The sequence below is a fragment of the Scyliorhinus canicula genome, chromosome 7 (assembly GCF_902713615.1).
Source record: "Scyliorhinus canicula chromosome 7, sScyCan1.1, whole genome shotgun sequence".
NCBI lineage: Eukaryota > Metazoa > Chordata > Chondrichthyes > Carcharhiniformes > Scyliorhinidae > Scyliorhinus > Scyliorhinus canicula.
The window spans coordinates 139,991,783-140,063,871 of NC_052152.1; the positions used below are offsets into that span (position 1 = coordinate 139,991,783).

At 46.7% G+C, this 72,089-nt stretch overlaps 1 long non-coding RNA gene across 1 annotated transcript; it reads left to right on the plus strand.

Moving 5' to 3' along the window:
- Positions 1-17,636: 17,636 nt before the first annotated feature.
- On the plus strand, positions 17,637-38,526 carry LOC119968643. Its single transcript, XR_005461160.1, has 3 exons — positions 17,637-17,776; positions 33,035-33,178; positions 38,074-38,526. It is a non-coding gene; the product is annotated as an uncharacterized LOC119968643 (long non-coding RNA).
- Positions 38,527-72,089: the final 33,563 nt, after the last annotated feature.

Sequence of the window (72,089 nt, forward strand, 5' to 3'; positions counted from 1 at the left end):
AAGACCACCCCAGTCTCTGTCATTGAGCTGCAGTACACAGATCACCACCTGCGTGTGCACACATTCAGAGGCTGAGCTACAAACCATTGTCGATGCATTCACTGTGGCACATGAGAGAATGTGCTTCAGGCAAAACATCCGGAAAACAAAGGTTCTCGGCCAGCCCGCTCCTGCCACTTAAAACTTTCCCCAACCATCAAGATCCATGGTGAGCCCTTGGACAATGTGGATTATTTCCATGCCTTGGGAACCTCCTCTCAGTGACGACGAAATCCAACATTTACTCAGGCATCCGTAGACTGGATTGCAGTCTACGGATGTCTGAAGCACAGAGTATTTGAAGACTAAACCTCAAACCCAGCACCAAGCTTATGATCTACAGAGCTACTGTGGTACATGCTTTCCTGTTTGGATCAGAAACATGGAAAATATATAATAATAATAATCTTTATTGTCACAAGTAGGCTTACATTATCACTGCAATGAAGTTACCATGAAAAACCCCTAGTAGCCACATTCTGGCACCTGTTTGGGTACACGGAGGAAGAATTCAGAATGTCCAAATTACCTAGCAGCTCGTCTTTTGGGACTTGTGGGAAGAAACCGGAGCACCCAGAGGAAACCCACCTGGACACAGGGAGAATGTGCAAACCCCACACAGACAGTGACCCAAGCCGGGAATTGAACCTGGGACCGTAACGTTTTAAAGTAAAAGTGTTAAACACTTCTAAAGAAGCCTGACTACTTCAGAATAACTGGTAAACTCTATTTAAATTGGACATTCTTGAAACAGCAGTTTGAAGTTTTCCTATCTGCCTCTACGCTAGAAAAGGTTTCCGATCAGAGAAAAATAGCACTTTGTAATTTGGCTGGAATGCAAGCATTATAAGCTTTATAACTCCTTTGAATTTGCTGAAGATGAGGATAAAATGGTATAACATAGTGCTACAGAAATTCAATGCTCCCTGCAAAAAGCAAGTGAACAAGACCTTTGAGCGCTACATATTCAGAAAAAGGCTGCAGCTGAACGGAAAATCGGTAGATTCTTTCATTACTGCTTTAAAGTTAAGAGCGCAGTCATGTAACTTTTCCTCCGATGCTGATTCAATGTATCACAATCAAGTTGTATTTGGGATTAATGATGAATGTATGCGAGGAAAAATGCTAAGACGACCGATTTTGCTGCTGGATGAAGTGCTTAATATGTGCAAAGCCAGTCAACAAGCATCCTCTGAATACGCGGAGTTCAGGGCAAACGAAAAAAGGCGCGAAGTCAGGAAACATGTCTGACGCCATTAATGCTGTGTCGCAGCACAGAAAACTGCCTACAATGGGTGGTGGCCATTTTGAGAATGACATCACGAGCTGTGGCTATGCCAACTGTAAATAAATTGTCCGGCAAAAGGTAAACAATGTTCCAATTGTTACAAATTCAATTACTTTGCAGCATAGTGTCGTTTCTCAACAGCTTCTCTAGCAAACAAATTTTAAACATCCTCCCATGACTACAGAAAAATCCAAAGTGTTCAGAGTGAAGAAAGACAAAAGATCTTAACTGATAATGATGATTCCTCCCTGTACCCACTAACGGATACTTTCATGGTTGATGCAATTACGAGGATTAATGCTCTGGATTGTAATAACAAACCAGTACAACAGCTCTCAAAGATTATTAAAGAGTGAACTGTACTGCTTGATATAAATGGCTTAGAAATTTAATTTAAGATAGATACAGGAGCACACCCAAATTTAATAATGTGACTTAACATTATTTTTTGCAACTGAATGTAAACAAAAACAAGTTAATGATTCACGCTCACTAATGTAATGTTCAAAGAAAAAATGTTACAAAGTTTAGAACCTTTTTTTCCAAAGAAAGGGGGATGTGACATTATCATAAATGTAAAGAACTGTAAGGGTTAATGTAATTTCAAAATCAACCACCAGAGGGAGCTGGATGTACAACTATATAAGCCATTAATGCTAAGCCTTACGGTTGAGGAGAAAGATAGAGTTCAGACTGAAGGAAAGATAGTGTGAGTAAGAGATCATAGTAATGTAATAGTGTAGGGATTAGTATTAGATGAGTGTAGATTGCATGTTTATTATCAACTGTGTATTATATAGGAGTTAATGTCGAATCCAATTTAGTAGTGTTAATAAATCCATAGCTTTATTCAATTTAAAAGCTATTTGTTGTCTTTGTGAACACTATGCCAATCATCCTAAAATTAGCAACACAAAGAACATCACATAATTGACAGCTGAATTTTAGAAATCTGCTTCACAAGTTGGTGTCAGAGGCTAGGGAAGTGGGTTGGGGTGATGGAGATGGGAGTATGAAGTCCAAACAAGGAGGTAGATTGGGGAGAGGGGATCAATCAAACTGACCTTTGGTTTGCTTGAGAAGGCAGAGAAAGCACTCCTGCGCCTCCTGGCCCTCACGCAATGCTGAAAACCTGTTTGATTCAACTGTCCTTGCCTCCCTTTGGTGTCAGGTCTTCTGACTCCTGGGAACCTGGCCTGCAGGAATTAAGCATGAAACAGAACAAAAATTAAATGGTCGAATCCTCATTAAATGCTTCAGTTTGGAATCAGTCTCCAGAGACAGGTTAGACACCCAATTCACTAAATCTCAAAGTGGATGCATTGGAGCCGGATTGAGGTTACATTTACCATTTGTAATCTTTTAAATCCCTGCACCTATCCTGAGCCCTCTTGCTTCAGCAGTACCACAGAATGGAGAGAAGTGTAGCATTTTCTTTGATTTGCATTATTATGTGAAGGTCAGTTGCATTGATTGAATGAAGTAAGTCTGGTCATAACTGTCTCTCTGTATGTTCAGCTAACTATGAAATTAAGCAACTTACCAATTTGTGTCTCAACTAACTGATTTTCTTTAATGGACTTGCCTTGGGAGAAATTCAAAAAGCACAGGTGGGAAAAGCACAACTCTCAGTCTGGATGCACCCATTCCAAAATTGAGACAGAAGCTCACTCACTCATATTCGCCTGTTGTGAATGCACGGTGGGCAGCACGGTAGCATGGTGGTTAGCATAAATGCTTCACAGCTCCAGGGTCCCAGGTTCGATTCCCGGCTGGGTCACTGTCTGTGCGGAGTCTGCATATCCTCCCCGTGTGCGTGAGTTTCCTCCGGGTGCTCCGGTTTCCTCCCACAGTCCAACGATGTGCGGGTTAGGTGGATTGGCCATGCTAAATTGCCCGTAGTGTCCTAAAAAGTAAGGTTAAGGGGGGGTTGTTGGGTTACGGGTATAGGGTGGATACGTGTGTTTGAGTAGGGTGATCATCGCTCTGCACAACATCGAGGGCCGAAGGGCCTGTTCTGTGCTGTACTGTTCTATGTTCTATGTTCTATATTATTCATGAAATTGAAAAACCAATTGTCATAATATACATCCAGGTATATGATGGAGTGCAGACAGGCAGTGATTGACACACAGGATGACCAGTGAACACACAGAACACAGCAGCCAATCACCAGACAGGACACGACCACTATAAAGCCAGAGGGCACTAGTTTTCCTGCTCTCTCGGGATCCAGCCTCTGAGACAGTCAGAGCTCGTGAGCAGCAACTCGAACAAACACCATGTGGTAGTACGATAGTCTGGTCAGGTTAGCCTCAGGTCTCCAGTCAAGTCAGCGTAGTGTCAACCCAAAGTTAAAGCATGTATTATAGTTAAGTGTTCAATAAAATCATGTTGCATTTCTTCAAGTGTTGGAAGCCTGTCTCTCTCACTACTGCAGTAAACACAATCCTCGTAGACCCAGCTTACCCAATACATCATGGTACCAGTGAGTTATGCTCAGGTTTGACGGACCTACCTGGAGATAATCTGCCTTTGACCAGCGATCAGCCATCCGGTAACATGGACAGCATCCGCCCTCCCCCGCAGTTCTGCATCGCCGGCAACCTCGGTGCCAACTGGAAGATTTTCAAGCAGAAGTTCCAGCTATATCTTGAACACACTGACCTTGAGGCCGCATCGGATGCCAGGAAGATCACACTCTTCCTTTCTACAGCTGGGGACCACGCGATCCACATCTAAAACTCTCTCACCTTTGCTGAAGGCAAAGACAAGACAAAGTTTAAAACGGTACTGCTGAAGTTTGACAGCGACTGTGACATTGAGGTCAATGAGAGCTTTGAACGGTATGCTTTCCAGCAGAGGCTTCAGGGTAAGGATGAACCTTTTCAGTCCTTTTTAACCCATCTCCGCATCCTCGCGCAGTCATGCAACTATGATTCAATCTACTGATTCCATGATCCGGGATCAGATCGTTTTCGGGGTCCACTCCGATCCCCTTCACCAGCTGCTCCTAAAAGTTAAGCAGCTCATCCTTACCATTGCCATCGAGACCTGCATCCTCCACGAGCACGCTAACAACCGGTACTCCCATATCAAGGCGGCAGAAACGGCACGGCAAAACCCCCACGATGCGGAACGGGTGCAGGCCATCAAACAAATGAAGGGCCTGAGTCTGGATGAGGGTAGCCATTTTGCATGCTTTTCCCGGGCACCAGCGCATGCGTGCCACAACCGAGGGGACGGCGAGACCGACGACCAGACCGCGCAAGCGTGCACGTCATTCGACTGCACTGCGCATATACGGTGGCGCACGGAACGTCCTGACGTCGGCGCCATGAGTGTTCCAACTGTTGTTAAGCCCATTTTAAGTGGCAATGTCCCGCAAAACTTCGACGCTGTCTCCACTGTGGCAAGCTTGGCCACTAAGCAGCCCTTTGCAGATCAGCTCCACTGCCCAACACGCAGCAATCCCAGCCACAGCGCAGGAGCGTCCGGTCAGTACAGCAACCCGTCACAGACTCCGACCCCGACAGTCTACCAGATCCCGACACTGAGGACCTCAAATCCCCATTCCGGGTGGGCATCATCACCAAGCATACGCTGCCTTTCCCAACGATGGTGACACAACTCCCAATTATGAGCATTGATCCGGACGACGAGTGGTGTGCCACTCTTACGGTTAACAAGGGTCGCATACGCTTCAGGCTGGAAACTGGCGCTTCAGTTTCATTTCAAACTCTGACCTTGACACCATCCCCGTCAAGCCAAGCATTCTTCCACTGGCCTGCCAGCTCCTCAACTGCAATGGCAATGCCATTGCTGCCAGTGGCTTATGCCAGCTTGCGGTGTCCCATCGTTCATCAAAAGCAACCCTGCGTTTTGAAATTGTAGGAACCAACAGAGCTTCCCTGCTCGGTACTCGGGCCTGCAAACTCCTGAACCTTGTGCAACGGGTTCACACCATGTTGTTCGAAGCGTGTTCGAAGGTATGGGCACACTCCCTTACCGATACAAAATCCTGTTGAAGCCAAATGCCACACCTGAGGTCCATGCACCGCGTCGGGTGCTGGCACCCCTTACGGACCGCCTCAAGCAGCAGCTGCAAGACCTCCAGGATCAGGGTATCATTTCTAAGGTCACGGAACCCACGGACTGGGTTAGCTTCATGGTTTGTGTCAAAAAGCCTTCAGGGGAACTTCGAATCTGTATCGACCCCAAAGATTTGAACCGTAACATCATAAGACCATAAGACCATAAGACATAGGAGTGGAAGTAAGGCCATTCGGCCCATCGAGTCCACTCCGCCATTCAATCATGGCTGATGGGCATTTCAACTCCACCTACCAGCATTCTCCCCGTAGCCCTTAATTCCTCGCAACATCAAGAATTTATCTATCTCTGCCTTGAAGCCATTTAGCGTCCCGGCCTCCACTGCACTCCACGGCAATGAATTCCACAGGCCCACCACTCTCTGGCTGAAGAAATGTCTCCGCATTTCTGTTCTGAATTTACCCCCTCTAATTCTAAGGCTGTGCCCACGGGTCCTTGTCTCCTCGCCTAACGGAAACAGTTTCTTTGCGTCCACCCTTTCTAAGCCATGTATTATCTTGTAAGTTTCTATTAGATCTCCCCTTAACCTTCTAAACTCCAATGAATACAATCCCAGGATCCTCAGCCGTTCATCATATGTTAGATCCGCCATTCCAGGGATCATCCGTGTGAATCTCCGCTGGATACGCTCATGAGGGAACACTACGCTATACCTAAACGAGAAGAGCTAACCAGCAAAATGGCTCATGCCAAATTCTTCACGAAGCTGGATGCTTCCAAGGGGTTTTGGCAAATACAGCTGGACACGTCCAGTCAAAAGCTGTGCAGATTCAACACCCTGTTTGGTCGCTACTGTTACAACCGAATGCCCTTCAGCATCATCTCCGCCTCAGAGGTGTTCCACCACATAATGGAACAAATGATGGAGGGCATCGAGGGTGTGCAAGTGTACGTCGATGATATCATTATCTGGTCCACAACTCCTTAGGAACACGTCAATTGCCTCAAGCGGGTGTTCCACAGGATCCACGAGCATGGCCTCCGACTCAACAGAGCCAAATGCTCGTTCGTTCAACCAGAATTCGTCGCCCGCCACAGAGACTGAATTTATAGACTGAAAGTTGCATTACCTTGTTATCTCATCGTTTACACATCTGTACATATCGTTTTTTTTTCTCATGTGTTATCTGCCCTCTATCTGCACTAGACACCTTCCCATGTAAATAAGTTTGCATATTCTGTATATAGTCAGGCTCCTGTACACATATTCACTCACTATTTATTGACCTGAACGCTTTAAAAGGGGGTGAGATGTCATAATATACTTCTATGTATATAATGGAGTGCAGACAGGCAGTGATTGACACACAGGATGACCAGTGAACACACAGAACACAGCAGCCAATCACCAGACAGGACACGGCCACTATAAAGCCAGAGGGCAATAGTTTTCCCGCACTCTCGGGATCCAGCCTCTGCGACAGTCAGAGCTCGTGAGCAGCAACTAGAACAAACACCATGTGCTAGTAAGATAGTCTGGTCAGGTTAGCCTCAGGTCTCCAGCCAAGTCAGCACAGTGTCAACCCACAGTTAAAGCATGTATTATAGTTAAGTGTTCAATAAAATCGAGTTGCATGTCTTCAAGTGTTGGAAGCCTGTCTCTCTCACTACTGCAGTAAGCACAGACCTCGCAGACCCAGCTTACCCAACACATCACCTATAAAAATATTTTCCAAAAAGAATATTACTCATAAACCAGGAAGTTTTCCCCAACATGAACAAGCAGAGTACCACTCCAGTGGTTGTCTAGATTTGTGCCTTTTCCTTTCTGCCTGATACTGGACTGGGGATGATAATTCCAACTGGAGATTGTGCTTCTGCATGGTGATTGCAATTGAAATGCTAATGAACACAGATATGGAAAACTGCTGATGGCTTTTTTTGACTAACACAGAGCCTTTTCATTTCATTTACATTGGGGATGAAAGCAGAATTACTGACTACACAGCTCTCTGGCCAGCAAAGTGGCCCAATCACTGTCAACAGAGCTCAAGTTTATTTCTGCCCTGTGTCCAGTATAGAAAAGAAATGTGGCATTTCTCAATCTCAAGCAACATTTTCAGCGATGCCACGCATTGTATTAGTTGCAAAATGAATAAATAGTTTATTCTGGAGTGGCTTTGCTTGAGCACGAATTGATCAATCCCAAAATGACAGTCGAAGGAATCAGCTGTCAGGTAAAAGCTGCAAAGTCAACTATTGGAGTCAATGACAACATAGCATCTGTGCAACAATATGCTGCTGCTAAAGAGTGTGCTTAGGGAAAGGTTTGACATTTTCTAATCAATCTGTTACATGTACTGCTGCCAGGCCTATCAGAAGTGGAGGCATTGTTGATACAGTTATAAAAACACTCTCGGTATCACAAACACCATACACCAATGACTGCTTGTCAGGTTAACATATAACTTTGATCCCAGAATCGCTAGAAAAACATTTGAAGGCTTAATTTACAAACCAGGAGCATCTTCAGACATTTCAGTGAATGGATGTTTGCTTCCAGTAGCTGAGCAGTGGAAATGTTGATTGCTTTTAAATCTATTGCCTCGTCCAGAAATTGTATGGTTCTGGGTAAATCCTACTTCCCTGACATGACAGTGTAAATGAGTCATAGTGGAATTAAAGCTGCTGATATTGGTGTAGGCCAGGAACCCTGGGAGAGGGTGCTAGGAAATGGTGTTGAGAGTTATGTTGCCCCTGCCTAGCCCTCTGCCAAAGTATAACCAGCTGCCTGGTGTCTTTTGTACAAATGATCTGCTCCCGATGTCCAACAATAATGTTAAATCTGCAAACTCACTGCATTGAAATTGCTTGTCAAGTAGATGTTGTTCTGGAGCATAAAATGCTAATTTTATCAAAGATGCAATAAAGAAAGATATAAGAAAGAACATGTTTATTTAGCATCTCTCATGACTTCAAACACTTTACCATCAATGTAAGTGCTTTTCAAGTTCAGTCACTTTTGCAATGAGGGCAATGTGACAGCCAATTCTACACAACAAGATCCCACAAACAACAATCTGATTGCGACAAGGTAACGTTATTTAGTAATATTGGTTAAGGATACTTATTGACCAGGGAACCAGGGGAAACTTTTCTTCACATAGCACTATGGTGCCTTTTAGATCCACCTGAGAAGAAAGACAGGAGCTTGGTTTATCATCTTATCCAAAAGACAGCACCTCCACCAGTGCAGCGCTCCTTCAGTACTGAATTGGGTGCGTTGGCCAAGGTATTGTGCTAACCATTCTAGAATTGGACTGAAACCTATCACCAATGGGCTGGAAAGAAAACGTACTGAACTGAGCCATGGCTGCCAGCACAAAGACTGGCAATAAATATCTATTTGATTGGTGGCAATCACATTTCTGCAACTAGTTCCAGTGCTTCTGACCATCAAAGTCTATGGGCCCGATTCTCCCCAAATATTTCAAAGTTAATTTGTGGCAGGTTTTTCAGGGAGGTTCGGCGAGTTCCCCATCACTATTCAATGGCACCTAGTCACTTTTTGGGGGGTGTTCTCCTGGGTTTAGCCCACACTCCTGGCCTTATTGTCCTGCCCCGCCCACCACAAGGATGCCATGGGTCAGCCCCGTACAATGTAGAACTCCATTGACCTCGGACGGGATTCTCTGGTTACCGGGCGAAGGCAGCCGGAGAATCCCACCCTTAGAATTTTTTTTAGCACTTGGGAGCTGAAATCAGAGACACCATTTTGAAAGGTTGCCCCGATCTCTAAGTGAGTTTGTGGGTCCCCCACAACCCCCACCCATGGGCAATGTCACCCCCCACACACATGGACACAAGTCCACACCCGCCAAGTGAGAAAACCCCGCTATGGGGTCCCTGAGGGGCCCCCCACTTCAGGCCCACTCAAGTTCCCTCACCCTTCTAGGACGCCCATCCATCACCCAACCAACCTCCCAGAGGCCCCTACTTACCTGCCCTGCATTCCCCTACTCTTCAAATCCCCCCTCCACCCTCATTTTATAGGCATGGCCCCACTCGCACCCTAGCCCTTGTCAGTGTCACCCTGGCACCCAGGCAGCGCTCCTGCTGGCTTAGCAGTGCCATCCGGGCACCTTAGCAGTACCAGGGTGGCATTGTCAAGGTGCCGCTGGGCAGTGCCAAGGTACCGGGTTCCAGGGGGAGGGCTAGGAAGCCACCCTGCACTTACCCTGACTACCCTGGTATCTCCAGTGGCCTAGGAGACCCCCGGGTGCCGTTCGGCTTGGTCCACATTTGTTTGGACCAGCACTGATCAGGGCCTGGCTGCAGTCTCCCTGGGGAGGCCAAAGAATCAAGGGCGACCTACTTCCGTGAGCATCATTTGGTCCCGCCCATTTGGGGAGGGGTCCGACTCCGACATCTCGTGGTGCGTCGGAGAATCCTGAGAGGCACGGGGCCTGTCAGGAGGCTTGCTGGAGGCCTTTCCCAGCTTTTTCCGGCCTCGTTGTGGTCAAGCGAGAGCACAACGCTGCCGGAGATTCGCGCCCTATTTGTTTTAAATGAAAATTGAAAGCTTGCATCTAAGGGGAAATTTTTCTCCAATCAGGAAATTGGAGTCATACACTAATAAATGAGTTGCATTGGGAATCATGCTGAAAGCAACCGCGGGTTACCTGGATGTTAGAACCGAGGTCCCGGAATCAGGTCCATACAGTTTCCCATGACCTCCCGGAAATGAACTTCCCCTTTAGCTTCCCTTTAACAAGGAGAGTCCCAGCTTGTATAAAAACCCTGCCCTGGATGCAGGTCAGGGAAGGACACCCTTAGGGTAATGTAATAAAACTTGTTTATTAATTTCTACTGTTGTCTATGCGTTCTGCAATACTGAAGTTTGTTTCTAATACAAGTAGCCCGCATTCGGTGCTATCTAAAGGTGCCTGCTCAAGTCAATCAATTCTAGTAGAACCTCCTGGCTTAGTAAAATGTCAAAGTGTTCGGTATTCAGTGCAGGTGTTGGAAACTAAGTACTGAAAATAATTAAAATGAATAATTCTGTGATCCCAACTGTGGCATTAAAAAAAACTTTCCTTGGCACATTACTACCCACAGATAATGAAGTGATATCTTGCAGAACACTCTGACACGGCTCCCCTAACAATCAGCAGAGCTGGAAGAAGTTTACAATTCTCATCAAATAAATGAGCAGCTGGTGGTACCTGCAAGAAATAATCAAATAACAATCTGTTTATACCATGAGTCAGGATGTAATCCTGTTGCCATATCCGAACCTGTTCACCTTTTATCCCTTTGATCACTGATTTACATCTACACTGATTTACATCGGCTTCCAGTCCACCAATGCCTCAAATTTAGAATTCTCATTTCCATGATCAATCCCTCCATGGCTTAACCCCCTCGCCGCCCCCCCCCCCCCACCCCCCGCCGCCCCATACATAAAAACCTCTGTGAACTTTGCATTCCTTCGACTCTAGCCTCTTGTGCATCCCCCACATTTATCATTCCATCAATGGTCGTGTAACTTCAGCCGTCTCGGCCTTCAAATCGGCCTCCCTAAATCTCTTTGCCTCTCCAGTTCTCTCTCCCTTTAATCAATCTCTTTGACAAAATGTTTGGCTACATTTTGTCAAAATGGTTTCAATCTTGGCCTGTTCTTGCTCCTGTGATTTGGCTTGAGGCATTTTACTATGTTAACAGTGCAGTGTAAAGTAAAGATATTGGACGTGACAATACACCCAAAACCGGACTTAGATTTTTTTCCACTGAATTGTGCTCATTGTTTTCTAAATATTGTTCAATATTTTTCCAAAGTGTTAACACAGGACAGTTGTTACAAAATGGTAGGCTTTTAAGTAGCACCTGAACTTTCAACACTTCGGTAAAGTGGGAGTAGATGATGCATTTTCCATGTCCTTTAAAAAGATAGTTAAAAATGATAACTCTTCCCTATCCAAGCATTCTAAAAATCTCCATTATCTGGGAGAGTGCTGCAAGTGGATAAGACTGTTCTGCTTGCCACTCAGTGGGGCGGGATTCTGCGACCTAGCGCCGGGTCGGTGAATCGGCGATGGGCCACGCAAATCCGCCATGCCGCCCCGACGCCGGCAAGCGATTCTCCGCTCTGCGGAGAATCGGTGCCATTGGCGCCGGCATGGTTGGCGCGGCGCTGGTCGATGGCCACTCTACGCGGCCGGCCCGCCGATTCTCCAGCCCAGATGGGCCAAGCGGCCATAAAAAAAGAGCCGAGTCCTGCCGGCGCCAATCTAACCTGCTCTGGGCTGGCAGGACCTCAGCGTGTAAGGGTCGGGTGGCGGCCTTTGGGGGGGCAAGGAGAGTACGACATGGGGGGGGGGGGCTCTCCGCTGTGGCCTGGCCCGCGATCGGGATCCACTGATCGGCGGGCCAGCCTCTGAGACTGGGGACCTCCTTTCCTACGCACCGGCCCCTGTAGTCCTGCGCCATGTTGTGTCGGTGGCCTTGAAGGAGACCACTGCGGATGTGCGCGTTGGCGCTGGTGCCACTGCGCATGTCCTCGTTGGTGCCGGCGCAACTGCACATCCGGGGATCCAGCAGTGCACAGTTCGCGCCGGGATCTGCGGCGCAAACCACTCCAGCGCCATGCTGGCCCCCTCCAGGGCCCCCTACAATAGTCGTGGGAGCGGCCCGTTCACGCCGTCGATAAAAGCAACAGCATTTATGACGGCGTGGACACTTTGCCGCGGGATGTGAGAATCCTGCTCCAGATTCTCCATCCGGCGTCTAAGGGCGCGATTCAGGGGTGCCAAGTGAATAGCGGGAAAATCGAGGTGAACCATATTTAATTTACTCAACCCTCTCCCGATGGCGATTTCCGGCTCCCACCCAAAAATGGTGAGAATATCATTAATCTTCATTTGCATTCATTTCAATCTCATTAACGAGATTGAAATTGAATGCAGTGGTCTCCCCGGAATTACCCGACTCCCTAGTGGGAAGTCACGTGGACGCGCTTAATGCTCCTTTTCAAAAATGTGAACTTGCCGCAATGGCTACTGAGGGGAAGTGAGAAAGTGAGTAGACATTTCCATTTTCCGACATGCAGCCCAAGGGCTCTGGAGCTGCTTACCCAGTATTCAGGAGGTGTGGGGGCCCCATCAGGGGGTTGGGCTTTGTTGGGGGGTGGGCTGGAGTGTTGTAGGTCAGGGTCACCCCTGGACAGGTGGGAGTGTGGGACCTAGCGTCTGTGAGGCCTTCAAGTCATATCTAAATATTGTGGAGATGCAGAACATGGGCAAGCACAGCTGTCCAGAATACAACCCTGATGTGGCTTCTCTCATGGAATTCAATTTCACTCCTTTTGACTGTGAGCAGCCTATAGCTTCACAGCTGAAGATTATTTCAAAGTAGGAATTAGCTTTGCTCGGTTAGATAGCACTTTGCTCTCAACTCTCAAGTGCCTCCACGAGGGCACACGTGCCATGCCTCAGAGGATGATTAGTACAGTGCATGTCCAGCAAACGTTGAAGCCTGAACAATGTGCCTGAATTCCAGGTGCATCAGCATCATAGAGGTAGCTGCCAATAATCAAACACTAAAGAGCAGGGCTTCAGCACTGTGGATCTTCTCACGGCCAAAGGGTGAGTGTCTGGATGAGCGGAGGGCAGCTGAGCACAGTCTCCCGTATGTTCCCAGCAGAGGACTGGGGTCTAGGGGTGCTTGATGTGACTGGGGCTGAGTGTGCAGAGCAAGGTTTGCCAGCTGGCCCACTGGATAGCACTCTGAGAGAAGGTGGGTTAGTTAATAGTGGGAGATGCTTGGTGGATTTGAGGGTCCCGGGGTGGAAGCCCTAACTGATTGTCCATCTCTCTCTTTTGCCAATTCCTTCCAGATAAAACAATGTTTTCTGGATTCGATTACACAGAGGCTGCCCTTGCATTGTTTGTGGCAACCGAGGTGGGCTGACACCGGAGATGGCAGCAATGCCAACACAGGCTGGAGGTGGCATCACAGGTGCAGTGGGCAGTGGCACACCCTGAAGACCCAGCCACCCATCAGGTTGAGACCGAACTCAGAAGGGGAGGCTAGTGATGGCCCAATGTACAGGCATTGTTCAATGAGCTGACAGACACCATGTGCCACAGAGGGCTGCGTCTCAGCAGGGAGACAGTGTGGACTTAGTTCCTTGTGGAGGAAGACACCCGCTTCCAATGACCATGATGTCACTGCAGCCCTGCAATGCCACTGTGCCATTCCAGGGCTCGAGCGGGGACCTGTGTGGAATTTCATAGTCTTCCACCCACAGGTGCATCTGGGAGGTGGCGGATGCTCTGTATGCCCAGGCATCAGGCTGTATCACCTAGCAGGATTTTCTACTATCGCAGAATACCCCAGGTCCAACAGGCAACCAATGTCATGCATGTCACCCTGCGAGCACCAATGCAATAGGGAGTGCCTTATATTAACAGGAAAGGGTTCCACTCCCTGAATGTTCAGATCGTGCGTGATCACTGCCTCCGAGTCATGCACATGTGTCACTGCTACCCTGGAAGCGTGCATGAGTGCTACATCCTGGGGCACTCAGGGATCCCCAGTGTCTTCGAGGACCACCCTAGGCTGACAGGCTGGTTCATTGGGCATAACCAGCTGATGACGCTGGTGTGGAGACTTGAGACCGGGGTGGAGGCCTGATACAATGAGGCCAATATTGATAACCCTGCTGTCGTTGAGTGGTGCATTGGCCTGCTAAAATTGCAGTTCCAATGCCTTGAGCACTCTGGCTGTGCCTTGCAGTACATCCCCCAATGCTTTGTGGTGGTCCACAATCTGGCACAGCAACGGGGCGACATGCGGGAGAAGGAGGAGCAGGAGGAGGCGAAGGGACATGCGGCCTCACCTGAGGAGGAGGAGGCATTCCAGGAGGGGCTGGAGGATGAGCCCAAGGAGGTGCCGGAGGATGGAGGATAGGCAGTGGCAAGGGCCCGACATGCCAGAAGGACCAGGGAGGCTTTCATCATCTCTATATTCTTGGATGAAGCTGTGTCTGCGAACTGAACCCCCCACCATCACAGTTTCCCTCCCCCCTCTAATAACCCCACCCCCATTTCTCTCCCTTCCCCCTAATCCCCCGTCCCCCCATTTCCTTCCATCCCTCTTAATTCCCTGCCCTTTTCCCCACTCCCCTCCACCCAAACCCCCCCCCCCCCCACATTTTTCCCTCCCTCCCCCTATTCCCTGCTCCCCCGTCACACCAACCCCTCTCTGGCCATCCAGTTCCCCCGTCCAAGGGTCTGTGTAACATCAACCCAGGGTGTTGGCCCTGTGTTGGCACTGTCAGTGGGTCACCATACAATGCAGGAAAGTAATGCTAACTCACTGTGAGGAAAGCTCTGGTACTCCTCAGTTTCTGCTGACTCTATTCTTTCTGCTGACAGTGCCAACTCCCCCTCGGAGGAATAGGGTGGCCCACCTTTCATTGAGAAGCCCTATGAGGTTGGCATTCCTAAAACAAGGAGCCGGTCTGCACTCAGCCATGCTTGTGTGTTGACTGGGAATGAGTGGTTAGGGAGCATTTAATAGCAGCTCCCCTTTTTTAGTGTTGAGCTGCTAAAGCGCGAGTCGTGTAAATCAGATGGCAAGGCAGCTAGTAATGTTGAGAATCTCATGGAGGCTCAATGTTAGCACTAAATACCGTTGAATACGAACTGCAATCTCCCCATCACTGAAACACCCCTTCAAATACACCCAAAACCGGACTTTGAAATGTTACCATTCAATCGGGCCTTAAGTGTTACCGCCAGCGGAGAATTGGGACTGTGACACAGTGGAGCGGGAGCATCACCGCGGTGGGAATCTCATAGCTGGATTGTGCAAAAATATAGAGCGCCGAACATGCCGGTTTCGCTGCAGTTACTAGGGTCAGGCCTCCATTTTGAACAGATGCCCTAATCCCAGAGTCCAGGCACAGGCCCTCCTCCACCCAAAAACACAAATATAGGCTCTCCACTGACAAAGACAGCACCCCTAACCCAATCAATGAGGGACAAATTCCCCCCATCATTGGTCAGCCCCCAACACCACTCACACATGCGAGCGACCCGAATCCCGCCACTCAATCCCCTTAACACCCCCTCAGTCCCTCCCTTAACCCCGCAACCTTCAGCCACCAATCCCCTTCAGCCACCCCCTGGCTCCTCCCCCTTCAGTTCCACGCTTCAGTCCCCACCCCCAGCATTGTAAATGGTGCACTGCCTCCTGGTACCACGGCACTGCAATCTTGACAGTGACTCCATAGCCTGGTGTGAATGACCCTAATCACGTTCAAAGGAGTTAGCCTATTGTGCATGTGCCCATCTGCTGCTGCCAGGCTTCACAGGGATGGTTCCCAAAGGTCCTGGGAGTTGGGTGGGCTCAGGCTCATCAGGGGTTGACCACATAACCCTCACCCTCGATGGGGATCCTGTGTCTGGGTTGCCCTGGGCAACCTGTAGATCATACTTGGCATGGTGATCTCAAGCAACCCTCTGTTCAAGATCTCCATCCTGGACTGACATGTTTAAACTCTGAAGTGGCCTTCTCACTCTAAGCTGCTCTGCTTGACAGCTGAGGAGCAGACAAGACAGCTCTGTGAAGAATCAAGCCAGGAATACTTGACACACCTCACATTTGCTCTACCAGCCATATGCTTTTGAAAGTGCTGATTTTTTCAAGTGCTAGAGCATTCCTAGAAAGCTCATAACATGTGAAAAGGCTTGAAATCCTCTGAGAAATTTTGAAGTGTGAAGCATTCATTCGGTTTTACAGCGCAAATCCTTTACCTAGCCTTTGATTGACAGCTCAATGCTTTAAATGCAGCTGCCAGGAGATTTGTTTCTTTATTTTCCCTTCACGCTTGGATGTATCTGAAGTACCTTCCATTTATCTTAACTGCAATGTTTGTTTTTTTTAAATTAGTGTACCCAATTAAATTTTTCCAATTAAGTGAGAATTTTCCTGCACATCTTTGGGTTGTGGAGGCAAAACCCACGCAAACACGGGGAGAATGTGCAAACTCCACACGGACAGTGACCCAGAGCCAGGATCGAACCTGGGACCACGGCGCAGTGAGGCAGCAATGCTAACCACTGCACCACCATGCTGCCGCCCCGCCCCCCCCCCCAACACCGCAATATTTATAAAATTCTTGTTATGATTGACTGCCACTGACCACTTCAAAGCAGCTAAGTGGTTTCACGTCCTCCTTTCTAATCGCAGAAAGCACTTAGCATTGTTCTAGCCTGTTCATTGCATTCTAATGAATGCAAATCAGCTGTTTGCATATTCCCGCGTGAAACCTGCTGTGGACAGAGGGGCGAGACCAGATACAAGACCATGTCAGAATAATACCAATAGTACAAGTTCATCTCTGTTTGACTGAGATAGATGGGGGGGGGGTGCTCCCTCCTTGCCCTGCCCCATAGAAAAATCACCACATGGTTCACTGACCCTTAAGAATGCTACCTGGAGAACAGGAATGGTGCCCGCCAGGTCAGAGCATAAACATTGACTTTGAATAGTTAATTACTCAAATTCCTAGTTTCTATACAGCAAATACCTATGTAATCTAATGTGACCCACAATGAGGCCACAATTGGCCTGTTATTTGGTGCATACAAGCAGCTCCGATACATTGATGGGAGTTCAGAGCATTGCAGATGTTATTGATTTTGGAGGATTAAGTTCTGAAGGTGCCCAGTACTGATCATGGCTTCACTGGAGAAAGGTTAAGAAGGAACATGATTCAAGCAATGAAAGGAAGGGAAAATATCAAGATCAGTGGGATATTGAAATGACTCCATGTGCCATTTAGAGTTAATACATTCACATCAAAATTTCTGTGTGCACTATTGCACTGAAGTTACTGTTCCCTTTATGTTAAATCAGTAATTGAAATTGTGCACAGCTTGATGTTAATGGATTAGCCAACTCTCTAAAAATAACACACAGAGGAATTTCAATAAGAAGGGAAGTTAACTTTAACTGTGGTTACTGAGCTAAAGTAGAGAATATAAAATTAGAAAGCTGCAAGTCAGAAGACCTTTCTACCCACCCACCCAGTAGTGGCTAGGAGGATAACCAAACGCTGTTAGCGTTATATTGATTCCCTATTTTAAAAAGTAGCAAGATGAATAGGCGCTCAAGTCCAGGATTAAAGGTAATAGGGATAAGCATAGATGGCTGTTATAATCCTGAGCCTTGCACGGGTCAGCTGCAGACCACAGCTACTGATGGTTGAATAGAATGAATCATTGTTGTCTCGAAATCCCGACAGTATTCTTGCCGCACTACAGGACTTGGGAAGATGATCATGATACATTTGTAGTTCTTGGAGTTTCTGTGATTGGATTGGAAAAGGTAGGTCAATGATCTTCAAAATTCCACATGGTCTGTGGAATGATCATGATGGTTACAGTCTCTTCTTTCCTCCAAATGTCAGCCTCATGGAAAATGAATTCATAAGGACATTAATCCAGTTGCAAACAGAGATAGTGTGATGATGGAAAAGATGAAAATCGCTTACTGTCACAAGTAGACTTCAAAAATGAAGTTACTGTGAAAAACCCCTAGTCGCCACATTCCAGCGCCTGTTCGGGGAGGCTGGGACGGGAATTGAACCATGCTACTGGCCTGCCTTGGTCTGCTTTAAAAGCTAGCTCTTTAGCCCTGTGCTAAATCAGCCCCAGAAAGCAGATGGTTGACTTAATTTTCTACATTACCTAGACTGGGATGAAAATGAGGGGCGCGATTCTCCACTCCCCATGCCGGATGGGAGAATCGCGGGAGGGCCGGGAAAATCACGACAGACCGCCCTGTCACCCCCCGCGATTCTCCCACCCTCCCCAAAATCTCACGCCGACCAACAATTCTCCAGCCCGGATGGGCCGAGTGGCCTGGTGAACCCGACCGTTCACGCTGCGTCAACCACACCTGGTCACTGCCAGCGTGAACATCTTTCGACCGGTAAGTGTGGGGCCTGTGGGGGGCGGAGGGAGGATCAAGCACCACGTGCCTGCTCATCAGATCGTCGGGCCGGCGTCTGTAAACGATGCACTCTTTTCCCTCCACCGTCCCGCAATATGAAGCCGCCATGTCTTGCGGGGCAGCGGAGGGGAAGACTGCAACCGCGCATGCGCAGGTTGGAGCCAGCCAACCTGCGCATGCGTGGCCGACGTTGCTTCGGCGCCGCCGGCCGCGTCATTCCTGGCGCGCCGCTTTGACACAAGTGTCAAGGCCGGGCGCACGGGATTCATGCGCCGCTGCTCCTAGCCCCCGGGGGGAGAATAGGGGGCAAGGAGCGGCCTCCGACGCCGGAGTGAAACATTCCGGGTTTCACTCCGGCCTCGGCACTCAGTCTCCCTTTGGGAGAATCACGCCCGAGAGCTGCCCTCCCTTCTCTAAATTTCATAAGGGAGGGAGGAGAATGAGATGTTTACAGAATTAGCCCAAGTTGGTTGCTTTGGAAAGTAGCCAGCGTACAGGCTTTAATCTGGACTCAAATTAAACTGTGTATTGTCGAAGCAATGAGACTTGGACCAGGTTCATGCAGTATGTCCACCATCAAGGATCTGTGACAAATCTGACTTCACAGATTTTCAGGTTTGTGGATGATCTTCATGTCCCTTAATTGGTAGAGATAGAAGTGCTAAATTAATGTATTCCAATCGGGGAAGTATGGAATTGATTTATAAAATAATTGTGCAACAAAAGATAATTAAATAAAAGCAAATTACTGTGGGTGCTGGAATCTGAAACGAAAGAGAAAATGCTGGAAAATCTGGCAGCATCTTTAGGGAGAGAAAAGAGCTAATATTTCGGGTGTGATGATTCTTTGTCAAAGCCCTGGTGTTCAAAGCAATGGGTAGGAACCTGCTTTGACTAAAAGTCATCGGACTTGAAACATTAGCTCTTTTCTCTCCCTACGGATGCTGGAGACCTGCTGAGATTTTCCAGCATTTTCTCTTTCGTAAAAGATAATTAAACCCATGGAACTTCCGGTAACGTCATAGAAACATAGAAAAATAGTAGCAGGAGGGGCCATTCGGCCCTTTGAGCCTGCTCTGCCATTCATTATGATCATAGCTGATCATCAAGTTCAATACCCTGATCGCGCCTTCCCCCCTTATCCCTTGATCCCTTTAGCCCTAAGAACTATATTGAATTCCTCCTTGAAATTACGCAATGATTGCGTAATGTTAGGTGGATTGGCCATGCTAAATTGCCCGTAGTGTAAGGTTAATGGGGGGATTGTTGGGTTACGGGTATACGGGTTACGTGGGTTTAAGTAGGGTGATCATTGCTCGGCACAACATCGAGGGCCGAAGGGCCTGTTCTGTGCTGTACTGTTCTATGTTCTATGATTGGCCTCAACTACTTTCTGTGGTAGTGAATTCCACAGATTCACCACTCTCTGGGTGAAGAAATGTCTCCTCACCTCAGTCCTAAAATGTTTACTCATTATCCTCAACATATGGCCCCTAGTTCTGGACTCCCCCACCAGTGGGAACATTCTTTCTGAATATACCCTGTCTAATCCTGTTCGAATCTTGAAAGTTTCTATGAGATCCTCTCTCACTCTTCTCAACTCCAATAAATATAATCTTAACTGACTTAGTCTCTCCTCGGATGTCAGACCCATCACCCCAGGAATCAGCCTGGTAAACCTTCACTGCATTCCCTCCACAGCAAGAATATCCTTCCTCAGATAAGGACACCAAAACTGCAGACAATACTTCCAATGCCCTAGACAATTGTAGTAAAACATCTTTATTCCTATACTCAAATCCTCCCCTGTAAAGGCCAACATACCATTTGCCTTCTTTGCTGCCTTCTTTACACGCCAACTGATTTTAGGAGGAGATTTTAATTGTGTATTGTATTTGAAGTTGGACCGTTCCAGGCCTGGATCGGTGGACCCTTCGGTGATGAGGAAGGAGCAAACAGCATTCATGGAGGAAATGTGGAGGGTTATAGACACCTGACGATTTATGCACCCAACGGGAACGGGCAAGGAGTATTCATTTTTTCCGCCAGTGCACAAGCTGTATTCAAGGATGGACTTCTTTGTTATGGGTAGGAACATGCTTTCAGAGTGAAGAGCGCAGATAATTTAGCTGTGGTCACCTCAGCTATTGTCACCACAATTCCTCTCTATTTATTCAAGGCCTTCAAAGCGATTGCCAACTTTCAATCGCCAACGCGTAACATTTGGTGGACCTGAAGTTGGAGGCAGGGCAGGTGCAGCGTAAGGGTGGTAGTGGATGGGATTTTGGGTGTAGATAGGGAGTAGGCAAGCCACTCAACACCAGAGAATTGCACATGCAGGAGCAGTTTGACCTGCTATCCACAGGTCGGGTGGTTCACCAGCTTAACCTCTTAAAGGGGAAGGTATATGAGTACGGGGAGAAGGCTAGCTGCCTGTTTGCTCATCAGTTAAGGCGACAGAGGGCTGCCAAGGAGTTTGTGAGGCATGGGAGCCAGGGGTGGGCTGGTTCCTGACCCAGAGAAAGTCAATCAGGTGTTTAGGTCCTCCTATGAGGGTCTCTCTAGGTCGGAGCCACCAGAGGACGAGCAGGGGATGGTGGAGTTCTTGGATGGATTAGAGTATCACCAGGTGTCGGAGGAGTTGCAGGAAGAATTGAAGGCGTCGATGAGGTTGGAGGAGGTCCACAGGGCCTTGGAAAAGCAGCAGATAGAGAAGACACCGGGACCAGCTGGCTTCCCGGTGGAATAGGTTGGTGCTGGGGATGTTTAATGACTCATTGGTGCAGGGGTGTCTCCTGGAGATGCTGCATCAGGCGTTCGTCTCCCTCCTTCTGAAGAAGGACCAGGAGTCCACAGAGTGTGGGTCGTACTGCCCAATTTGTTTACTTTACGTGAATGCAAAACTTTTGGTCAAGGTCTTGGCACTAAGGTTGGAATCTTGCCTCCCGGAGGTAGTGGGGAAGACAAGATGCATTTTGTGAAGGGCAGAATGTTGTTGGTTAATATGAGGTGGGTATTTAACATGGTTCTCATACTGGCATCGGAGTCAAACTCGGAAGCAATCTCTGCAGCTTTGGAGAAGTTTGAATCAGTCCGGGGTTTGTGTCATGGGGTAGGCTGTTATATGATGCACTGTCTGCGAGTGTGCGAAGGAACAATTTGAGTTTGGGGTCATTTAGATTGTACAGTGGGATGAAGCAGGGATGTCCTATGACCCCTCTGTTCGCGTTGGCGATTGAAAGTTGGCAATCGCTTTGAAGGCCTTGAATAAATAGAGAGTGATTGTGGTGGGGGGTGGATGATTTTCTGTTGTATGTAAGGAATCCTGAGCCAGTTATGGGGGATACTTTAGGCAACTTGAAGCAGTTTGGCTCCTTGCCAGGTTATAAACTGAATGTTGGGAACAATGAGTATTTTGTGAGGGGAGGAGCTGGGCAGGCGGGCCTGATGATCCATCTGGGGGGGATTAGTTATTGCTATTCGGGAGTCCAGGAGGTGGGACAGTCTCCCATTGCCATAGGCAGGCTGAGTTCAATCTATTAAGAATGAACATTGCGCCACGATTTGTGATCCTGTTTCAAGGCATCCCGGTTTTTCTACCAAAGTCGTTTTTTGGGAAATGGAACAGCTCATAATGGGTTTCATTTGGGCGGTGAGAACTCCTCGGATTTGGAGGGGGTCCTACAGCAGGAGAGGCAAATGGGGGAGGGTTGGCAGCAACAGGGAGAGTTGTTTGGGTGATCTGGGTATTAGGCAGTTATTTGGGTGAGGATGGAGTCAGGGTTCTGTAAAGGGATGGGCTTGGACACGCTGGCGATGGCATCTCTGCCATTTGCTCCAGCAAAATATTTTTGAACCTGGTGATGGTCGCCACGTTAAAAAGATGTCAGTAACTCATTTTAAGTTGAGGGCAGTGTCAAAGTGGACCCCTATCTGTAGGAATCATCTGCAGGATTCACCATCAGCGTTATTCTCTGCTTTGTTGGCAGCTCATCCACGCACTGGGGTTTCCCAATGCTGTGTAGTGGTCACAATGGGAAATCCCATTGTATCCTGGGATTGAGATAATCGACCTCCAACAACAATGACTATCTTCCTTTGTGCCAAATATGGCTCCAACCAGAGAAGAGTTTTGCTCCTGATCACCATTGATTCCAGTTTTACGAGGGTTCCTTGATGCCGCACTTGTTTAAATGTTACCCTGATGTAATCACTCTCACCCCTTAAATTCAGCCCATTTGTGCCTGTTTATCCTCAGGCTGTAATGAAGTCAGGAGCTGAATGGCTCTGGCATAATCCAAACTGAGAGTCAGTGATCAGGCTTTGCTGAGTAAGTGCTGCTCGATAGCACTGTCAATGACCCCGACCATCACTTTGCCGATGATCAACAGTTGACAGAAGGGGTGGCCATTTGCTGGGTTGGATTTGCCCTGCTTTTTCTGTACAGGACATACCTGGACAGTTTTGCAAATTGATGGGTAGATGCCAGTGTTCTAGCTGTACTGGAACAGCTTGTCTAAGGGAATGGAGTGAAGTTTAGATGTTCAATAACTGAGGAGGCAAGGAGCTAGACTGCAGTTGTAAGTATTTTGAACGCACATTATCAATAGATGGGACTTGCTCAAACAGAGCATCTTGCCTTATCATGTTATTATACGTTATCTTGTATCCTTCATCTTGAATATAATTTGTGCCACGTTGCTGGATATATGAGCTGATAGCAGAGTGATATCAATGGGGCACCCATGACCTCAGCAAACAGTGGGATGAATAATGTATCAATATAAGCAATGAGATTTCATGACCATGACAAAAGAAAGTGAACAGTGGAAATAGATTAGAATCAAATCAGGTACAGAAAGAGAAATAAAAAGAGGGAAAGATTGCCATGGACAGGACACAGACCACGGAAAGGCCCAATGACATTGGGCAGGAATTATTGGTCGGCGAGCGGGCACGATCGGAGAATCCCACCCAGTGACGTAAAATAAAGAACAAACGCGAAATGAAGTTTGCAATGTGGGAATTTTGCCTTCGCCTTTTCCTGATACAGCACACAAAAATAAGAGAAACTTTGAAACAGTTGCTTATTTAAAAACTTCTAAATCCTCTTTCAAGCTCTTTTCATGTTCATAAACTCAAAAACCGCACAGGTACTTGGAAAGAGGATACTATGCAGCAAATTCTGATTACCACAAGACCATAAGGCAGAGGAGCAGAAATTGGCCATTAGGCCCATTGAGCCTGCTCCGCCATTCAATGAGATCATGGGCTGGATTCTCTGCCAGCGATTGCTCCTTTTGTTTCCGATGGCGTGGGGCTGCCCCACAATGGGAAACCCCATTGACCGGCCGACATAACGGAGCATCCCGCCAGCGGGTGAAATGGAAATGTGGCGCGGCGGGGCAGAAAATCCAGCCCCGTGACTGCTAATTTACAATAATCCTCTCAACTCCACTCTCCCACTTTATCCCCATAACTCTTGGTTCCCTTACTGATTCAAAATATGTCCATAGATGCCGGAGGGTTTTTACTCTTGAGTTTTACAATTGCCATACAACTGGAAATGCTCGAAATGGATATTGGGGCACGAATAGGAGGAAAATTCTTCATGTCACTGGAATGTGATTCCTCAATTAACTAAGCATTTAAAAAAATAATTCCTTCAAATTAAATACTTCAACAAGAAGTCAGATTTGCTTTTGGGTGGCTTTTGGTGAATAAGGGAATGTTAGCTTGGATTGGTTTTCTTCATTTATAACTGATAAATGCGACCAACAAAACAAATGTTGTCAAACAAAGGTTCCGAATTGCTATGGAGCAATGTCTTGAACCTTACAAGAGGACATGAGCAGCATTCTCCCTGGAGCCTGTTTGCAAATCTCTTCAGAGGCCAGAGGCTTGGCATGGTTTCATTCTTTCAATCCCATAATCACTCTTTTTGTTGTTGTGCTATTTCTTTCCTGACAAGAAATTACAGAACATCCATTAAGCTTTTAATGTTTCTTTTAAACTCAGTTTGAACAAAAACTTCTAAACCATATTCCTGCAGTTTTTACCTCTTGACTTGTTATCAGCGCAGGCCATTTGTTCTCCCACAGTATTTGATATCATATTTAATTAAAAGAGACTTAAGTCCTTCAAAGTCTTTGATCAGAACCACCAAACTGATTAAGCTGATTAATTTAACACTGTCAGACACACAATATATGAGATGGTGCCATAACTGAGTGCTAGTTTTCAGATTTATTATTCACACACTCTTTTATTAGTCAGGGACACAGTCAGTCTCTCCTAATTAAATTTTACTACTATTAAGTGCTCAATGTAATGTTCGTGGTGCAGTTTATTAACTGAAGCTATTATACATTTAACATTTTGTTTTTAATTTGACTTTTTTTGGCAAATGTTGTAAGACGCAAACTGTGAGGTGAAGCAGTTTGGAAACTGTGCATCTTGCCTATATTTTAACCCTGATGAAAGAAAAGGAAGTATTAAATTTACAAGCAGAATCTCAGGATTCCTCAATGCCTTGCATTCAATTGAGTACTTCTGAGGTGTTGTGGCTTTGCAAAGTAGGAAATGCCGCAGCAATTTGCCCACAGCAAGGTCTCATAAACAGCGATGTGTTAAATTACTCCTTAGGTTGGAGTTGCAGGAATAAGGTGGGGGAATTGGGCCGAGGTAGGATGGTCTTTCAAAGGGTCGGTGCAGAGTCAATGGAAGAATGGCCACCTTCTGCATGGTAGGAATTCTATGAACAGAAGAAATAGGAGCGGGAATGGACTGTATGGACCTTTGAGGCAGCTTCTTCATTCAATAAAGTTCATGGCTGATCATCTACCTCTACCTTCTCGCCTTATCCCCAAATTACCTGATTCTCTTAGTATCCAACATCTATCGTCCCTGTTTTGAATATACTCAGCAGTTGAGCACCAACCGCTCTCTGTGATAGTCAATGCCATACATTCACAAACTGTTGAGTGAAAAATAATTCTCCTCCTCTCAGCCCAAAATTGCCGTTCCCTTATTCTGAGACCATGATCTCTAGTTCTGGGCTCTCCAACAAGGGAAACATTTTCTCAGCATCTGCTAAGCCTCCAATAATAAGATAAACTAGTTTTTTTTCCAGTGATGTTGACTGGGGGAGAAATAATGGCCAAAACACCAGGGTTGAACTCTTTTGGTCTTCTTCAAAATAGTGCCATTTGATCATTCAGATCAGGCTTGTGCAATATACGGCCAGAAGGGCGGAAACAGCTCATAAAGCCCGTTTTCAAATTGCTGGTCAAACGGTAGTTTTGAATGGAAAAATCTGTATGGAGTTGCTCCTCCAATCAATCATAGGATATTTCTTTCCCATGTGTAGAAGATAGTTAACCTGTGATTGGAGTAGCAATGAACATGAGTGGCGGTGAGTTTGGGGTATGTGGAGCAGAGGACTAGGAGCAAGGCCCAGGGAGCAGAGGTGCCAGGGAGCTGGGGGCCAGGGAGCACAGGTTCTAGGAAGCAGGAGCTGGGCCCACTGGCACCTGAGTGAGTGAATGAATGAGTGGAGATTATTAGGTAGAGAATGTGATGGGGAGATAGAGAGAGAGTATGTAAAGATAGAGAGAGAGGGTGCGTGGAGAAAGAGAAAGTGTGTGATGGGTAGAGAGAGAGTATATGAAGAGAGAAAGTGTTATGGGGAGGGAGAGAGAGTGTGAAGGGGTAGAGTGTGTGTGTGGGGGGGGGGAAGGTGAGAAAGTGTTAGCGAGGAGGTGAAAGAGTGGGGAGGAAGGTAAGAGAGTGGGGGTATTGTGAGATTTGCATGGGGTGAGTGTGCAGGGAGAGAATGCGTGCACAGGTCTGGCTCACTCCCAGTCTCAGGGTCCTCACTCATTACCCACCCCGATTTTGAGCTTAATCTTTGGAGTTGAATGCAAACCCATAACTTTCTGACTCAAAGGTAAAGAGTGCTACCACTGACTGATGCCTCTTGTGATTTGTATATTATAGTAACGTATCACAGCGATGAAAATTTTGTTTTGTCTTTCTTCGGTTTGAACAAAAATTGGGTGCGATTTTGGGTAGCACACAATCTCTGTTAAGCAGACGTATTTTGTCTCATACTTTGGCAATTACAATCACACTTTGTTAATTGTAAAATTACTTATCAGCTGGCTCACCCCACAAGCAATGGGAACATGTTGATCACACCTCAGGTGTCACACAAGAAAATTTCTGTGTCACACTCAAAGAAAAATACACAAAAGAACAAAAGATGCCGATGTAAGGACAGTGATTTTTCATGTCATATCTTGCTGTTTTCTTCTGCTCTTTAATTTACCTCAGGATAAGTCTGAAGGCAAACAAATTTGATTCACACACAAAAATGCTCAGCAGTTATACCTTGCAGATATGAAAAAGAAACTAATTGATTTCCAGCCTGGTGCATTGACCATCACACATCCTTAACAATTCATCAACTTCCCATGAGCAAAATTGTCAGAGATTTGCTTGCATTAAATAAAAAGGTGTTGTCGCACTTAATGGGATGTGATAAGAAGGTGGCCAGAATGACTCCTCATCACTGATCTTTCTATCTTAATGTTTATTTTCCTTCAGGAGCCCCGCCCAGACACAATTTCATGGTAAGGTGGACAAGGCCTTGGATAGGAAACCCCCCTGTGCGCTTATTAAGGACATTAGCCACTTAATGGTCTTTTCCTACCCAACCTCAATTTGCGACAAAAGTACAGGATTTTGAATAGGCCCCACCTGGAGTACTATTTTTAACTCCAGCTGTTATGATCCTAGCAGGGTAGATCAGAAATCTGAAAACTCTTGGACGTTTCAGAAGTTTCAAAAATCATTGCAATGGAACAAGGTAGATTACATGCAATCCCCCTAGTCCTCAGCAACACCCCCCCCCCCCCACCCCCCGCCCCCCACACTCCCACCCTCATCTCTTTACCACTTACTTTTGGGTGACTGCTGCCAGTGCAAATGCCCCAACATTCATCAGGAGAGTGGAAGAAAAAGAGAGCGAGACTGTGTGCGGAGCGGAGGGGATAAAACAGAGCAAGACTGAGAGCGGAGCCGGGAGACAAAAGTGTGCATGAAAGGGTAAGACGGAGAGCGGAGACGAGAGGATAAAATCAGAGCCAAGAGGAGAAAAGAGCGTGAGAAGGACTGACACTGAGAGCAGAGTCAGGAGGATAAAAGAGTACAAGAAAGAGCGAGGCTAAGAACAGAGCCAGGAGGATAAAAGAGCGTGAGAAGGACTGACACTGAGAGCAGAGTCAGGAGGATAAAAGAGTACAAGAAAGAGCGAGGCTAAGAACAGAGCCAGGAGGATAAAAGAGCATGAGAAACAGCGAGACTGAGAACGGAGCCAGGAGGATAAAAGAGCATGAGAAACAGCGAGACTGCGAACGGAGCCAGGAGGATAAAAGAGCATGAGAAACAGCGAGACTGAGAACGGAGCCAGGAGGATAAAAGACTGCAAAAAAGAACGAGTCTGGGAATGGAGTCAGGTAGATAAAAGAGCGTGAGAAAGTGCAAGACTGAGAGGTCAGCCAAGAGGATAAAAGCGTAAGGGTGGTATTTGAGTGGAGGTGTGGAGATAAAAGAACACTAGAAAAAGCGAGACGAAGGGTGCAGCCAGGAGGATAAAACAGCACGAGAAATAGCGGCATGTGGCACAGTGGTTAGCATTCCTCCCTACGGCACTGAGGACCGGGGTTCGAATCCGGCCGTGGTTCACTGTCTCTGTAGAGTTTGCACATTCTCCACGTGTCTGTGTGGGTTTCGCCCCCACAACCCAAAGATGGATTTGCCATGCTAAATTGCCTCTTAATTGGAAAAAAGAATAATTGGGCACACTAAATCTTTTTAAAAAGCACGAGAAATAGCAAGACTGAGAGTGGAGCTGAGAGGATACAAGAGAAAAGAGAGCGAGAAATAGCAAGAGTAATAGTGGAGCCAGGAGGGTAAAAGAGTGCGAAAAAGAGTAGAACTGAGAACGGAGCCAGGAGGATAAAGGAGCACAAGAAAGAGTAGAACTGAGAACGGAGCCAGGAGGATAAAGGAGCACAAGGAAGAGTAGAACTGAGAACGGAGCCAGGAGGATAAAGGAGCACAAGAAAGAGTGGACTGAACACGGAGCCAGGAGGATAAAGAAGCACAAGAAAGAGTGGGCTAATGCGGAGCCAGGAAGATAAAGGAGCACAAGAAAGAGTGGACTGAACGCGGAGCCAGAAGGATAAAAGAGTGCGCGAAAGAGCAAGACTGAGAGCGTAGCCGGGAGGAAATGCACAAGAAAGAATGATACTGAGAGCAGAGCTCGGAGGATAATTGCACCAGAAAGAACAAGACTGAGAGCAGAGCCAGAAGGATAAAAGGGTGCAAGAAAAGCGAGACTGAGAGCGGAGTGATAGCTTGGAGTTTGGTGCTTTTGAGGTGATGTCAGAATTCAAATGTGATGCCGGGCAAGTGGAAGCAGCTGATTGGGCGAGTACGGTCAGATAAGTATTTCCTACTTTTATTGCTTACAGTTTGAAAGGAATATATTTTTTGTTATATAGGGCAATATTATGTAGTAACAAGGACCAGAAAAGAGTTTAAGTATCTTCCAAAAGGTTTAAATTAAAGGATAAGGCATGGAAGGTGAGTTTAAAGCCCTGGCTTGCTCCTCCTGCTGTTCCAGAACCACCATATATGCAGGAAGTGTTCCCAGCTGCAGCTCCTGGAAGCTTATGTTTCAGAGCTGGCGCATTGGCTGGGGGCACTATGGAGCATCCGTGATGTGGAGAGTATCATGGATTGCACGTATAAAGAGGTTGTCACACGGCAGGCTAAGATTCCACAGGCAGGAAGGGAATGAGTGACTACCAGGTGGAGCAAGAGGATTCTGCAGACTGTGCAGCAATCTCCTTTGTCCATTCCTCTGCAAAACGGATATACTGCTTTGAATACTGTTGTGGAAATGGCCTCTTCAGGGTGAAACAGAAACAGCCAAATTTGTTGCACCAAAGTTGGCTCTGCTGCACAGGAGAGGGGTAAATTTTGGGAATGCAATATTTAAAGAGAATTTAGTTGGAAGGAAATGGATAGGCGTTTCTGTGGCCACGAACGATACCCCAAGTTGTATGTTGCCTCCCTGGTGCTGGGGTCAAGGATGTCTCTGAGCAGCAAACGTACATTCAAAAGGGGGAGGGCAAACATCCAGTGGCCATGGGACATATTGGTACAAATGACATAGGTGAAAAAAGAGATGAGGTCCTAAAAGCAGAATATAGGGTGTTAGGAAGTAGGTTGAAAAGTTGGACCTCAAAAGCAGTGATATCAGGATTACTACCACGCCATGTGCTTGTCAGAGCAGAAATATCAGGACATATCAGATGAATGCGTGGTTGAAGCAATGCTGTGAGGGGGGAGGGTTTGGATTCCTAGGACATTGGTTGTGTGGTGGGGGACCAGTACAAACTGTACGGATTATACCTGGGCAGGGCTGGGACTGATGTCCTAGGGAGAGTATTTGCTTGAGTGCTTGGGGAGAGTTCAAACTAAAATGGCAGGGGGATGGACACCTAGAAAGGTAGATAGTCAACATCTTTTCCCAAGGTTAGGGGTGTCTAAAAGTAGAGGGCATAGGTTTGGGGTGAGGGGAGAGAGATACAAAAGGCCCAGAGGGACAATATGTTCACACAGAGGGTGGTGAGTGTCTGGAGCGAGCTGCCAGAGGCAGTAGTAGAGGTGAGTACAATATTGTCTTTTAAAAAGCATTTAGGCAGTTATATGGGAAAGTTGCGTATGGAGGGATATACGTCAAATGCAGGCAATTGGTACTAGCGTAGTGGTAAAAATTGGGCGGCATGGATAAGTTGGGCCAAAGGGCCTGTTTTCATGCTGTAAACATCTATGACTCTATGCAAGGAGCGAAATACATAGACAAGAACAAAAGACAGAAAGATGAATAAGAAAAGTGATAGACAGGGAAACCAAGGACCAGAATCAAACAGGGCCACAGTGAAAAATAATGGGAACATGACACAGAATATTAAAAAGACAAGCCTTAAGGCTTTGTGTATTAATGCGTGGAGCTTTTGCAATAAAGTGGATGAATTATTCACGCAAATAGATATAATGGATATGATATAGTTGTGATTACAAAGACATGACTCAGGGTGACCAGGGGTGGGAACTGTTCCTCCTGGGTATTCAGTATTTAGGAAGGACAGACAAAAAGGAAAATGTGGTGGGATTGCTTTGCTGGTTAAAAAGGACAATATGCAATATAGTGAGGAAGGATGAGTGTTGACAATGTGCAATCTGTATGGAGCTGAAAAACACCAAGAGGCAGAAAATGTGAGTGGAGGTGCATATAGACCCCCAAAATGTGGTGGAGATTTTGGAAATGGTATTAAACAGGGAATTAGAACTACATGCTATAAAGGAACATCTGAAATGATATGCGACTTTAACCTGCATTTAAATTGGGCAAATCAAATAATTAACCACACCACAGAGGAAGAATTCTTGGAGTGTCTACGGGATGGTTTTCTGGACTAAAACACTGAGGAACCAACTGGAGAACAGGCCTTCCTAGACTGAGTATTGTGCAATGAGAAAGAAATAATTGGCAATCTAGTTGTGCGAGCCCCCTTGGGGATGAGTGACCATAATATGATAGAGTTCTTCATCAAGGTGGAGAGTGACGCAGTTAATTCTGAGACTCGGGTCCTGAATCTAAATAAAGTAAACTGCTATGGTATGAGACGCAAGTTGGCTTTGATGGAGTGGGGAATGTTACTTAAAGGGATGATGGTGGATAGGCAATGCAATCATTCAAAGAGCGCATGGCTGAACTGCAGCAATTGTTCATTCCTGTCTGGCACAAAAGGGAAGGGTGGCCAAACCATGGCTGACAAGGGAAATTAGAGATAGTTTTAGATGCAAGAAAGAGGCATACACATTGGCCAGAGAAAACAGCAGACCTGAGGATTGGGAACAGTTTAGAATTCAGCAAAGGAGGAAAAAGTGATTGATTAAGAAGGGGAAAATAAAGTATGAGAGTTTGCTTGTGTGGAACATAAAAGGTTTTCACAGGTATGTGAAGAGAAAAAGATTGGCGAAGACAAATGTTGGTCCCTTAAAGTCAGAAACAGGGGATATAATTCTGGGGAACAAAGAAATTGTTGTCCAACTAAGTATATATTTGAAGTGAAATGAAAAACGCTTATTGTCACAAGTAGGCTTCAAATGAAGTTACTGTGAAAAGCCCATAGTCGCCACATTCCAGCGCCTGTTCGGGAATTGAACCATGCTGCTGGCCTGCCTTGGTCTGCTTTCAAAGCCAGCGATTTAACCCTGTGCTAATTTTGGTTCTGTCTTCACAAATATCACACCAGAAATGTTGGGGAACACAGGGTTTAGTCAAAGGGAGGAATAGAAGGAAATTAATATTAGTACAGTAGGTAAATGTTGTTGGGGAGGTTGACAGGATTGAAGGCTGATACATTCCCAGGGCCTGATAATCTAGATCCTAGAGTACTTAAGGAAGTGGTCCTCGAAATAGTGGATGTATTGGTGGCCATCTTCTAAGCTTTTTAAGACTCTGGAACAGTTCTTATAAGTTAGAAGATTGCGAATTAACCCCACAGCCAGGATTCTCCAAGACTCCGCACCGCAATTGCACCCGGCGCAGGGATGGAGAATGGGGCATCAGACCCGTGACCAGAGAATCGGCGGCAGTCGCGCGCGCACAGTCGACACGGCGCCGGTCGAGGGCCGTTGAAAGAAGCCTCTGCGGTGATTCTCGTATGGTTCCGCCTGGCGGGAGTTCGGAGTCGCGGCTGCGGTGGCCGTCCTGGTTGTGGGGTGCCAATAGACCCGTCACGGGGGAGGCCTTCATGACGGCCAGGCCGGCGATCAGGCGCCACCGATCGGCAGGCGCGAGCAATCTGGGGGGGCCTACATCTTCGGTGCTGACCCGCAGTGTGGGTCAGCCATGTCACATGGGGCCAGCGCCACAGGCGGCTGCCGCGCACATGCACGGGCCAGTGGCTGGAAGTGCAGGGCCCCGTATCGGCAGCCGGAGCTGCGTGGAGCACTCCGGGGCCCTGCTAGCCCTCTTAAAAAAGGAGAATCACCCCAGACTTTCCAGAAAAAAGTCTGGAGTGATTCGCACCCATTTTCTCTCAGGCTTGGGGACATAGCCCCATTACTGGAGAATCCCGCCCCACTATTTAAAAAGGGACATATAGAGAAAACATGGAATTATGGACCTGTAAGCCTGAAGTCAATGTGGTATTATCAGGCTACCAGAACTGCAAGGGTAAATGAAGTGTCAGGTGTAGCCACTAGAGGGAGCTACAGTTACAGCTATATAGGGCAGTGATGCTAAGCCTTTGTGGCAGAGTCGGAGAGAATGTGTGCAGGAGCTAGCTAATGAGAGTCAGAAGAGCAGATAGTGTAAGTGAGTGTGAATCATAGTTTAAACCAGTAGTGAGATTAGCTGTAGATGAGTGTAATTTAGATGTTATTAATCAACTGGGTATTCTTTCGGAGTATGTGTCAAATCCAAGTTAGTAGTGTTAATAAATTTATAGCTTTGTTTAAGTTAAAGCTATTTTGTGGTTTTTATAGACACTACACCAACCATCTGGAAATAAGCAACACAAAGAACACCACAGTTGATAGTGGGGGAAATGCTTGGGTCTATTTAAAGATTCAATAGCAGAGCACTTGGAAAACAGTGGCAGGATTGGACAGATTCAGACACGTCTTAAGGTGAGGCTAATCTTCATTGTCAAACGTACGCTTACATTAACATTGCAATGAAGTGACCATGAAAAGGCCCCAGTTGTCACATTCTGGCGCCTGTTCGGGTACACGGCGGGAGAATTCAGAATGTGCAAATGACCTAACAGCATGTCTTTCGGGACTCGTGGGAGGAAACCGGAGCACACAAAGGAAACCCACGCAGACACAGGGAGAATGTGCAGACTCTGCACAGACAGTGACCTAAGCCAAGAATCGAACCTGGGACCCTGGCAAGCAACAATTCTCACCATAGTGCTACCGTGCCACCTGAATCAGCCTGGATTTACGAAAGGGTAACCATGTTTGATAAATCTACTAGAATTCTTTGAGTATGTAATTAATAGAATTGACAAGGGGGAAGCCAGTGGATTTCAATTATTTAGACTTTCAGAAGGCTTAAGAGCTTCTATAAAGAAGCAGAACTGATTTAGCTGTGATATCTCCTATTCTTTATCCAAACCGACACGTGGCACTGCAGGTCAGCCAGCAGTAGTTTAATTACAACAGTTAAAACCAGCTCTTGTATCACTGGAGCGAAAGGAAATTATCACCTATAAGCAAATTATACATTTTATTTCTTTTATATAAATTTAGAGTACCCAATTCATTTTTTTCCAATTAAGGGGCAATTTATCATAGCCAATCCACCTACCCTGCACATCTTTGGGTTTTGGAGGCAAAACCCATGCAAACACGGGGAGAATGTGCAAACTCCACACAGAACATAGAACATACAGTGCAGAAGGAGACCATTCGGCCCGTCGAGTCTGCACCGACCAACATTAAGCCCTCACTTCCACTCTATCCCCGTAATCCAATAACCGCTCCTAACCTTTTTGGACACTAAGGACAATTTAGCATGGCCAATCCACCTAACCTGCACATCTTTGGACTGTGGGAGGAAACCGGAGCACCCGGAAAAAACTCACGCAGACACCGGGAGAACGTGCAGACTCCGCACAGTGAACCAGCGGAGAATCGAACCTGGGACACTGGCGCTGTGAAGCCACAGTGCTATCCACTTGTGCTATCGTGCTGCCCTAATGGACAGTGACCCAGAGCCGGGGTCGAACCTGGGACCTCGGCGCCGTGAGGCAGCAATGCTAACCACTGTGTCACCGTGCTGCCCTAAAATCTACAATTTAAAATATGTGTTGTGGCAGCTGGAGCATGGATAATAGCATAGGTTTATATTTTAGAGGATTCAGAATTCAATTTTTCCAAGAACTCCTTTAAAATAAATTAATAACAAAATGTATCATATGTATGTATAGGTGCAAGATTAAATCCTATTATATTGTACAGAAGAAAAGGAATCTCCTGTAAGATGCACAGAACCTTTCATTCTTCAGATTTGTTTTTCTATCAGCATTGTATTACGGACTAATTCAGCAGGAATTCTGCCAAGCAGCTTTAAAGTTTGATTTAAACTCACTGCACATGAACAAGAATTACATTTGCAAAACTCCTCAAGTCTCTGCCTATACCAAACTGTGGCAGTAATTCAAACACATTTTTTTTAAGTACATGCAAATAAGCACAGGCAGCACAGTTATCTAGACTTAAAAAGTTTATGCATAAGCACAGCCGTGTGGAATTAATGTGGTTGATGCTGAGAATGCAGGTACTTTATAGCACATTTAGGGAGTTCAACGCTCTCAAGTACCATCTCCTTGATGGTTATTGCAGTGCTGCTGTACATGTTCTCCCTCTCTCCTCTCCCACAAGCTTGCCATTGAAAACTTCCTGACCACTGTCTTTTGTTTGACTTGTCTCCTGTATGTCTTTCACTCTTTCTCTATCTCTCACGACCAAATCTTCAAGTCTCTGGAAAGTCGAAGTCCAGACGTACTATTGAAGCTACATTTCAAGATTCTATGGAAGGTCTGATGCGTGGACCTATGTGGGAATTGCCCGGGAAGTTTAATCATCCGAATGGGCAACACTCATCCTTTCCATGACCCTCCACAAAAATCTCTGATGATGGGTTTGAGCACAAGACTTGTGACAGGTCTGCGGCACTTACCTGGATATTTATTCATAGAGTTTTACAGCTCAGAAAGAGGCCCTTCGGCCGATCATGTCTGCGCTGGCCAAAAAGCACCTATCCATTCAAATCCCATTTTCCAGCAATTGGTCCGTAGCCAAATGTTAGGAAATGTCAGGCAGATTAAAACCTGGTGTAACGCCTGGGTTGACTCCACAACCAACCACCCTATCATCACTTCCACCAGCCCATGCAGCAACCCCTGAACCACCCCTGCCCCCCCCCCCCCCCCCCCCCCCCCAACCAGGATCCCTCCATGCTACCCCCTGGCTGCACCAGACCCAACAATTACCCTTTCCCAGAACCGACATTGCACCTCACCTCCTATCTACCTCCTCACCGTACTCAACTACCTACCCTACCTATTTACCCGCCTACCCATCTCACCCACTCATCCCAGACCCTGCTCCTATATTCTATTTCTCTTTGATTATCTACTAAGTCAGTCACTCCCCTCACCCATTCGTGCATTCATTCACCAACATTCTGAGACTGGAGGATGGATTCTCCGTCGGCGAGATCCTCCCCTTTGCCGTCAGCGCACTCACGCCTGGGAGTAAGATGGGAAACATTGGCCGACTGCCGCGATGGAGGATCCCGCTGCTGGCAAGATGCACCGCACCAGAAAAATGGTGTGGCGGGGCAGAGAATCCCGCCCTAGATCTTTATACTTGTAGCTAATGCCGTAAAAGCACATAATGCGGGATTCTCTCAGCCCAGGCCGGGCCAGAGAATCGGCGGAACGGGCATTAATCGCGCGACGACACCCCGACGTGGTCCGCTGATTCTCCGGAGAGTGGAAAATCGCCGCCATTGGTGCCAGCACAGTCGGCGTGGCGCCGGTCCTGCAGCGATTCTCGGCGCCATTCTAACCTTGTCTTACCTGGTGTGACCTCGGCGTGAATGGATCCGGGGGCGGCCTGGTGGGTGGGGGGGAGGAGGGGGGGGGGGTCACTCCAGTGCCCTGCTGGCCCCCTGCAGGTGTCAGAATCGCTGCTCCTGAGGCCATGTTGACGCCGTTGAGAAACGCAACGGCGTTTATGACAATGTCAACACTTAGCGTCAGGATCAGAGAATCCCACCCATATTTCATGAGTTCCCCCAACTACTCCTCTACGGAGTTTTCTGAGGGATGTCTTACTGCACATTTCTTTGATAGCAGGGATCGGAAGACCTGCAGTAGCTTCGGACCGAGAGAATCTTCATGCACAGTGACACTGCGCTCAACATTGCAAAGTCTCGGAAAATTCAGGCAAATATTTCTCTGCCTCCTTTCTCATCGGTACTCACTTCATTTCCACTCTTTTCAATCCAGTTCTGTTTCATGAAGATTCTGAGACAAGAAAAATAGAAAAGTAAAGTAGAGATCCCAATTATACTAACTTCTGCCATACTCTAAGTGAGAAACTAGGCAATGGATTAACTATTCTGTTTAAGTTTAAGCACTCAAAATAAATAATTGAGGAGAAGTTAGTACTTCAATCAATATTTTGTATGGTTACATGCTGGTGTATTGAAATTGTATGCCAGAAACCTACATTTTTTATTCACTTTACTCCAGCTCTCGGAAATTTTCCAAAGTATGACGTGCCCTTACTTTATTTTAAATTGAGTAACTGGTTATGCAATGCAAGTATTGCAGCATTTTACACAAAGAAAGATCCCATAAATGCCATGAGATGCAATGACCAATCTTTGATTTTGGTTGATGAACCAATGTTGTCCTGGACACCAAGAGAAATCCTTTTGAATGGTGCAATAAGATCTTCAGCATATCCCTAAAGTCCAAGGATTGGCAGAGCAACAATTTGCTTTTAATTGTGTAGCATTGTTTCAGCGCCAGACGGAGAGATGGTGGTATAGTGATAATGGGAAAGATTTCTTCACGAATCGGCAAAGGCCGATGCCGGGCAGGAAATGTGGAATTGAGTCCACTGATGCCAATGGAGGCTTTTCTCGTCATATAGTGCAACACTTAGTGCCAAAGATTTTCATCTATGGGTTCAATGTGGGACAGACTGATTCACACATCCTTCCATCACCTCAACATTGCAAACATCAGGGTGCCATATTTAATAACTGCCCCAGCACGCACCAGCCACACTTTGTCAGTCTGGGGTAAGTGATGACTTCCCACCCCCAAGTTTTCAGACATCTCCCTGGAGAGACTCCTGGGTGTAGCTGAAGCTCAATGTGATGTCCTCTACCTGCGCACAGGAAGAGGCGGTAGCAGCAGCGGTCAGTGTTAAAGCCATGCAGAAGAGGACAGCCTGTGCAGGAAGAGGATGAATTACCTTCTCTATTCTGCCACGATAAGTCACTCTTCTCATTCTCAAGTCACACATCCACAGAAACCTCACTGCCTGCCAACTCAAGAGACACCATCACTCACTCCCCCACACACACCTCTAACTCTCCTGAGGGTCATGTCCCCATCACCTTGCTAGTCCCACATCACCTCGCTAGTCACACACACAATCTGCACACACCAAGCATCCTTATCATCTGCTCAGGCACGTATCCTTCTTGCACTCTCCCATCTGTTATCATGCAGAAAAAGCAGGTTCACAATAAGAGTTAGAGGTCACAGATGAGCAGAGGGATGCAAGATCTAAAGCTCCTCACTGACTTTAAGGGCTGAGCTATCCAGCTGGCTGGGGAGGACGTCGCTCGCTCCAGTGCTGATGGTGAGGTCAGCCACGCTCAACCAAGTGAGTATCCAGCACTGGAACACCCATCAGGGAACCATGCTGTGAGTCATGTCTCCTGTTTCAGACACTTGCCATGCAGTAATTTCCTCTCCTTTCCGTCACAGGCACATCTGGGAAGCAGATGACAGAATCCACCAGCCAGTCCTCAACTCCAGCTCTGAGAGAAATGTAAAAGAGGAATTCACAGACCCCGGCATTGAAGACCCATCGCTGCGCTCACCCACACTCTCCACCAATACAGAGACACGCACTTCGTTTTAGAGCAACCTCGGGTCACAATCTGGTGAGTACCCTACACTGTCAGAGCCATAGCTGGCAAAGGCAAGGAACTCACAGGAGGATTGCTGGAGCTTGTAATCTGCTTAGTCCCAGCCAGATGATGTGCCTCTGGGCTTGGATGTGCATTAGTTGCTGGAGCTCCAGAGGTAAACATGGGAAAATCAGGAAGAGATATCTGGTACAGATTTGGACTGTATGGGTTGCCTCCGGGTGCCCCGGTTTCCTCCCACAGTCTAAAGATGTATAGAGCAGGTGGATTGGCCATGATAAATTGTCCCTTAGTGTTCTGGGATATGCAGGTTAGGTGAAAGAGTTGGAGGGTTGCGGTGGAGAGTGAACATGGGTGGAGTGCTCATTTGAAGGGTCGGTGCAGGCTCGATGGGCTGAATGTTCTCCTTCTGCTCTGTAGGGATTCTATGACTCTAAGTGTAATTTTCTGCAATAATGCAGCTGCTGCACTTTATCTTCTGGTTTAAATTTCTTGGGTGCATTCTCTTCAAGCGTTCTGTCCTTTTAAATGTTTCGTCCACCTTTTCGAAATTGGATCAGATTTTTGAACACCTGGGGGAATGTTCAAAATTTGCACAACAAACTCCATAAAACAATGCATTGAGGAATGTCTTGACGCATTCCACAGGAAAAATTATTTCAGGTAATATTTTGCAACCGAATCCTAAAGTAAATTAATTATTCAGCAAAGTCTCTCCAAAGTGTCTGTTAAGCTGAACTTTTTGCACACGGAAATTTTGATATTGCTTTGATATTTTAAAGCCTGCTAAAGGTTAAATTATTTCATTTAATGGCTTGAAGTTAAATGAAACCAACTAATTAATCAACCAGGAAGCTTGGAGTTTAAAACTCTCTTTGCATTTATAATTAATTGACATTTATGAGTCATTTTTCACTGATAGAAACTATTTTGGATCCAGTATGTAAAGAAACTAGTTAATTTTTTCGAGCAACTTTACAACAAGACTGTTAACAGTCTGCAGAGATAACCAAAGCATATTTAGTTACAATGCTCCTTAAAGCCTCATGAAGCAGTTGGTCTCTTCCCAACCTCCAATCTCATATTTTTTTAAAGGCGATGAGCCAGGTTGGGCCTTGAATCAAATTTAAAATACCATTTTAAAGGTGGTGTGAAAAATGCCTACAAATACCGTGATTGAAATGCAAAATCATCGGACCTATGTCCACGGGCAGAGGATTACAGAAAAATTATCCAGGCAAATTGATAGCTTTTGTTTTTTGGTTCAGGGGGTGTGGGCACCGCAGGCTAGATCAGCATTAATTGCCCATCCCTAATTGTCCTTGAACTGAGTGGTTTGCTAAGCCATTTAAGAGTCAACCACATTGCTCTGAGTCTGGAATCACATGGAGGCCAGACCAGGTAAGGACTGCAGATTTCCATTTCAAGTGACCAGATAGGTTTTTACAATAATGGCTTCATAGCCATCAATAGACTTTTAATTCCAGATATTTATTGAATTCAAATTTCATCTGCCATTGTGGGATGAGAACCCAAGTCCCCAGAGCATTACACTAGATCTCTGGATTACTAGTCCAGTGACAATACCACTACACCACTCTTGGCTACATGGCAAGCAGTTCAAATACTAGGGAACACAAGGAACTTACAATAACATCTGCATTCCGATAACCATTCACAGGTAATTTCAATGGAAATAAAAATGACGAGTGATGTAGAACAGGCTGCTGACTCCTTGGGCGGGATTCTCCAACCCCCCGCCAGGTCGGAATTCTCCGGCCCACCAAAAATCGCCCCCGCGTGAATCACGCCGCCCGCCTCGGAGAAGGGCAGGGACCGGCGCGACTCCATAGGCCCCAGGGCTGCCTGCATTCTCCGACCCGTGATGGGCCAAAGTCCCGCCCGTTCTTTGCCAGTCCCGCGGCGTAAATTAGAGTAGGTCCTTACCGGCGGGACCTGGTGGCGCGGGCAGCCTCCGTGGTCCTTGGGGGGGGTGCGGGGGGATCTGGCCCCAGGAGGTGCCCCCACGGTGGCCTAGCCCGCGATCAGGGCCCACTGAGTGCTGTGGCAGCACTCTGTTCTTCCACACCGGCGGCTGTAGCAGTCCTCCATTGCCGGTGCGGAAACAAAGCCCTCTGCGCATGCACTGGGAAGATGCCAGCACACGCTGGTGCTCCTGTGCATGCGCCAACTCACCTGGCTGGCGGAGGCCCTTCAGCGCTGGTTGGTGTGGCGCCAAGCCCCATTCCCGCTGACTGGCAGGGAGCAAAACACTCCGGGGCAGGCCTAGCCCCTGAAGGTGCGGAGGATTCCGCACCTTTGCGGCTGCCCGACACCGGAGTGGTTCGCGCCACTCCTCGGCGCTAGGACCCCCGCTCCACCGGTTAGGGGAGAATCCCGCCTCTTATCACCCAAAGACAAAATTAACTTCTTCAATGTAGATAAATATAAAGAGTAAGTATTATGGAATACGTTATCAAGAAAGATCCAGCAAAGTAAGTAATAAAAGACAGCTATATGTAAATGGGATGGGATAGTAGGGGTATGATGAGAAGATCGGGGGATAGTGTTTATCTGTGAGAAAGGGGTGGGCTTATTAAGCCTCAGTCTTTTCTCATTCGAAAGATTCACATCATTACATGAGATCCTTCTAATTTTTGTATGGAATTCTCAAAATTCAAGGAAGCCTTCTCTTTTCTCAGCTAACTTGAGACTTTGACACAAGGAGGCAGAATTTAGCAGCGGATGGATTTTGGGATTGGATTGGATTTGTTTATTGTCACATGTATTGAAGTACACTGAAAAGTATTTTTCTGCAAGCAGCTCAAACAGATCATTAAGCACATGAAAAGAAAAGAAAAGAAAAGAAAAATAAATACATAATAGGGCAACACAAGTTACACAAGTGAACACATAGACACTGGCATCGGGTGAAGCATACAGGAGTGTAGTATTAATCAGGTCAGTCCATAAGAGGATCATTTAGGAGTCTGGTAACAGCGGAGAAGAAATTGTTTTTGAATCTGTTCTTGCGTGTTCTCAGACTTTTGTATCTCCTGCCCGTTGGAAGAAGTTGGAAGAGTGAGTAAGCCTGGTAGGAGGGGTCTTTAATTATGCTTCCCACTTTTCCCAGGCAACAGGAGGTGGAGATGGAGTCAATGGATGGGAGCAGGTTTGTGTCATGGACTGGACTGTGTTCACGACTCTGAAGTTTCTTGCCGTCTTGGGCTGAGCAGTTGCCACACCAGGCTGTGATGCAGCCCGATAGGATGCTTTCTATGGTGCATCTGTAAAAGTTGGTCAGAGTTAATGTGGCTAAATTTCCTTCATTTCCTGAGGACATATAGGCGCTGTTATGCTTTCTTGGTGGTAGTGTCGACGTGGATGGACCAGGATAGATGTTTGGTGATGTGCACCCATAGGAATTTGAAGCCGCTAACCATCTCCACCTCTGCCCCGTTGATGCTGACAGGGGTGTGTATAGTACTGTACTTTGCTTCCGGAAGATTACTGTCTTTCAGTTATTTGCCTCTGCCAGTGATTAGGAGGAACTTGACACTGAGTTCCATACAAGCATCAGGATGAAAGTTAGCACCATGTACCAGGTGGTGCTGTTTTGCTGAACAGTTTTTCTAAGCATTCCTTTAAGGGTGTGATTAATTTGTTCGACAAAGCCACTGGACCTGGGGTGATCGGTGATGTGGAATTTTTGATTGATGCCGAACAGCTGCATGACTTCCAGCATTACTTGGCCAGTGAAGTGGGTGTCTTGGTCTGACTCAATCGTTTGGGGGAGGCCTTATTGAGTACAAACCTGCTGGACCAAGAGTTTGGAGTAGAGTGGGGAAAGCTCCTGCCCATTTAGTGAAGGTATATATGATACCAGTATGCATTTGAATCCCGTCAGACAGGTGGGCAGGCCCAACACTGTCAATTTGGAGGTTTGTCCAGGGGCACTCGACTGATCGAGTGTGCGTTAGCTCACTCTTATGAGTGTATCGATGCGAGTTGTTTTGTGCACAGATTAGGAAATTGTCAATGTTGTGTCTGAGATCTTATCAAGGCCAGGCAATTAACATAGGACTTTGATCTTTTCCCCTGTGGCTGCTATCCCCCGATGCCCCTAGGCATCATGGTATTGGTAGATTATTGCTAGACGTTCGTCTCTCTCACTCTCTCTCTACCTCAGCCGACTCTCTACGTAGAGTGTCCCTCGGTATTGGGTGTAAGTTTCATGGTCGATGGAATGGATGAGAGAGCGAGATTCAATGTCAGCCTCCAGCATATATACATTTGTGGTATTTTCCAACCCTTTGCTGGTTTTGATCTGTCCCGGAATGTTAGCATTCTTTTCCTCCATCCAGGTGCCGTTATGTCCAGAAAGAGGGTTCCGATGCAAATGCTTCCTTTGTCTCTGCTGATATTATGTATGTCTTAGAATTTACCTCACCCAAGCCCCACGCCTCCACCCTGGCCCCCTTTATCCTCGTAACCCAGTAACCCCACCTCAGCTTTTTGACTAAGGGCAATTTAGATTGGCCAATCCACCTAACTGCACATCTTTGGACGGTGGGAGGAAACCGGGGCACCCAGAGGAAACCCACACACAAACTGGGAGAACGTGCAGACTCCACACAGACAGTGAGCCAAGCCGGGAATCGAACCTGGGGCCCTTGAGCTGTGAAGCAACTGTGCTAACCACTCTGCTACCGTGCTGCCCCTAGGCTACCGTGCTGCCATCTTGTGCCCATTGGTGCTCATTCGTTATAATGGGCGGAACTCTCCAACCCCCGCCGGGTCGGAGAATCGCCGGGGGGGCGACATGAATCCCGCCCCCGCTGGATCATGCCACGCCGGTTGCCGGCCGCTGGCAGCAGCTCCCCCCCCCCCCCACCCCCCGGCGATTCTCCGGCCCGCGATGGGCCAAGTGGCCACCCGTTTTCGGCCGGTCCCGCCGGTGTAAATTGCTGGCGGCTTCCGGGGTCCTCGGTGGGGGTGGGGGGGAGATCTGGCCCCGGGCGGTGCCCCCACGGTGGCCTGGCCCGCGATCGGGGCCCATCGATCCGTGGGCTGGCCTGTGCCGTGGGGGTACTCTATTCCTCCGCGTCGGCTGCTGTGGTCCTCCGCGATGGCTGACGCAGAGAAGATCCCCTCTGCGCAAGCGCTGGGATGACACCAGTATACGCTGCTGCTCCAGCGCATGCGCCAACTCGCGCCAGCCAGCAGAGGCCCTTCGGCGCCGGTTGGCGTGGCACCAAGCCCCTTCCCTGATGCCCACCGGGGCGCAAACCACTCCATGCCAGCCTAGCCCCTGAAGATAGAACATAGAACATAGAACGATACAGCGCAGTACAGGCCCTTCGGCCCTCGATGTTGCACCGACATGGAAAAAAACTAAAGGCCATCTAACCTACACTATGCCCTTATCATCCATATGCTTATCCAATAAACTTTTAAATGCCCTCAATGTTGGCGAGTTCACTACTGTTGCAGGTAGGGCATTCCACGGCCTCACCACACTTTGCGTAAAAAACCCACCTCTGACCTCTGTCCTATATCTATTACCCCTCAATTTAAGGCTATGTCCCCTCGTGCTAGCCACCTCCATCCGCGGGAGAAGGCTCTCGCTGTCCACCCTATCTAACCCTCTGATCATTTTGTATGCCTCTATTAAGTCACCTCTTAACCTTCTTCTCTCTAACGAAAACAACCTCAAGTCCATCAGCCTTTCCTCATAAGATTTTCCCTCCATACCAGGCAACATCCTGGTAAATCTCCTCTGCACCCGTTCCAAGGCTTCCACGTCCTTCCTATAATGAGGCGACCAGAACTGTACGCAATACTCCAAATGCGGCCGTACTAGAGTTTTGTACAACTGCAACATGACCTCATGGCTCCGGAACTCAATCCCTCTACCAATAAAGGCCAACACACCATAGGCCTTCTTCACAACCCTATCAACCTGGGTGGCAACTTTCAGGGATCTATGTACATGGACACCAAGATCCCTCTGCTCATCTACACTACCAAGAATTTTACCATTAGCCAAATATTCCGCATTCCTGTTATTCTTTCCAAAGTGAATCACCTCACACTTCTCCACATTAAACTCCATTTGCCACCTCTCAGCCCAGCTCTGCAGCTTATCTATGTCACTCTGTAACCTGCAACATCCTTCCGCACTGTCTACAACTCCACCGACTTTAGTGTCGTCTGCAAATTTACTCACCCATCCTTCTGCGCCCTCCTCTAGGTCATTTATAAAAATGACAAACAGCAACGGCCCCAGAACAGATCCTTGTGGTACGCCACTCGTAACTGAACTCCATTCTGAACATTTCCCATCAACTACCACTCTCTGTCTTCTTTCAACTAGCCAATTTCTGATCCACATCTCTAAATCACCCTCAATCCCCAGCCTCCGTATTTTCTGCAATAGCCGACCGTGGGGAACCTTATCAAACGCTTTACTGAAATCCATATACACCACATCAACTGCTCTACCCTCGTCTACCTGTTCAGTCACCTTCTCAAAGAACTCGATAAGGTTTGTGAGGCATGACCTACCCTTCACAAAACCATGCTGACTATCCCTAATCATATTATTCCTATCTAGATGATTATAAATCGTATCTTTTATAATCCTCTCCAAGACCTTACCCACCACAGATGTTAGGCTCACCGGCCTATAGTTACCGGGGTTATCTCTACTCCCCTTCTTGAACAAAGGGACCACATTTGCTATCCTCCAGTCCTCTGGCACTATTCCTGTAGCCAATGATGACCTAAAAATCAAAGCCAAAGGCTCAGCAATCTCTTCCCTGGCTTCCCAGAGAATCCTAGGATAAATCCCATCCGGCCCCGGGGACTTATCTATTTTCACCTTGTCCAGAATTGCCAACACTTCTTCCCTACGCACCTCAATGCCATCTATTCTAATAGCCTGGGTCTCAGCATTCTCCTCCACAATATTATCTTTTTCTTGAGTGAATACTGACGAAAAGTATTCATTTAGTATCTCGCTTATCTCCTCAGCCTCCACACACAACTTCCCACCACTGTCCTTGACTGGCCCTACTCTTACCCTAGTCATTCTTTTATTCCTGACATACCTATAGAAAGCTTTTGGGTTTTCCTTGATCCTACCTGCCAAAGACTTCTCATGTCCCCTCCTTGCTCGTCTCAGCTCTCTCTTTAGATCCTTCCTCGCTTCCTTGTAACTATCAGACGCCCCAACTGAAACTTCATGCCTCATCTTCACATAGGCCTCCTTCTTCCTCTTAACAAGAGATTCCACTTCTTTGGTAAACCACGGTTCCCTCGTTCGACCCCTTCCTCCCTGCCTGACTGGTACGTACTTATCAAGAACATGCAATAGCTGTTCCTTGAACAAGCTCCACATATCCAGTGTGCCCAACCCTTGCAGCCTACTTCTCCAACCAACACATCCTAAGTCATGTCTAATAGCATCATAATTGCCCTTCCCCCAGCTATAACTCTTGCCCTGCGGGGTATACTTATCCCTTTCCATCACTAACGTAAAGGTCACCGAATTGTGGTCACTGTTTCCAAAGTGCTCACCTACCTCCAGATCTAACACCTGGCCTGGTTCATTACCCAAAACCAAATCCAATGTGGCCTCGCTTCTTGTTGGCCTGTCAACATATTGTGTCAGGAAACCCTCCTGCACACATTGTACAAAGAATGACCCATCTAATGTACTCGAACTATATCTTTTCCATCTTTGCGGCGGCCCGACACCAGAGTAGTTCACGCCACTCTTCGGCGCCGGGACCCCCCGCCACACCAGCTAAGGGAGAATCCCGCCCAATGTTTCCAGTTAGCACCTGATTGCTGAAGTCCGGTGTGGCTTTACCCAACCTGGTTTTGCAAGATTGTGTATTTCAGCAATCTTTGGACAAATCTGCTCTTAAATCCCATCATCCACCTCGGTTTGCCACCTTTTAGGTCAAATGTCCTGGGAGCCATTTGGCTACACTATATCTAAATCATCCTTCTCCATTGTGAACACAGATGCAAAATACTCATTTAATACCTCATCCACGTCTTCCAGCTTCACACTAAGATTGTCACTTTGGTCCCTAATGGGCCCTACTCTTTTGCTGGTTACCTTCCTTGCCCTTAATAAAACTGCAGACTATCACTTAAATCAAGAATGACTGCAGAATTCTGAGGTGTGGAGGTGTTCTAGTGAATGAGTCACAAAAAGTTAGTGTGCCATCTTCAGCAAGTAATTAAGAATCCTGATGGAATGCTATCCTTCATTACAAGAGGAATTGACCATAAAAGTAAGGATGTTATGGTTCAGTATATCAGGGCAGTGGTAAGACAACATCCCAACCACTGTGTGCAGTTTTGGTCTATTTATTTAAGGAAGGAGGTAAATGCGTCCGAGGCAGTTCAGAGGCAGTTTATGACATTGATGCCTGAAAGGAGCGGTTTGTTTTATCAAGAAAGATTAGACAGACTGGGCTTGTTTCCACTTAAGTTTGGAAGAGTGAAGGGTGACTCGATTGAAGAGTATAAGTTCTGGAATGGTATTGCCAAGGTGGACGTGGAAAGGACGTTTCCTCTTGTGGGTGAGTCCAGAACTAGGGGACTATGTATTAAAATTATGGACAACCTATAGGGCAGAGATGAGGAGAACTTATTTTCTCTCACTGGATTGTGTGACTCTGTAACTCTGCCTCAGAACACAGTGGAGGCGGGGACATTGAATACCTTTACGGCAGAGGTAGGTGGATTCTTGTTAGGCAAGGGAATCGAAGGGTATGTGATGGGGATGTGAATTTGAAACAAAAACAAATTAGTAATAATCTTATTGATGGCTCAAGGGGCCGAATGGCCTACTTCTGCTCCTATTTCGTATGCCTGGTTCACACTTGTCAAGTAATTAACAGCTGTTTATCTATTCATGCATCAGTCTCAAGTGATACATGATAGCACAGGGGCAGAACTCCATGTCATTTCACTGGATATAGTTCTGTTTGAACTTAACCGTGGCACTGAACAGTTGAATTAATTTGCTATTTGAAAAATAAACCACGACATGTCCAGGTAGCAGGGGGGGGGCTTAGTTTTCCTGGGTGGCCACTGTTTCATAATTCTCCCACCACCCTCCACTGTGCCTCAGGCACGCCATGAGGCCTGTTAGATAATGATTTCTGAAAAATCGCAGAGTAAATTAATCAGAGTGCAGGAAAGAGATATCAAATGAATAGCCATGTATTGTGTGTCAGCTGTATAATAAACAAACTGATGCTATCACAATATGAATCATAATGGCAATTTAAATGAATTTTCAAATTGTTTAGAACTAGAAGCATAGGAATGGGAGCAAACCTTGAGCCTGTCCCCTTATTCAATTTGATCACGCCTGAACACTTTCTTAACTCAATCTATCCGAACCCCAAAATACTGGAGGTAGATACTAAACATTTACCGTCATGGTCATACCAAACCGCACATTCTTGGAGTGCAGGACCTGAGATGAGAACAAAGAACAAAGAACAAAGAAAATTACAGCACAGGAACAGGCCCTTCGGCCCTCCCAGCCTGCGCCAATCCAGATCCTTTACCTAAACCTGTCGCCTATTTTCCAAGGATCTACATCCCTCTGTTCCCCGCCTGTTCATATATCTGTCTAGATGCATCTTAAATGATGCTATCGTACCCGCCTCTATAACCTCCGCTGGCAAAGCATTCCAGGCATCCACCACCCTCTGCGTAAAAAACGTTCCATGCACATCTCCCTTAAACTTTCCCCCTCTCACCTTGAAATCGTGACCCCTTGTAATTGACAGCCCCACTCTTGGAAAAAGCTTGTTGCTATCCACCCTGCTATCCATACCTCTCATAATTTTGTAGACCTCAATCAGGTCCCCCCTCAACCTCCGTCTTTCCAACAAAAACAATCCTAATCTACTCAACCTTTCTTTATAGCTAGCACCCTCCATACCAGGCAACATCCCGGTGAACCTTCTCTGCACCCTCTCTAAAGCATCCACATCCTTCTGGTAATGTGGTGACCAGAACTGCACGCAGTATTCCAAATGTGGACTAACCAAAGTCATATACAACTGTAACATGACCTGCCGACTCTTGTACTCAATACCCCGTCCAATGAAGGCAAGCATGCTGTATGCCTTCTTGACCACTCTATCGACCTGCGTTGCCACCTTCAGGGTACAATGGACCTGAACTCCCAGATCTCTCTGTACATCAATTTTCCCCAGGACTCTTCCATTGACCATATAGTCTGCTCTTGAATTTGATCTTCCAAAATGCATCACCTCGCATTTTCCTGGATTGAATGCCATCTGCCATTTCTCTGCCTAACTCTCCAATCTATCTATATTTTTCTGTATTCTCTGACAGTCCTCCTCGCTATCTGCAACTCCACCAATCTTAGTATCATCTGCAAACTTGCTAATCAGACCACCTATACCTTCCTCCAGATCATTTATGTATATCACAAACAACAGTGGTCTGAGTACGGATCCCTGTGGAACACCACTAGTCACCTTTCTCCATTTTGAGATACTCCCTTCTACCACTACTCTCTGTCTCCTGTTGCCCGGCCAGTTCTTTATCCATCTAGCTAGTACACTCTGAACCCCATACGACTTCACTTTTTCCATCAATCTGCCATGGGAAACTTTATCAAACGCCTTACTGAAGTCCATGTATATGACATCAACAGCCATTCCCTCATCAATTAACTTTGTCACTTCCTCAAAGAATTCTATTAGGTTTGTAAGACATGACCTTCCCTGCACAAAACCATGCTGTCTATCACTGATAAGTCTATTTTCTTCCAAATGTGAACAAATCCTATCCCTCAGTATCTTCTCCAACAGTTTGCCTACCACTGACGTCAAGCTCACAGGTCTATAATTCCCTGGATTATCCCTGATACCCTTCTTAAACAAAGGGACAACATTAGCAATTCTCCAGTCCTCCGGGACCTCACCCGTGCTCAAGGATGCTGGAAAGATATCTGTTAAGGCCCCAGCTATTTCGTCCCTCTCTTCCCTCAGTAACCTGAGATAGATCCCACCCGGACCTGGGGACTGGTCCACCTTAATGACTTTAAGAATACACAAAACTTCCCCCTTCCTTATGCCGACTTAACCTAGAGTATTTAAACATCCATACCCAGCCTCAACATCCGTCATGTCCCCCTCCTTGGTGAATACCGATGCAAAGTACTCCTTACTCATGAGAGCAGAACATTCGGTCAAGTTACCGAAGCTTTCGGCAGTCAGTCATGTGCGTTGGGGGGGGGGGGGGGGGGGAGTTGGGAAGAATTGCGGTCAAACTTCACGTGCAGTCACCACTGGGCATCATTTTGGGGGCCAACTCTGGCCACAATCACAGGCGATGCTTTGACCAAATGTGGACTTTAGGAAAAAGGTGCTGATCCTTGCGGCTCTCTCAGTGATACTTCAGTGAGGAAACCATCATAAAGATTGAGCCTGGTGTCATCACTGCGGACAGTGTTACACATAGGCAGGAGAGGTGAAGGAGAAGATTGCACCACAGGTGCCTGGTTCAACAAAGGGAGGAGTGAATCCTCAATAACAAGGTGCAACAAGACCTCCTACAGACTCCGAGGATGATCCCCAGAGAGCCGACATGCGTGGGCACCTCACGACCCAGGATCTGTAGGCATTGTATGTGGTACTTGCAGATAAGCGAGAACTAGTGTCGCCAAAACATGTGCATGTCAAGGGAACCAGTCACTGACATATGCCACTTTATGCAGGGTTTTGCACAATGGGGACTTGGCATCCACTGCCATTGGCAGTAACACTTTCCACCGCATTAAATTTCGAAAGCATTGGATCCTTCTATGGTTCCACCGGGGACTCTTGCACTATTTTGCAAATCTCCACTCACAAATGCAGCCAGACTGTCCTGGGTGCCATTTTTGACAAGGCGCAAAATTTTGTCAAATTCAACAGAGAGCAGACAAGTCAGGATGCAAGACCACTGAGATTTGCTGAGATTTTTGAATTTCTACAGGTGCCAGGTGCCATTGATTGCATCATGTTGTTCTTAATCTCCCTGGCAACAAGCAGTCCAGTATGTCAGCTGCAAGGGCTTCTATTGCCTCAATGTTCAGCTGGTCCGCAACCATAACAAATATATCATGCATTATTACACAAGGTACCCCTGAAGCATCCATGAATCCTGCATCCTCAGTAGGTTTCAGATTCCTGACATCTTCCAGGAACCATACAGGGTGCAGGGTTAGCTCTTCAGAGACAAGGGCTATCCACAATGAATTCTGCTGATGGCATCTGTGTGCTGCAAACCCAGACTCCTCCTTAGAAAAATTTGAACAAGGTTCATGCCACAACCTATACTTTGGCAGATCACCCCATAGGGATCGTGAAAATGCGACTCCAGTGTCTGGACAGTTCTGGTGAAGCACTCCAGTACACTCCACAGAGGAAGTCATGCATCATAATGGTTTGCTGCCTGCTACACAACCTGAAAATCAAAGGGGGGAGGACCCGGTTGATAAGGAGGTGAAAGTGCTGCACATCTCCTCTAAGGAGACGATCAAAAGAGGATAAGGCAGGTGAGGTCCTATAAACCAAGGAGGCAGAGGAAGAGGCCATTACACAAATCAGACAAGGCAGACATGATCGTGATGTCCTCATTGCCAGAAAATTCCAGGAGGAGAATGGCAAAATGCAGTGAGGACACTCCTGGACAAGTCTCCTCCATCATGGACCAACATGAAGGTGATCATTGCCATTCCTCTAATGTCAGCCATGAATTTCCAGATGACAACGCATCATTGTACAACTATCTCACATCGCCCTAAAGCTTTGAAGAATGAAGACACCTAAGGGCACGTGTCAGTCTTGAGATAATATGCTACCAGAAGAAGGTCTTCATCAGAAATTGCTGCATCCTTACATGTTCCTCCTAGTCAAACACAACGCTAAAAGACACACAGGCACTTGGACCATCATGAGGGTGATAATTGCTGCATGCTTTCGATCTGGCAAGGTCTTCAGTGAGATCCATCCAGATCAAGGCAATCGCAGATGAGATGTTGTTACATCATTGGTGAGAGACAAACATCACACTTGGAACAATGGACCCAATAAAATCCCACTGGTATGACAGCACATATTGATGACTCAGCTGGCTGTGGTTCACTTGCCAAGATAAGACTCTCATCCAGCAGTATCAATTAAGGATGAATAGTTTTATTAATCACAACACAAGAACGGAAGCAGTGCATCTGAGAATGGCAAGGCCAGAAACTTGGCTACATGACACTGAGATGTCTTCTCTGACATACAAGCAGTGTGTCCTCATGTCCAGGCCTTGCCGTTGACAAGTCCAAAATGATAAGACAAGATGAAGCCCTCAAGAGTACTGTTCTGGCTCATCACACACTTGATCCTATCACAGTGGTCCTCAGAACATTGCGAGAAGCTATGATACACAATTCCAGTGCAGGCCCAAATGCTGATGTGGCCCTCAGAGATTATCCATTTGCTAGCTGTATCTGTAAGGTGCTAGAGAGTGAAGGTGATGAGATGAACATCGCTGTCCACCAACTTTGTGAAGATACCATTCTCCCCACAATAGATACATGTTCAGGGTTGCAGACACTGAAGGTTGGCCATCTCAGTGCCTGCATATATGTGTGGCATTGCTTCGTCATCCTGAGGTAGCAATGTTCTCCGACTTTGAGCTGAGATCATCATATTGATTGAAGATGAAAGCAAATTACTGCGGATGTTGGATAATCTCAGTGGGTCTGACAGCATCTGTGGAGAGAGAAGGGTCCTAACGTTTCGAGTCTGGATGTCTCTTTGTGCTCAATATGCTAACAGAGCACATCGCAGGACCCTGCGACATTTGGATACACTGAACTGACTCAGCAAATTCCTGGCCTCCAGCAGTCCTCTAATGATGGTGATCTCAGATGTTCCTGCCTCTGCCTGCTGTGGATCAGATAACTGTGTTCACCTGATTGTGAACCAGTCTACTCGAGGACTAGGTTCCACTGAGGGTGCAGAGAGTGCGGGTGGGCACTGTGACAGGTCTTTAATGCGGGCCTCCTCAGGTTCCTCATTTGTGGTCGCCTTGGGTCTGGAGTTGATGGCCAGGCTCATGCCTGACCTTAGCAGCTTTCCAGAGGGACCTGTGAAAGAAAGGAGAGATAATTAGTGAATGGCAGGGTACTCTGAAATAGGAGGCATCATTCGCAATATGGCTGTCTGATGAATATTGTAGTGTAGGATCCTCACTTGCGTGAGTGCTGCTGACCTACGTGTCAGGGCAGGCAGAAGAATTCACATCCTCACCAGCCAGTTGGATGGTTCTATTCTCAGTCAGGGAGGAACTTGATTTTGGCAACTCCTCCACCAATGGTGTCTCTCTATCAAATCGTGGGCCAGCTGATGCTGCATGACAACTGATGGAGAGAGTGTGAGGAAGACGCATGAGAGGGCAGATTATGAGGACACCTGGCATGTTTGGGTGACAAGTGAAACCCTGGATACGATAAGGACACAAGTTCCAGAGGAGATGAGGCCAGATGGAGAAGTGAGGGATTGCAAGAGTGAGTGGTGATGTTCTTTGAGGTGGTAGAGAGTGAGGTTTTTGTGAATATGTGATGGGCTTGTGAATTGAGAGTGATAAGATGGGCGACTCACCATGGCGGATTGAAAAACATGATTCACCCTCTTCCTGGACTGGGTGGTTTCTTTGAAGGGCTGCCTGCCCTGACACATTTTCTTTGAAGTTAGTTGTTGCTGACTAGCACTTCCCAGGTTGGATTGGTCAACTTGGTTGCTGTTCTGCAGTCAGGAAATGAAGTGAAGGATATTGCAGAGGTCTGCTGTGTCCAGCAGGTGCTCCATTAAGGCAACACTAAAATTGTGTGCAATATGCTTCCTCCGTTTGGATGTCATTTGTTTTCTGCAGCTTTCCCATGCTGAGAGAGTGTGAACATTATGCAGGGGTCCCCGGAGTTCTGAGATCACGGCAGGGTTGGTGATCAGAGGCTGTCTACCAGCAATATGGCGCTAATTAATGAATTTATCTGGGAGCACACGATACTGCACAAAAAATACACCATTGCTGTCGGCGGGTGCAATGCCAATTTTTACACCCGCTATCAGACTTTGCTGATTTCAGGAAAAATCACAAGCTCACTTTGAAATGGCCAAGAAGGCTGCAGGATTCCCCTAGCTTCGATTAGAGGGTGGAATCTTGGATTTGATTTGATTTGATTTATTATTGTCACATGTATTAGTATACAGTGAAAAGTATTGTTTCTTGCATGCTGTACAAACAATGCATACCGTACATAGGGAAGGAAGGAGAGACTGCAGAATATAATGTTACAGTTATAGCAATGTGTAGAGAAAAGATCAACTTAATATGAGGTAGATCCACTCAAAAGTCTGATGGCAGTAGGGAGGAAGCTGTTCTTGAGTCGGTTGGTACGTGACCTCAAACTTTGGTATCTTTTTCTGACGGAAGAAGGTGGAAGAGAGTATGTCCGGTGTGCGTGGGGTCCTTAATTATGCTGGCTGCCTTTCTGAGGCAGTGGGAATTATAGATAGAGTCAATGGATGGGAGGCTGGTTTGCATGAGGGACTGGGCTACATTCATGACATTTGTAGTTTCCTGTGGTCTTGGGTAGAGCAGGAACCATACCAAGCTGTGATACAACCAGAAAGAATGCTTTCTATGGTGCATCTGTAGAAGTTGGTAAGGGCCGTAGCTGACATGCCAAATTTCCTTAGTCTTCTGAGGAAGTAGAGTCGTTGGTGGGCTTTCTTAACTATAGTCTCGGCATGGGGGTGACCAGGACAGGCTGTTGATAATCTGTACACTGAAAAACGTGAGGCTCTCGACCCTTTTTACTTTGTTCCATTGATGTAGACAGGGGCATGTTCTCCACTATGCTTCCTGAAGTCGATGACAATATCCTTTGTTTTGTTGACATTGAGGGAGAGATTATTGTCGTTGCATCAGTTCACCAGATTCTCTATCTCATTCCTGTACTCCGTCTCATCATTGTTTGAAATCTGACCCACTACGTTGGTGTCATCAGCAAATTTGAAAATCGAATTGGAGGGTAATTTAGCCACACAGTCATAGGTGTACAAGGAGAATAGTAGAGGGCTGAGGACACAGCCTTGTGAGGCACCAGTGTTGAGGATGATCATGGAGGAGATGTTGTCGCCTATCTTTATTGTTTGTGGCCTGTGGATTAGAAAGTTCAGGATCCAGTTGCAGAGGGAGGAGCCGAGGCCAAGGCCACGGAATTTGGAGATGAGTTTCGTAGGAATGATGGTGGTGAAGGCGATAAATAGGAGTCTGACATAGGTGTCTTTGTTATCTAGGTGTTCCAGGGTAGAGTGCAGGGCCATGAAGATGGCGTCTGCTGTGGACCTGTTGCAGCGGTAGGCGAACTGTAGTGGATCAAGGCAATCTGGGAGGCTGGAGTTGATTCATGCCATGACTAATCTTTCAAAGCACTCCATGATGATGGATGTCAGAGCCACAGGACGATAGTCATCGAGGCACGCTGCTTGACTTTTTTTTGGTACAGGGGTGATGGTCATCTTCTTGAAGCAGATAGGGACCTCAGGGTCCCTATAGGGATCTGCAGGGTAAACTTCACTGTGAAACTCTGCCCAGGGATTAGAAGTTACCTGACTGGGAAAGAATAAAGGCACCGGGCCACCTAGAGCAGAGAATAGCTTTGGACTGTTTCTGAGAAAATGCAATAGCCACATAAAAGATAAAAGATAAAAGGTAATTTTTAAAGTTAACTGGGTATAAGTTGCCCACTACATAGTGCTTAGTCACTGTTGCTTTTAACTTTTTTATTGCAATAAAAGTCTTCAGTCTTGAAATTTTGTCCTGTGATCCTTCAAGAAAATCACTGAAAATTCAAATAACTTTTTGAAAGTTATGGTTCGCTATCGGTTTCGCCCCCACAACCCAACGATGTGCAGGCTTGGTGGATTGGCTATGCTAAATTGCCCCTTAATTGGAAAAAAAATTGGGTACTCTAAATTAAAAAATAAAGCACACTGTTTAATATCTGACTCTAAATCTGGACGTCAATTTAAAGGCATTGACTGGGATTCTCCGGCTTCACCGCAGCAGGTTTCCCTATGACGGTTGCAGCGAGCCATTCAAACCCACGTTGACTTTGGCGGGATCTACAAATCCTGCCGGTGGGAGAGGACAGAAATTCCTGCCCACTCGTACGTCCCCCTTATTGGTGGTAGACTTAGCACAAGTAATCAGGAGGTAACATCTTCGGACTTGAGACCATATGACATAGAAGCAGAATTAGGCCACTCGCTCCATCGTGCCTGCTCCGCCATTCAATCATAGCTGATATTTTTCTCATCCCCATTCTCCTGCCTTCTCCCCATAACCCCTGATCTCCTTACTTCTAGGTATTGAGCGAAGTCTGGGAGAAAATATTTAAGGAATTTCTAAGTTTGTTGTAGCTACGCCAAAGATGCAGCTACATCTTTTGTGGGCTTTTTGTATTCTCAGTAATAGGTAAGGACATCTCATAGCCATCATCAGCTCCAGTACATCACCAAGGGCCACAGCACAAAGAGGTAAATTAGGTCAAGAAACAAATCTGAGAAGGAATACTAGGGAAGCCAATGCAGATGTGGAAAATAAACACAGTAAATTAGTTTCTCTCCATGCAACCCATATCAAGCTCATAACAGGCACAGAGATATGCAAGGACACAGACTGGGATCAGTACAATGACACAATTATTGTATGAGAAATGTTGCCAGTAATTGAAGCATCGCATTTTTTCCGTCTACTCTGTAAATATTAAAAATGGCATTAATTTATGATGAAGCCATACTGTTAAGACGCAGTGTAGCTGAAAGAATGGACAATATAGTTCTCAGAGCAACTGTAATACCATAGAGTAGAATCAAACAAAAAGAAAATCAACTACTCCAGCAACTGTTGTGCTGGCGTGATGCCTCTTTACACATGGACAGATGTTCTTCCCCTCCCTTTTCTGTGTCTTAGTGCCTCTTGATCATTAAGCATCTGCCTGCTGATAGCTCAACTAACAGCAATACCTTTGCCACCTTAGCCTTCTCAGGATCATCATTGAGGGAGACACCAGTCTTTCCCAGGAACCTGAAAAACGAATTTAACATATCAAAAGCCAATAGCGCTGTGGGGTGGCTTGTAGTGAACATTGCACAGTTGCAGAGACTGTGCAGATGGGTTATTAGCAATGGCACATGAGCAATAGTTATCAAACTGGCAGTATCTAGCCATTTCTCCCCTTTGAATAGCTGAGCAAAGGTCAATCATCGCAGAATGTATTACTCACGGTTCCATAGGTATGCTGACAAGCATGTAAAATATGAAGTCCGTAGTCACGGGCCAACTGTACATTCAGTGAATGAAAGGATTTCCAATTTATACATGGTATGCTGCCCAAACAGTCATATGGGTATGAACTATTGATCCTTCAACCCCGGTGAACCATGCTAGTTGCTAAAAGCAATTCTGCCTCTAAAACTGATGGAGTTGATCAGTGCCAAATCTCATATATCGCTGCACAAAATCAAACGTTTTCGCTGTACCGACAGACCAGGAGTGCGAACCCTGTAGCAGAAATTCCCTGTGATGTCCCATTGTTGTACACGGAAGGTCTAAGTGTCAATCTGAGTGCCATATTGGGAACAATGCCCACTGAGGATTGACCTTGGAGGACTTTATTCAGAAAGATGCTTCTCTGAAAAGCCTTGGACCTCACAATAAAAAATGCCTCTGTTACAACATTGACTGCACTTCAGAAGTAATCCATTGGCTGTAAAGCGCTTTCGGAGAGCGGTGGGGGGAGGGGGGGGGGGGGGGATTCTCCGGCCTCCTAGCCGCACGTTTCTTGGCAACAGGACATGCGATGCCGTTCGCTGGTAGTGGGACTCTCTGCTCCCGCCACTGTCAAAGGAAAATCCCATTGTAGTCACCCCATGTCACCTGGAAACATGCCGGCAGGGGTGCACTGTTAGCGGGACCAGAGAACCCTGCCTCCATTGAACGGCTGGAGAATTCCCGCCCAGAGGTTTTGAAAGGTGCAATATAAATGCAGATCTTTCTTTTATTCAGTAGGTATAGTCATGGCTCTGTATAAAAGCAAGTTATTGCAGATGCTGGAATCTGAAAATGGCTATGTAGTTACACTCAGAGTCTCTGGGTTCAAGTCCCACTCAGAAGATTTGAGCACATAATCCAGACTGACACTCCAGTGGAAGTGTTGTACTCAGAGCTACCATCTTTTAGATGAGGCATTAAACTGAGATCCTATCTTCCCTGTCAGATGGACATACAACATCCCATGACAGTAAAACAGGGAAGATTTTCAAATGTCCTGGCCAATACTTACTGCTTAATAATCACCATAAAGCAGATTATCTTAACATTACGTCGTTGCTATTTGGGGTAGCTTGTATTCCGAATCAGCTGTCATTCTTACCTATATTACAAAAGTGACTACATTTCAAACAGTACTTCAATGGCAGTGTATAACCCTCATGGGAACCATGGGGATGACCCAATTGATCTCCCTGTCAAGCTCGTGGAATACAAGCTTCCCCGCTGATGGCCTGGATTAAGACCGGCATGATCGGTAGTCCGGTTCAGACCTATGTGCTGTACAAAGCACTACAACCTTTTCTTTTGACGAGAACATAAAGCTATGTTTGGATAAACCTTCTCGGGTCGTCTGAAGAGTTAAGAGGCAGCAATTCCCTAGAATATCCTGAGGTTGTGAAAGATGCTATAAAAATACTGGTATTTTTTTTTCTTGAGAAAGGGACGAGAATAATGGATACAGAATTGGAGAGAAAAGAACCACAAATCTCTGTTCATTTCCCTGAAGACAGTCATAGTAATCGGTGTGAAATAACATGCTGATGAGGGGATGACTGTTTATGTGGAGCACCGAATGACTGTCATCAAGTGCAATGAATCTCTTAAGCACCTTGAATGTGAGTAAAACCCACCATAATTGGGGATAGATCATGGGACATGCAGTTGTGGACACCATTCTACAGCAAATTATAGCAGGTGATCTTATGATGATGATCTTATATGGTTGAATAGGCTGGGTCGTTACTCATTGAAGTGTAGAAGAATGAGAGGCGACCTTATTGAGACATGTAGGACCATCAGGGGGCTTGGCAGAATAAATGTTGAAAGATTGTTTCCCCTTGTTGGAGAGTCTAGGACCAGAGGGCACAATCTCAGTAAGGGGTCACGCATTTAAGACAGAGATGAGGAGGAATTTCTTACCTCAGAGGGTAATGAATCTGTGGAATTCTTTACCTCAGAGGTTTGTAGAGGTTGGGCCATTAAGTATGTTCAAAGCTAAGATAGATAGATTTTTAATCAGTAAGGAAATCAAGGATTATGGAGAAATGGCGACAAAGTGGAGTTGAGGATTATCACATTAGGTCAGTCATGATCTCATTGAATGGCAGAGCAGACACGATGGGCTGAATCACCTACTTTTGCTTCTATATTTTATGGACTTATAGATGACACCAGCAAGCCAGAGCACTTCTCATTAGTGTTAGTTCCTCTCAGCAAGTGAAGAGCTATTGAGAATCACAAGAATTTAGAAGGACTGTATGCAAAAATATAAGATTAAGAAGAAATGAAAGATAGCCAGTATTGATTTGTCAAGTAAGTAAACTATTACTGAGAAAAGAGACCCACTGTTGAAGATTTTCATCTTGCACTCATCAGAACAGAGGCATGAATACCAAATTTCAAAGGGAGAAACAATTTATAATGCACAAAAAAAGAATATTGATTGATCAGCAAGTCAACTCTGATTGCTCAATGCATTGCAATGGAGAATGCATCAGGGAACTACTGTTGCCCATGCTTTTTATTTAAATCAAAAAAGGCACGTGCCTGGACATATTTCTTTTATCTGCAGATGACAGGTCTGGACTAGATAGCACTTACATAACAATCCCAAATGCACTAAGAATTACACTAACAACCAATTTAAGATTGTTAGTTGAGCTTGCAATATGACTCACATGTGCTTGCTAAAAGATACATATATTCATATGCACAGGCACTTCTGGGAATCAGCAAATGCTGCTCATTTGCTTGGTTTACAGCTTTCAGAGGCAGCTTTTCCTCCTAGACAGGAACAGAAGTCTCACTCTCAGCCAATTGACAGAAATGTAAAATCGGCTCGGGGCTTCCCATGCAAGGGGAGGCCAGCCTGTTCTCAATATTTAAGCCCTAGGGTGGGGCTATTGCCTCCATGTAATATTCCACACATAGTGTGAGACTGCAGTCTCACATAGGCCACATTGGGGAATAGTTGTAGGTACACTTTACTAAAGAGCATTCCTGAACCAAGTGCATTTTGCAATGATTCAGCTGTACCTCTGGGTGGGACTTTCCAGTCCAGCCAACGGAGGGCATCATTTGAAATGTTCCCGTCCATGACCAGAAAATCCCAGCCTCTGATTCTATTTCTTCAGAAGATATCTCTATCTCTATTTCAAATATTTACTCACCAGTTAATTTCAAATGGATGAAAGTCTCCAAAAATATAATTAGTAATAATTTTATCTTTCTTTTTATGTTCGCAAACAACTGTTTGTTGGTTTTGCGTCTTCACACTTGCATTTTTCTCCTTTTGGGGAAGCAGAGGAAGTTTTGGAAGCACGAGCAGGTTGATCATCAACCTGTTGAACGACATTATTAACCATTTGTTCCTCACCCAACAAGAATATTGAGGGGGTGGCAGGTGTGCTATCTACTGCATTTACAAGCAATGAACATGGGTATAAATCATGTTGATTGGTGTCAACATGAAATCGAAGACAATAATATGCTCTACCTCTCCTTTCGCCCACAAATGGTCTTTTTCAGAGAAACAAAAATTATTTTTATGTTGATTTTGTTCGGTTGCATGTTTTTTTAATGGCCCATCACCATAAATAAATTAAAGCTGTATATTGGCGAGTGTGAGGCAATAATTGGGATCTTTCTCTGTACACATCTACTTCTGGAGGGACTGTTGTTAGGACTTGGTTAAAATCAAAAAGAAATGGGCATATGAGTTTATTCTAATCTGTATTTAGGAAGAGGAGTGCGGACCTCTAATATTCAACATTAACATGTCAAGTCATTTTGAAACAAAATCTGTCTCTGGCATAGCATGGACATCAAACAACATCAACTCTTTGTGGTGTAGTTGTGGAGAATCAGCATTCACAAAATATGCCAAAATGCTTTGCTCCTCAAAGGAGTTCTGGGGCTGGAGAGTGGAAGGTACTGATAGTAGTTAAAACCTTTGAACCGTCATCTCCAATAGCTCAGATAGTGTACAAACAGAGCTCGGAATAAGTAAAAGGTTCCAATTCGAAAGAATCCCTTGGAGGGCATTTAGTGTTGGCAGACTTTTGATGTTCACGGTGTGTTCCTCACATCAGGCAGTAGGGCCGGTGTGCAATAAATTAGCTATCAGCATTTCCTTTCTTGATGTGCATGTGAATTTAATACAAAACGCAAGGAAGAATAATAATGCTCCTGAATGAAATATTTATTTTCTTCACACACATTCAGCATCTTCAAGTTTTTCAAGGTAAACCAAATCCTTTAGCTCAATGGAATTTGGAGCTCATTACTCAGAAAATGAAATACTTTTTCTTGTTAGACCAATGGCACAAAGTGATGGGGGACACAGAATGATTTGTTCTTAGAAACTCAGATGAAGGACTAAGGCAAAATTAAAATTGAAAATAGTAGAAAAGTTGATGAGGATACTCACAGAAAGAGAGAATGAATGACATCTAGCTTGGGCCAGAACAGATGAACAGATAGTTCTTTTTTTATTCGTTCATGGGATGTAGGCATTGCCAATCCCTGATTTGGAGTCACATGTAGGCCGGACCAGTTAAGGACGGCAGATTTCCTTCCCGAAGGAGCTTCAGTGAATCAGATTGCTTTTTATAACAATAGTTTCATGATCAGCATTAATTTTTAATCCCAGATTTTCATTGAATTCAAATTTCACCATCTGCAATGATGGGATTTAAACCTACTCTGGGTGTTTGGTTTACTAGTCCAGTGACAATAGCACCGCGGCACTACCTCCCCCTTATCGAAGGAGCAAAAGGGAGAGTACAGCTTCCTTGCGATTGGTGTATCTGTGGAGAGGGCATATTGGTCAAAATCAAATAAATGAATGCTTTCAATTCCCTCTTTTTTTTAGCACTGTTGTAACCTGCAAGTATCTTACAGAGTGGGAATAATTAATGTGAACCTTGCAGAATACGAGTTCCCCGTTAAGGGGACGGGGGACCTCTAAACAATGTACAGTTGGATCATATATAAAGTCGGCCAGTTAGGCACCGGCAGGGCAGACTCAGTTGGGATCTCCCGTGTGATGTATATAATAGTTATTGTAAATAAAACTAAGTTTCTTTGAACTGCATAGTGCGGACTCCTTTGGAGCTTTATAAAAAGAACTTAAACAATAAATTCTGCAGAAATGTTTGTGAATAGCACTAATCACTCCAATGATTTCTCTGTTAGTGGGCTGGAACAAAAGATGTTGTCCATGGACGAGGGTGGGCGGCAAGGTTTTTCTTTTATATTTTTTGGCTGGCACAGACAAAATAGGTTGAATGGTCTCTTTCTGTGTCATCATCTTTCTATGGTCCGAGGAATACAACTTGCCAAGGTAGAATCTTGGCAATGTGCAAAAGAATCGACGAGCCAAGTTCCGCGCTCATGAGTACGGCCTCAACCGGGACCTTGGATTCATGTTGCATTACATTCACCCCCCCCACCATCTGGCCTGGGCTTGCGAAATCCTACCAACTGTCCTGGCTTGAGACAATTCACACCTCTTTAACCTGTCATTATCCCTCTCTCCAGTCGCACCGGCTGGGCCTGCAAAGGCTTAATAACCTGCAAAAGCTCGCATTCAAAGTATCATCTTGCATCTTTGAATTTGTCTATATATGTGTTTGTGAAACCCAACTCTTCATTCACCTGATGAAAGAGCTGCGCGCTGAAAGCTTGTGATTCGAAACAAACCTTTTGGATTTTAACCTGGTGTTGTATGACTTCTTATCATTAGAATTCTAATTCCAGATTTTTACTGAACTCAAATTTCATTATCTGCCATGGTGGGATTCAATTCCAGGTCCCCAGAGCAGTAGCCTGGTCTACTGGATTACAAGCCCAATGGCAATACCACTACACCACCACCAGAAGTAACTCATACTTACATTTTAAGTGTCAATGCTCCGTGACTATACAACAGTCTTGTACAATCAACAAATCCAGGCGGCATTATGTGAATGTCTGGCATTGCACCCACAAGTGAGCCAAGACCCTCAATCATACAGCAAGGGGAGAAAAAAAATCGTAAAATATGATTTTGGCTTTTGTTCCAATTGGATTGCTGGAAGCTGAAGTTTCGGCTCTTGCAAAAATTATTTTTGTTACATTAAAAGCAGATTTCAGTTGACGGAAGACAAGGGAGTTGAAATTTCAATTGGCAGTATTGTTAAAAAACTGTTTTTAAATTGTTGCTCAAGACGATTGTTGCAATGAACCAAATTACAAAAGCAGATCTCAGACACGCATAATTTCAATTACAATTGAAAGTTTTGCAGGGTGGATAACGATTTCACCACTGGTGAGGGAACAATAGAACCTCAGGCAATCATTTTTGAAATGAGTGAAAATGGGCTTGGCAACAGGCCAGAGATGGAATAGAATAGTTCATTTGATATTGAGGGTGCAGCAGGGTGGCACAGTGGCTAGCACTGCTGCCTCACAACACCGAGGACTGGGGTTCGATCCCGGCCACGGGTCACTGTCAGTGTAGCAGTTGCATACTCTCCCCATGTCTACTTGGGTCTCACCCCCAGAACCCAAAGATGTGCAGGATCGGTGGATTTGCCACGCGAAATTGGCCTTTAAAAAATAATAATATTGAGACTTTGAGAGGAAATTTAACTCAATCCATTGGTAGGACCAGTTGGAATGCTGGATTTTCACCCTGTCTGATTTAACCTCCATTGATGTCAATGGAGAATAGTATTGGGCAGGGTGGAAAAACTGCTGATTCAATGGGTTTGGTAAGTAATGTTACAATTATTCGCTCCGTCTCTGGATAATGAAAGGTAGTCAATTGTCTACTCACCTGATCAGGGTATCATGCACAACACATTTGGCCCAAAAGGGAGAAACAACTTTACTCCAACCAGAGCAGGACACTGCAATAATAATTCTAAGATCGGTATGGTTGCAGACTGCTGTTAAAGGGGTATCTTCTTTCTGAAGAAATTGGTTGGAATATTTGAGAATGATTAAAAACACACTAGGCGTGCCATAGAAAGGTGAAGTAGGTTATTGAATGTTTTCTATATCATAATGTTTTATAATACGTTTCTGCCTCTTCAATCCTACCAAATATGAATACATTTTGCCACATTTGTTTTCCTAAATTGGCCCTTCCACCAGGCTCAATCTTTGTACTGTTAAAATGAGAGTTAATTGCTCTGGTTGAATGAACAACACATCAGCCCAAGTAGCAACCTTGAGAAAAAAATCTAGTGAAAGCCAAGCATTAATGTAGTGGACTCCAAATTTCACAGCCCAATGTTACTGAAACACACACATGCACGCACGCAAGCACACACCCACACACACAAACAAACAAGAACCATACTGTGGCACTGTGATAAATCAATGGATGATAATTAATATGCTTTTCATCGAAAAAAGAAAGACTTGCATTTATTTAGAGCTCTTCCAATTCACCGGACATCTCAAAATGCTTTACAGTAAATGGAACACTTCTGAAGAGCAGTCATTATTGTAATGCAGGAAACGTAGGAGTGTTATTGAAGTTTAGTATCCACAATATTTTTTCAGATTATGTGTCAGCAATGTTTAATGCACCATAAATATTTTTTATGACTTTTTGTTAAAGGGCAGGGTGCAAAACATCTGAAGATTTTTGAACATAGAAATGCAGCATGGTTTATTAACATGGATGAGCAACGCAGACCAATGAAGCTGGGGTTAAACTAAGTGTATGGGGAAACTGTCTCCAATCTGGTGATTTTGGGGTTTATATGGGTAGGAGAATGAGCAGGCAATAGCCAACCTGCTTTTAGGAAGTAGCGGGGTTGGATTCTCCCAAAATTAGACTATGTCACCATGCCGGCATAAAAACGGCAGAGTTTTACTCCTGAAATTCCTTGGAAAAGTTAAATGAATTCAAAGCCCTAAAGGGGGCTAGCAGAGACCCGGAGTGAATCTCACAGCTTTAACTGCGGATACGGGCCCCCGCACTTCCGGATCAGAAGCCGTGCATGTGCACCGCAGCGACCACCAGCGGCTGCGTCGTTCTCCATGGCGGACCCGACTGCGGAGCCAGACAAAAAAAATAAACCCCGGTCGGCCGCACGCAAAGCATTTAACCCCGCACATTTAATTGCCGGCCGCCCACAAGGTCCCCTTTGGTCTCTGGTAATGGGCCCCCGGCCGCGTGGCGTACTTCGCAGCGACGCTGATTTTCTGTGCCCGGAGAATCGCCTAACCGGCGGCGCTGGGCCCAACTGCGGCGCGGAACTGGATTCTCCGCCCTGGCGCCGGCCGCGGTTTTGGCGTGCGGCTGCAGGGAATCCAGTCCCTTAAATATGCAAATGAAGCTGGTAGCCTCTCAGTTAACTTGGTTTGTAGGTCTCACCGCCACTCGTCACGGTCTAAGCCCATGGAAATACTAAAAGCTGAAGCAAGCTAAGGATATGTTCAAGGAGAAGGTAAATGTCTTTACAGCACTGTTTGTGAGCCAGGGGACACAGGAGCACACTCAATTGCTTCCAAGCTCCCATTCTCCTATGTCAGGGTTGTGGATCAGACCCATCTGGTCTGGCAGCCTGCTCCAAAGTGCTCGCTGCCTAACTACAGGTTCAGCTTATCAATAAGGCCGAATTACATAGTGTTCAATGGTTTCATTTATCTGTGTTTGAATATGTTAGTATATTTTGCCTGATTGATTAAGCCTGGTAGATGCCCCTGAGATTTAGAGTAAGTTAAAGAGTCCATAGAAACATCTGAGAAACCAGGGGCGGGATTCTCCAATAATGGGGCTATGTCCCCACACCCGCGAGAAAACGTGTGCAAATCACTCTGGACTTTTTTCCAGAAAGTCCAGAGTGATTTAGATTTTTAAGGGGGCTAGCAGGACCCTGGAGTAGTCCTCACAGGTCCGGCTGCCGATAGGGGGCCCTGCACTGCCGGCCGCGGGTCCCCGCATGCACGCGGCTGTTGCCTGAGGCGCCCGCCCTGCGCGATATGATGGACCCACATAGTGGGCCGGCACCAAAGAAGTAGGTCCCCTCCCCCAGATTGCGCGCACATGTCGATCGGTGGCCCCCGATTGCGGACCTGGCCATCGTGGAGGACCCCGGTGACAGATCCACCCCGCCCCGCCCACCAGGATGGCCACCACAGCTGAGACTCCGAGCTCCCGCCGAGTGGAATCATATGTGAACGACGCTGGCAGGAATTTGGCTGGTCGTCCGTGGAGAATTGCCGCAGGGGCCTCTTTCAACGGCCCCCGACCGGCACCGCATCATCTGCACGCGCGCGACTGGCAGCGATTCTCCGGTCGTCGGAGAATCGCGGGAAGGCGTCGGACCAGATCGCGGGTCCAACGCCCCATTCTCCGCCCCCGCGCTGAGCGCGATTTCAACGTGGAGACTCGGAGAATTCTGGCCCAGAGCTGTGAACAGAGCTGTGAACATGTGTGTAAAAATCCTTTGATTGCTGAGATATTTTAAAGGAAGGTAAATAAACCTTTGTTGGCTTAGAACTAGTATCATCACTTCATTGCTCTGTGCTGAATCAGATATATAAAACACACTACAAACATGCAAATACACAAAAACGTCTAGGCGGAGTCAGAAAAGGTAAGGTGGGACACTAAATCCCAACAGCATGGGGGGAAACCGAGCTTTCCCACTGAAGCATCACACACGTACCTACGTAACCTGTTCTGGTAAATATTCAGGCCACAGTTTTCAGATATTATCAAGGTTGGTTTTACTGCTTTCACCGTTTTGATTTTCATATGCTTTTCAGGTGCTGAGGATTCTTGTAAAGGCAATAATGTGTAATAATCCATGTACTATAACGCGATTTATTTTTAAACTTGCCATCAGTCTGTGGGTAATTCTGGCTAGGCCGCAGTTATTGTCCATCTCTCATTGCTTGGAAATGATGTTGGTGAATGCTTCAGCTGAAAGTGCTGATATGTTTGCAGTGATGATGCTCACACAATGATGACAGGTTGGAAATTTCAATATTACCGAGCCAGCAACAACAAAGAAATGGTCATTTCTATATATCCAAAACGGAAAAGAGAATTTGCACAAAATTCTTCCCACAACTTTTCTGCTTTTCCTGCTAGCAGAGAGAGGTCCTGTCAGACTTATTATAGTGAGTGCTTCGGTGCATCCAGTAGAAAATACATACTGCAAACATAGCGCGTGGGACCAACAACAAACGGTAAGCAAACAATGGACGCAAATCTCCGGCCGTGTTGGGCTCTCGCTTGAACGCAACACGGCCAGAGAATGCAGGGAATGCCATCCCGTGAGCCTCCCGACAGCCTCTGCGCCTCCCGTGATTCTCCAATTCCTCACGAGACGTCAGATTCAGAAAATCGCCCCAAATTGGCGTGACCAAATGACGCTCACAGAAGTAGGTTGTAAAGCTATTTACGACCGACCAGCGTGGGATTAAATGGCCTCCTTCGATCCAGGAAGGCTGCAGCTGGGCACTTTCAGTGCTGGTCCAAACAAACTTGGATCAGGCGCAACAGCACCCGGGGGTCTCCTGGGCCATCAGAGACCCCTGGGTGGTCAGGGTAAGTGCAGGGTGGCTCCCTGGAATATGGGCAGCTTGGCACAGAATTTTCCCGAGGGCCAGGAGAGAAGGGGGCCCATAACCATGAAATGGGTGGAGGGGGGATTTGAAGTGTGGGAAAGTGCAGGCCTAGTAAGTATGGCTCTCCAGGTAAGTATGGAACTTAGGGGGTGATGGGTGGGGGTCCTGGAAAGGAGGGGATGCTGTAAGGGGGCCTGTACAGGCCCCCCATGGAGCCCATACGGGGTGTCCTCACGTGGAGGGTGTGGGGTAGTGCTCGTGTGTGTGAGGGGTGACATTGCCCCTGGTTGGGGTTGTGGGGACACACCAATTCGCTTAGAGATGGAGCACTCTTTCAAAATCTCTGAGTTCAGCTCCCTAGTGCTGAAGTGTGGCCTAAACCGGTGAGAAACTTCACAGTGCCTAAAAAAATGACTAAGGACTAGATTCTCCGATTTTGAGGCTTTGTCCGGAGCATGTGACTAGTCTTACGAGCAAAATGCTCTGCCCGGGGGATGCTAACAACTGTGCCTCATAAATCATCTGGCTTTACCTGCAGATACAGATGGAGAATTGGAAGATCCGTGGCCGCTCATACGCACGGCGGCGACCTTCAGCGGTCGCGCTGAACAGCATGGCGCCGGCCGCGCATGGACCCTGCCTGCCAGATAGTATTTCCCTGTAACCCCCCTCGCCAACCCCGGACCACCCCCCCACCAGTCCCCCCAGTCCCCGCTGAAGCCGCCCCGGCCAGTGGAATGGCTCCTCCCCCCACCCACGCTCCCCCCCCCCCCCCCCCCCCCCCACAGATCACAGCCACCACGCATGGTCCCCGAAAATGGTAGGCACACGTGCCACCCGCCGTCGGGAAGTCGCACCATCGGGAGTGGAGCATCAGGGGAGTATCTCAGGCCGTCCCAATGCTGTGTGGTATACTCAGCGAGCGGTGACGCAATTTCTTACGGGATGACGCCCCCAATTTCAGCGTAAAAACGGATTCTCCAGCCAATTGCCGAATGAGAATCCAGCCCTAAGTGGATTGAATAGCAGAGCCGACAAGAACCTCCCTGAAAAGCCTGCCACAACTTGGAAATATTGGGGGAGAATTGGGCCCAATAGCTTGGTCGCCTGCTTTTTAGTGATGATGGCTGTGCTGTATTTTAATGATGATATAAAGTATCATGTAAACATGTTATGGTTTAATTAATTTATACTGGCCACATGAGAACCTATATACAAAGGTAGAAAACTTAAAAGACCTCAACAGCAGAGTTGTGCTTCTTTTGGTTAAGTAAATTAACTAAATCAACAAACTCAGGGATAAATTAAAAGACAGTCCGTCAAATGGATAGTATATAAAGTAAACTGAATCTCAAAGTGAACTTAAAACGTCAAAACAAAATATGATTGAAGGGGGTCAGTAAAACACGCATAAACCCTGTGGTGCCCACTGGGCATGGAAGGTCTCGATTGTACCGGCGGTCATCATGTGCTCCCTTTCCAGAGACACCCAGCAGCAAAATAGCATAGAAGAGGTGCAGACAGTTGGGACAGGCTCACCATCCACTGCCTGCGCATATTAACGGCCCGCTCATCCCACCCACCTCCCTCCGCACCGGGTATGTGAAGATCAGGAGCATGGGGTGCAGTGCAGCCAATAAGAAAGTAGCAGATTTTTTAGAAAACTAAAATGATGGTGCAGCCCAGGGAAACTTATACATGCATGGTCCATGGGCGGCAAGGTAGCACAGTGGTTCACACTGTTTCTTCACAGAGCTAGGGACCTGGGTTCAATTCCCGGCTTGGGTCACTGTCTGTGTGGCGTCTGCACGTTCTCCCCGCGACTGCATGGGTTTCATCCGGGTGCTCTGGTTTCCTCCCACAGTCCAAAGATGTGCAGGTTAGGTGGATTGGCCGTGCTAAATTGCCCTTAGTGTGCAAAATGTTTAGGTGGGGTTACTGGGCTACGGGGATAGGGTGGAGTTGCAGGCTTAAGTAGGGTGCTCTTTACAAGGGCCGGTGCAGACTCGATGGGCCGAATGGCTGTAAATTCTATGATGCTATGACTCCATAAGGCTGCAAAAGACACATGCAACTTGGGAGTCTGTAAACCAACACAAACTATGCATGGGACTGCTCGATGCAATACCCTCCATCCCAAGTCCCTGATGGCTATGGGGTGGACTCCCACACAGAGAGCCTTTCACCAGGCACCTCTGCCGCCAGATGCCAAAGTGCACCGCTGGTTAAGGCATGGAAGCAAAAGAAGTACAGTGGCAGCCTAAACAGGAAACACCTCCGTGCCATGGTGAAGGGCATTCAGGACATTTCTACGAGGTGACTCAGATTGTAGGGCACCGGCACCCTGGGGGGGGGTTTCAGACTTGGGGTCAATGAGAAATTCCATCCGCTCAGGGTGACAGTCAGACAGGATTCCACCGCACACCCGAGTGTCATCGGTAGCTGCATGCCATCGGGGCTGAGCATTGGTGTTTTCAGCCGTTGGATAGCGTCGGTCTCAAACTGATGAATTACAAGTCCCTCAGCATGCCCTTCTTCTCTTTGTACACTGACCACAGGGCTGGGTCCTCATTGGGCTGACTGAGATGTGGCTGCAGCTCCTCCTTGTCCAATTTCCCAGTCCTGGATTTCCACCTCTTCGCCAAGCCCTTTTGCATACTCCTGACAGAAGACTCGGAAGTGAGTCTTGCCCACATTTCACCTCAAGGAGGGGAAGCCTTCCCACTTCCTTTTCCAATCACGCAGGAATGACAGAACAAGTCCAGGGACTGTGTGTCCTCGCACCAACATGTTGTTAAAGTACTTGTACGCAGATCCCATCCGAGCAGAGAACGGAACCCTCAAGTCTGGCAGAGGTCCAAGGATTGCACCTGCTGCACAGAAGTCGTCGGAACGCAGGATATATACATCTTATAAATGTATAAGTGATTGCTTCTGGACACTTCGACTCCAGGAAACACCAAAGTGAAAACACTGGAGTCAGGATGGAGATGTTGCCAGATGTCCACCATGTCAAATGACCTGATTATGTCCCTCAACTTCCCCATTGATGCTGAACAGTGCAAGGAACTGTCATGGTCCCTGGCTTCAAGGGTACAATTAAACATTGACCCTCGCTCTCCCGTGGGCCAACAAGATAGCGACCCCGCTGGAATTGGAGATCAGGTGACACATGCCTTGCCATTCCAAGAGCCATGGAACTTTGTCTCCCGGAATGGTGGTGGTTTCCCGACCTTGAGGATTGAGAAGTTCTGGAACCTGCACTGTGCTTCACTGCTGCCATTGATGTTAAGGCTGACTAGGGTTAGCCTCATTGTCAGAACTACATGCAATCATCACAGGCACCCAGTGTACAGTGTGGAGGGAAAATATTTTCTCATGTTCCCTCTCCCTCAGGATCCCACCGGAAAAACTCTGGAACCACCGCTTAGCATTCCGGTCCAGCCCAGGATCATTCCTGGTCATGTGGGTGGACCATAAAATAAGCGGAATTGAATGCCACCCATCCCCTCCATGAGGCCGCCTTCGACTTCTGACGCTTCCTCCAGAGTGAGAGAATGTGTGTTGGTTAGGGCCATCAGTCAGCTGATCACAATCCCACTCCAGGACCATCAGCAGAGGGGTATATTCTGATCTCCTCTGAAGGTATCGGGTTGCCAGGTGGCTGCGGCTCATGGTTTTGCCTCGCTCCAGCGCCAAATGGTCCAGTGTCCGAGAAACAATTCCTGTTGGAACACTGGTGTGAAAGTAGGGGAGTGGGAAATGGGCCATCACTGCCCAGCAACCCATGGACAGGGGTCCACTACTGTCATCAGAAGTGTTAGTGGGCACTTCCAGGCCACAGCAGGACACAGGAGGGGATACACCTTCAGGGGTTACATCCAAGCGACGACCATGGACACCGGCTCGGATGACTGTGGCTGCGTGTCCCTCCTCTCACACACCATCTGAGAGCGGAAAGTTGATTTTGGTGAGGAGATGCCATGCCTTTTACATCGGACGAGGGGTGGAAATGTACCCCATCATGCAAGTTAGAAAGTCTATCCACCCCATCCCCCAACTGTCCAAGGGGCCTCTTATGGTGGAGGTGTGTTGTTGCGGTCAAGAGGACCTCCATATTCCTGAGAGCTTCCTTATTCACTCCCCCGGTGCTCCACCCTCAGGGGGCTTTGGTGAGTCAATTTGTTTCAGTAATATGATGGGCTCAGGGCCACGCAGGGTGTGGTGTGAGGGGATCATGTGTTGCCGCATGAACCCTGGGTCTTCTCTGTTTGGGCCACGTGGTTCTTCATTGGGCCAAGGATTGGACACGAGGAGTGGCTCAACCTTTATATGCTCAGGGTCAGGCCTGGGAGTGACTAATACGGATGCGTTCACCCCAGCTTTTATCACTCTCTTCTTGGCCCTTTTGCTGAAAGGGCAGCTACACCCCTCCCCCTCAATGGTCTGCATAGCGGTGACCCCTAGTCCAGAAGGGAAGGCGGGGGGGGGCGGTGAAGTGCAGTGCCAACCATGGTCACCTTGGTACTGCTGTCGACCTTGGAGTTGGGCAATGATCCTGCAAGTACCTCACCTCCTAACAGATAATACTGCAGGTGGTCTGTAGACAAAAAACCTTGTAATGTCTGCCTTTATGCTGGACAGTAAATGAGGCCCACCCAGGCTAAGTTAATAAAATCCGGCTGTTGGAAATAGTAAATGTGGTGGAGGCACAGCTCTCTGAGACTGAGCAGGATTGACATCACCCCGGACATGACCTCCACAAGGTGTTGCACGTGTGGGAGGAGGTGCTCACCCGGGATGAAGGACAGGACTTTCAATAAT